We start from the raw sequence: 71,738 nt of genomic DNA, 5'->3' as shown, positions 1-71,738 counted from the left end.
ACAAACTGGAAGACCGGTTCAGGCATCTTGAGGCAGTCAGTAATCTTCCTCAACAAAGGGTAGAAGCAAATCACAACTTGCGTAGGTGCTGCAGACATGACCTGGTGAAGAAACTGATTCAAGGTTAACCTCATAAACTCGAAGGGAAGACATGAAGGTATACAGAGTGCCTAAGAAGGTGATAATCTGAGAACGATGCTGCTGAAACCCTAACCGACACCCACGAGAAAGCATTTATAAACAATGTTGCCTAGATTTTGTTGAACCGAAACCCTAACAGTACCAAACATTGATAAGCGCAAACCAAAAGGCAGAAAGGCCATGGTAAATAGGTAAACGATATATCAGTTACCAATTAGTGAACAACTTGCATAGAGTTCAATAAGAAATAACTCTTAAGAAAGCCCGTCCAACAACTGAAACTGATCTAACTCCCAAAGGCGCAGATGGTAGATTATTAGAACATAATTAAAACATAATTTGAAGAGAGGGTTGTCTCCCAAGTCCCATAGACATAAGGAGGGCAGAGATAAAACTCATGCTCTCAGGCTATACTGAAAGGTTGTAAAGTAGGCCATGAAATCAATAGATGATTTAACCTCCTAGGATGCAACTACTATGAGAAACACACATAAATGCACAGTGCATTCCCGACATCCTAAACACATTAGTTGAAGCGAGGGCGGATAGTGACTCATAGGTCAAGGTTCCCTAAAACCGAGTGGAACTTCAGCAGCAACAAGGGCATGACGAACAAGGTAAACCTTCCGTAACAGCAGTGTAAATAGGCACAAGGCAAACCTTTTGTGACAGGCAACGCTACATACAGAAAATGGCAACCACACCAAAACACAGCACGCAAGAAAGGCAGCAAAAAAATGCAAAGAGGCACTAATGGAAGTAGCATTCACTCAACATTGAATAATGCGATGACACCTCATCATGCAATGGCCTCGTAAACAAACATAACACAAGGCCAGGGACCTCGGACGAGCACAACAATCAAATTATCCAAAGACAGTCAAACACAAACTGCAGAGACCTAATGTTTGACACCTAAAAGGGCAAGCATACTATGTAGAAAACATAAATAAAACAACAGCTAGGCAACGCTACATAAGGTAGATGGCAGGGAAACAAAGCTACACATAATACAAAACGAAAAAAAGCTACAGGATTTCTAAGCAAACGCCAAGGACATATTAATAGGAGAGCGATGATTACCTTGGGAATAACGAAGAAGACCAAACAGAACAGCGGAGGCGACCACAAAGGGAGGGCACTGGCAAGAAAAAGAAACATTAATCAGGCAAGGCATCAAAGGTGACTGACAATTAAGATGCTAAGTAAAGAGCCAAAGACCACATAACGAAGGGCAAGATGAGCCATGGGTAACACCATCCCTATACAAGGATATGTTAACCATACAACCCTACCACATAATCAAAGGCCACAAATCAAAGACTGGAACTCAACCAATCAATACATACACAGGCATGGAAATAATTCAGAAAACCAAAACCTACAAAGAATAACCAGCATGAAAGTCATTTTAGCAAGCTATAAAAACAAGCATGGTGGCCTGGTAATTGATTTCTGCTGGGCAGACAACGAGAATTGATTCTGTGGGTGGGCAGGTAATTGAAGGCACAAACAAACAAAACGGTTAGAATCAAAAGTCATTTTAGAAAAGTCATTTGAGCACGAATACAAGACAGTTTATCAAATTACAAAGACAAGCATTGTGCGCAGACAATAGCTTTTTTGTGAGAACATGAACTCAACGAACCTGAAATCCACATAAACAGACCCCGTGTTATAAAAAAAAAGTATGGTTTAATACGGAACGTTTCTTTTCATTCATGACCCGACCACACTGAACCTAGTAAGTCCAGTTTTAAGGCAAAAGTGTTACGGTATAAAACAACTGTTTGTTCTAGGCAAACCAGTAGATCCAAATTTTAAAAAGAAGACGAAGTAACGAAGACAGTAGAATTTCCGAGTGATTGTGGTGGACACGATTTTAAAACGAAAAGGTGAAAACAACACAGAAAGCTCCATCATATGGACTGAACGCTTTTTAAATGGAGCATATTAAGCCATCTGTTAAGATTATAAAAAACCAGGGTTTTATAAGGGGATATTTCTTTTCATTCGAACCATAATTTGTACTGATGAACCCGACTATTGAGTATAGTAAGTTAAGTTTAAAGGAATAAGAACTACGATATTAAAGAACTTTGTGTTCTTAAAAAACATTAGATCCAATTAATTAAAAGAAGAGATCCAATTAATTTCAAGGGAGCATACTAAGTTACTAACCCATCATTTAAGACCCATGAATGAGCATTACATATGTACAATACATATGCACAAAGACACTCAATGAAAATAAACTAACAGATCAACAAAATAATTCAAGCAGATCACAAAGCAGTCAATGAAGGTGAGAGGCATCAAAGGTTCCAATAATACAAGGACTACTCATTGTCAAGATTGGTAAGTGAGTATGATTAGGGAAACCAAACTATGGGAGTTCTGTACAGGGATTCAGCAGAGCGTACAACAAAGTCAGTAGAATAGATCATGTCCATGGAAATCAGATTATTAGGTATGTTATCATCAGGTTGAAGGAATTACACTTTCATATAGAGCAACAGAGAGTGAGTAAGGCAAAACCCAAAAGAACAGCACACTACCTTTAATTTCTTGCTTGCTTTCTATAATGGACAAAGGGAAAAGCAGAAGAAGTAAAAACCTAATGAAGCAAGAGTGAAAAACCCCACTATATATACACCAAAGGAAAGTAAAGGTCACAAGCAAGTGTAGGACAAAATATGGTATTTAAAAAAGGAAAAAGAAACAAAAGAAGGACAAAGCACACTGGGGCTGAGGCCTGAAAAAGAACACGCACAAAAAATAGTCAAACAAAAAAAGATGCCTTTCTTTTAAAATAAAAAAAGAAAATGGTAAATACAGCAAGAAAAGGGGCCTGCAATTTGTATTTTCCAAGAGGAATGAGGGCTACTTTGCCTAAAAACCACAAATATCACAGAGGAAAGCAGGATAACATCGAAAAAGTAAAAAAAGAAAAACAGGAAGAAAAAAAAGGCAGGACTGCAACATAAAGACATAGGTGTACCCTAATTACGTTTACAGGAATATCATTACCACCTGATTAAGGCTAACCACAATTAATCAAAGACCTTATGTTTTGTAAGGTTCTTGCCAAAATCGAAGAACACAATCAACCATATGAAAGAACACAAACCTAACACAATCGCAAACAGCAACAAATCAAAAGCACAATTAACTCATAAATCTAAACCAAAACAAAACTCACAAATGAAAACAAAGGAAATCTAGCTTCAAAACATAGCTAACGAAATATAAAATATAAACTCATAAATCAAAACATAATTATTTGGGTGAATCCTAAACACAATCGCAAACAGCAAAAAATCAAAAGAACAATTAACTCATAAATCAAAACCATATCAAAACTCACAAATGAAAAAAAGGAAATCCAGATCGAAAACATAGCCAAGGAATCGAACTAAAACTCAGAAATAAAAACAAAATTACCCAGATTCAAAGCTTCGAATCGAAGAATCGGCTCACCGCAGTAGATGGAGACGACTGAGTCGAAAAAACACCATTGAATCAGACTCCCTATAATACCTGTGATGCTTCTAACGCAAAAACAAAGTTCTGCAACTGGGCTTTGCGTAAGAGGCATCAAAGGTATTATTGGAACACCTTATAACGCCATTAGAATTAGAAAAGATAAAAGGAGGAAGCGCCGAAAAGAGGAGGAAAAGGGGCGAGGGTGAAGAAAAGAGGAAGAGGAACGCCATTGAAGAGAAGAGAAGAGAAGAGAAGAGGAGAGGCGAGGATGAAGAAAAGAGGCGAGGGTGAAGAATCCAAAGAAAGAGGAGCAGGGTGAGGAACGAAACAAACCAGATCTGCCAGAATCAAAGACTCCGCGTGGCAACATTGAGCAAGTAAGGGCAAAACAGAGATCTAACTATTGTTAAGAATAAGGACAAAAAAAAACATGAAGGAAATGAATGGCATATGTGTAAAAACACTATTGGGTGAATAGTATTTGAAGTGTAAAGCTTTATAGGTGTTATGATACTAAGTAGAGGATCTATTAAAGAAAAGCAATGAAGCAACAAATCGAATTCAGTATTTGAAACCCTAGAACTTTGAAAGAGTGAAAGGGGAAAACTTAAATTAATTCGACAGGAAGGAGGAGAGAGGAAGCTGATGCTCGTCTGAAACTGGTAAGCTTATTACTTTCTCAATTACAGTTTTTGTAATTCTTGTCGCACAATTTTGTGTTCCCCCTCACCCCGACAATTCTAGGGTTTCCGCCTTTCCCTGCGGAATTATATTTGTTGCTTGATTGATTTCTTTCTGGGTCTTTTGTTTTTGCTAGAATTTGTTGATTTTGCGAATATATTCATTTTATTGGGCTGGGGTTAGCTACCAAGAAATATATTCTTCAATAGAAACGATTGTTTGTACCTGAATAGATGATTATTCATTCCTATTTTCGCAATTATTTCATTTGTATGTTTATTTGCATCAATTAGGTGGAACTTGCTCTGTTTTGTTCGCCATGGGTTCAAGGGTAAAAAATCTAAAGAATTTTTGGGAATCAGTTTCTGTAAAAGACCCAGTTTTTGTAAAAGATGCAAATTCTGCAAAAGATAAAGTGTTGGAGAGAAGTGTTTCTGGAAATGGCATAGTTACTTTATTAGACAAAAACGAGGAGAATATCGAAATTGAAAGGGGATGCTGCAATCTGCAATTATCAGTGGGTATGAGCACAGATGAACAGAAGCCACTCACTAACAGAGAACAAGAGCGAAAGAACAGAGAACAAGAGCTAAAGAAAATGGCGGAATCACTTGAAGCCATACAAACTGATCCTTGGCCCTGCCATGATGTTAGAAGTGAACCAGTGTTTGAGGTTCTATCAGTGAATCTTCGCAACAAAAGCAATACCCTATCACACAGCAGCAATCAGTCATGGGAGCTCTATGGTAATATTGATGTCTATGATGCTAGTGAACGTAGTAATAGGTACATTCTCTTTGAACGCACTGAGCAAGATGAGCCAGAGCTTATCCCTTTTGTTGGTGGTACCTTAAGTCTAACAGGGCCTGATGATATAATGTCAATGGACAAACCAACTGTTCTTGTTAATATTTTGGATAAAGTTTCAGGCAAAAACCTTATCTTTGGGGCTGCTCCTTTGCTCAAGACAACTGATATAGTCAAACAGGATCATCAGTTTGAACAATTTCGGAGCATTACTCTATCTGGTACTGGCTGTTCTGCTGAGGTGGAGTACTTGGCATTGACTTTTGGTATGTTTGCCCAAGTTGAGGTCAGACTTTTTAAGTCGCGATTTGTGGGAAGTGAGAGCGATGAAGAGGAAGAGGTAGAGGAAGGGGAAGGTGAAGAGCTTGATGTATATGGGAAAATTTCTGCTGAGTATAAACTTTATGGCTCTGAAAAGCAAGTCCATAGCGTTACTCTTTTCGAGATTAAGAAGGGTTCTAATAAGCTTGGACAAGTAATATTGGGGTCTCCTATTTCCCTGTCTAGATCAGTGGTGGCTGTTCCTGCATATTCAACTCTCACAATTTCTGTAGAAGTATGGGATGGTGCTAAGAATGAGATAGTTTTCGGGGGAAGTTGTGAGTTTGAAACTGATAACTATGGCAGGGAGCAAGACATCATTCGTGGTCCAGATTGTTTACATGCTCAAGTGTTTACTGAATGGAGGGAACCATTTATGCTGGATAAATCATATAACAATATGTATAGGTTGGGATTGAACAATGTACGTCACTTCTCAATCCCGGTATGTTTTTTTTTCACTTGTGCTTTCTCATTTTTCTTAGTATTTGATGATGTACTTTTTTCTGCTTTAAATTGACCTTTCTTTGTCACTTGTATGTTCAGCCCAACCCAGGAGAGTTCACGGCACATCGAGAAGTCGAGGTGTTCTCTATATTTATAGGTCGGCCAAATGAGCAGAAGTTAAGTCTCCATGGCATGGTTAACTTTTACGGCAGTTGGGGTCCGATTAATATCTTTGAAAGGGACAAGAATGATCCCTATATATTGTACCCTGGCTGCAACTTATTACCTCTAAAATTCCCCAAGTATCTTCTCTCACCGGGGGACTTTTTTGGTATATCAGTAAACCTTGAAGATGTTGAGGGTCATGTGTCGATCAAGGGAGACGTGGTGTCGAGTACTGAATTGAATTACCGTTTGAGTCCTTGGCAAGATTGCCTCTTGTGTTCTGTTGTTAAAGGTGCAAATCATCATTGCTTTGCATCTGTTCATTACACAGTCTTCTCGTTTGCAGTTCACTGTGTACTTAAAGTTGGTTTCCTTTTCAAGGATCATCAACATTTTTCTGATGCTGATGCTGATGCTTGTAGCAAACTTCATGGGAGTATCGTTGCTCGCTATAAAAAGTATGGTGACAAAACATCTTATGAAAGATTATATTTCAGGAGTATACTTTTTGAGAGGACTTTGGAAAATCCTTTAGAAAAGACATGTAAGGATTTTGAGATGGAGCTTTCGAAACCTGTGGTTGTTGTTCCGTATGATTCTTCCTTGTTTATAGACGTAGATTTGAGTTGCCGATATGGTGGTTATACTCACCTTATAAATGGCACTAGAGAATTTCAAATTGGCATTGGTGTTGGTGATGGTGTAATAATTGAGGGAGATAAAGTTGGCATCAATATCACTATGGCATGGAGCCGACCTAGATTTGTTGCTTAATTTATAGTATTAGTTTTGTTTCTCATGTCGTTTGTAATAACTTTCTTTGTACGATGACTGTAGTAATATGATATTCTGACATTGGGCTTGCTGACATTTGGAGAAGGATGTCAAGTGCAAATGTTAGGGAAGACTATGAAAAAGAGATGGTGCCTCAACAAGCTGCTTGATTGCTATGGGTTGCTTTTGGACAGGATGAAGTACAATGACTATCATGCTAACTGCTCTAACTCCACCTATTTTGGGTTTGTATTATATAAAGCTACTAGGCTAATTATCTTTTCAGCCATAGCTCTGTTTACTGGTTTTTGGATGCTAGCTATGGGCTGCTTTTGCTGCTTTGTAAGACTCTTATGTTTGGGTTGTGAGGTTTTTAATACCTCTTAATATATTTCCTATTTCTGCGTAAAAAAAAAGAAGTAATATGATATTCTTATGAATCTATGATCACTGAAGATCTCCTATATATATAATATATATTAAAAAAACCGCCAAGTCTTTCATTTTGCGTAATTTTATACCCTTTATACACCTACTCCTTTGCTATTTGCATGGTTCTTCATTGACACTGCCAGATTGCCATCCATGTGTTTATTTTCTTGAGTTTGACGGTTAGGTTACTTGACACTATCAATTCCTTCTTCCTTCTCAAGAATTGGTTAGTTCTTTGTCGCCGACCCAATTAACCGGCTAATTACCTATCTCTGTTGAACTCATCATATTGTCTGAAATCAGTAAATCCTCTTGCCATAAAACAAAGTTATTGTTTTGGGTTTGGTCCGATTTCATCAATTTTATCTTACTATATGATTGTTTTGGGTTTAATCCAATTTATCAAGTTTATCTGATTTTGTGCAAATTTATTTGTAGGATTGTTTCATAAACGTCAAGTGATAGATAAAAATTGTGAATTTTGTTAGATTGAGTTTTGGGGTTATTAGTACGAAGTATATGTTAATTATATGATTTCTAAATTTTTTCCGCTTTGTCTCCTTTTGCATGTGAAATCCAAAGCAATTTGCATACTATACTGGCTCAAGTGCTCAACAGGTACAATTGCGTTGTTTAACAATTGGTATACAATTTAATTTTTGTTACATTTTGAAGTGATCAATTTTTTTTTGCTGATTGTTTGCTTTGGAATCTCTTTCACGTAGCATGATTTATGGGTTTGTTATTTATGGTTTTCTGGGTTCATACTTATGTCATGCAATTATGCAAGTATTGGGTGAAACAGGGAATTCGGAAATAGCTTTTGTTATCGTTGGAGTAATGTTGTGTACATTCGACTTCAGAGCAGGGTAATTGGAAATAGCCTCTGTTATTGTAGGGCTAAGGTTGTGTACAAATGATTCGCCTTAACCCGGCCTAGGCGAGAGTACATTAGTGTAATGGTGTTGGAACATTGGGTTGAGCTAAAGAGTGTGTGTTTTTTGATTGGTTGTAATGGTGCAGATATTGGCTGGCCTCTTGAAAATAAATGATGGGAATGTTTATGTTAAGAAGCCAAAAAACTTTGTATTCCAGAACCCAGATCATCAGGTCATTTGTGGGTCTCATGGCTGGCTTCTTCTGTATGAATAAGAGTTGTGATGTTTGTGCTTGGTTTTGTTGCTGCATTAGTTAATGACCTCATCTTCGCGAATTCGCCATTTGATGCGTGATCATGAGGTAATCTGCATGAGCCTTATTATATGTTAGTACTTGAATTGGCTAATCTCTATGTGAAGAATCATAACTATAATACTGGGGAAAGTGCATGTCTGGTTTTAGACACTAAAATATGTTACACTTGAACTAAGACCAAAGATTTACTTGACTTCCTGGATTTACACATACATCTGAAATCTGATACTGCATTGTGATGCCTCGTGTTTTCGAGGTTGAAGGTTGTTTATAGTTTTCATAGTCTTCTTTGAGACATATATGATCTTGGTAAATGGAACTTTGGAGAGAATTGGAAATTGACTTGGGCTTGTTAATGAGGTTTATGATCTAGGTACACCTTTATTTGATTGCAAGTTAGGAAGAGAATAAGCATAAAATATTTTGCTTAGAAATCATTGAATACAGTAGTAGTTGAAATTTTGAAAGTTGTCATTTCAAGCCAATTCTAAAAGCAGGGACAGGTTAACATGGTCTGAACTTGTGCCATGACATAGTGGGATATATGATCTTGAGGCCGGAGTGAAATTTTTTCCTTCACCCGTTAATTGCTTCCCTGAACTTCTACAACAACTTATTACCTTTAATCTGAAATAAATTTCTGATGCATGCCTATATGGATCATTGCTTGGCTGATTAGAAATTAATGTTCATCATGGAATTTTGCAGGAAAATCCTCAAGTTGGTGGTGTTACAATCTCGTGAATAACAGGTACCAAGTATTTGTCACCGTCTTTATTGGATTGGGATTTGGGATTGTAATACTCTGTGATATGAATGCAGTAATTTGTGATGTTAGACTGCTTATGTCAATTGTGTTGGATGAGTGTCCAAGTGGCTGCTTAGTTGGACATAGTGATGGTGTGCCATTTCCTTATCTGGTCATCATGTGTGTAAATTGATGCCAGTGCTAATTAAGTACGGAGTATTAAGCATCTATGAGTTTAATTCTATAACTGTTAATGGTGGAAAATATGTCTTGAGGAAATAAAGTTCAGGGTCATGTCTGAAGTTTTAGCCTTTTAGGGCAAGATTGCTGTAGAATATTTGCAATAGATGCTCTCAAGCTCATTGCGATTATAATACTCATCCAATACAATTGACATAAGCAGTCTAACATCACAAATTATCGCATTCATATCACGCTGTACTTGTGCAGACTTTCTATGTTCTTGTGCATAACATTCTTGATATACTGATTGCTGATATGATAGGAAATCACAGTTTTATTAATACAGAACGAGCAGATAACTTGCGGCACAAAATATTGTTTTGATTGAGCTACCAACTGTGATATGACATGGCTGGAGCTTATACTGCATGCTGTAATGAGATTATAATAGAAAAGCTTTGCTACCCTGCGTTGAAGCATTAATGCTCTTTTATTCTGTAAGGGCTTGAACTTTATTTTCTCCTTGTCAAAAGCTGTTGACAGTATCCTTGATAGTATTCGAGTTAGTACATATTGATTCTGCTGGAACATCATCTGATTGCCGATTGTGCATTGATAATTATTTGTTTTTTTATTTTTCTCCCCTCTGTTGATTCACATGTTGACAAATAAAACTTTGTCGGTTTTACTTGAGTACATCTTCAGAAGACATTTCTATTTCTTTTGTTTGCTCTAGGCTCACGTTTTGCGTTTGATTCAGTTTCTTCTTTGTCAAGGACAGGGGAAGGGGTGAAAAGTTACAAAGCTCCAAGCTCCAAGCTATTGCAATTATTTTGTTAGCAAATCGATTGTGTTTGCTGAATTTTACTCTTTCATAATTAACTTAATAATCGAAAGGATTTGTACAATTTTTATTGAAGAAATTTAAAATCTGGCAATTTTTTGTACTTGTTTTATTTGGAATGCCATTGTGGAACTGTATACTCTTTAATCATTTGGAATGCGTGGCTTCAGTTTTTCTTCATATTTGGTTTTTTGCTGTGTTGTATGCGAAGAAAATTTCCCTAATGTCGTCTTCTGTTTAAAGGGTCATATACATGTTACGCATGGGACATTGAGACTAGCATCATACAGAAAACTGAAAATCATAGAGTCGAGCAACGAACATGTCTGATGATTTTTGGTTCCCTTAATCTTCATTTAGATTTGTTTAATAAGTGTAGGCTTATAGGTATATACACTAATTTGTCTATTTCTGTAAGCCACAACTTTTAGTTCTCAGATGCATGTCTTTTTGACTTTTTCTTTGTTTTATTATCAGAGTGATCTGTCAGATTTTGGACTCTATTGATTTATTTAGGCTGGATTCATGGTCTCTCTTTGGAGTGAGGTGATTTTTTCCCTTCCATTTATCATTTTTAATCACTTAATGCTTAATCCACAACTTCATAGTGGAAATTATGGTCCCAGGGAGCTACAATTATTTTCTTTAAGGAGAGTGGTTAATAAATTTTTACTTGTGTGTTTCAGAGCTGTAATACATTATCAAATTCACTAAGTCCGACATGTTTTCACAAATGTGGTTGTTACTTGTTAGTCTGTTGGTAGAGTTTGTAATACCCTTATAGTCTATGCTTTATTTACTGTTTGAGGGCTACTTCTCATGGGTTGAGTAGCCTGCTTCTGCCTCTCCAATTACTGATAGGACAAAACAACACTTGGGCTCAACGAGAATACCTCACTGAAGAAGTCATGGCTGGATGACTGGGTCCATACGTTTAGTCTGATCGTGTTTTTTTTTCATCTTTAGCTGGGCTAATTGTTCTTTTCTTCCTAGTTCCTAGAGGCTAGAGCTGATCATGGGCAAGGCCCTAAAATGCCAACCTATTTTGTCCCAGGTTATCTCCACTTGTTCAAGTTGAATAATATGCCCAATCTCAACTAATAGGATCAGATCTATTTCTTACTATTTACTATAACATTGTTTTTAATATCCTAGATAACAAATATCTATACAGGGTATATTGGAGAGTGGCAATCTGATGGGTGCATGAAGATTGAAGATCATTGATCTTATGAAAAACATTTTCAAGTTTTCACAGGGATAATATTATTTCACTAGTTCAGTTGAAAACTTGGAGAATACTTACTGTCTTGCCTCAGAAATTGATGCAGTATGTCTGATCTATGCTGCACATAAGAATAAGCAACTCTGTGGCGTCATTTGAATTATATAGTTTTCTTTGTTCTGAGCTCATCTGTCTGTTTCAGATATAGGTTTATGGAAATAGCTTCCAGTCTTTCCTTGTTGTAGTTAACCCCAACAAGCGGGCTCTTGAATCTTGGGCTGAAGAATACAGTGTTGTATGTGATTTTAGTTCACTGTGCCAGCATCCTAGAGCAAAGGCGTATTTGTTATGGAGTAACTGGTGTTATGGAGTAACTGGGTTCTGCTTCTGTTCTGGTTGCACTTGGCTTGATGCTGTTGTTGAGTGACAGATGCAGGGTTCCACTTTGAAGAGTAGTTAGATGTTCAGTCAGATGGGAAGCTGTTGTTGCAACCGCTTAAAGTTGAGTGGCTGCCTGCCTTTTCTTGCTGTTGATTCTTGTCAACGTTACCAGAGTTGACTTGCTGTGTTTGTGCCTTGTTTTTTTTCGTTTGCATGTGAGAATAAGGTCGAAGGGTGTGATTTCATTCTGGGCTTATTAATTGGTCCATTGTACTTGGTTTATGATCTATCTTAGTCTTTCATGTTTGTCTCTTCATCTGATTTTGGGTAATCAATATTCAATAGATCCTGGCCATTGAGACTCTGATTTTGTAAAGCCTTCTCCTCCTAGTTTGCTTCATCAGCTACAGCTCCCCTACTTCAAAAGATCCGACCATTGAGAATCTGAGTGTTTTTTTTGCTTGTTTGCATGTCAAGGATAGACATAATTTCCCTAGTTCAAACACACAAATTGAATTTATTTGTGATGCATGAAATAGGAAAACCTTAGATCATGTTAGGCAAACATTAGAGTCATCTACTGAATCATAAACAACATGGTTGAACTGTTGAAGTAAATTATTTCAATGCTTATAATTTTGATGACAATTAGTTGTTTTTATTACAGGATGCTTCTTTTGGAGTGAGTTGCAGTTACATTATGACCACTTTTGGGGCATCAAGCTGGCCTTGTTGTCTAATCATGTATTCAAGTTTCAAGGGGATCCAAGGCATTGTAAAGCCAAGGGTACATGTTTATATAACAAGGGTTATGACTTGTGTAATAGTTTTGGGTCTTCTATACAAGTGATTTTGAGTTGAGATATAATTTTTTCTGTCTCATTTGTATTATGAACATCATTTTAATAAGAATCTTTACATGTATCTACGAAGTATATGTTATTGTTTATTGACCATTAAAGCTTTTAAAAGAAATTAAAAAGCTTTTTCCCCCTTTTCCGGATACAAGTGCTTGGTGTTTTCTTTAAAACCCAAACACTTGATTCCTTAAAATCCAAGCACTCGACTTGTCAAGTGGGTTTTGATAAAATCCCAAGCACAATCACCATTAATTGAGGATATTTTCACCCAAATATTTAGCATTTTTTCTACTAGTAAATGTGATACTAAGTTAGCTTTATCAAGATAGACTGTAGATTGTAGACTGTAGTCTGCAGGCATACATTTCTACCTTTGTGTAAGAAAAACAAACTTTCTGTAATTAGACGTTTGATTATTATTATTATTGTTTTTTTTGACAAGAGCTACAAAGAACTTAAGTAAAGTTACTACCAAATAATCTACTCCCTCTGTCCCTTAATACTCACATCGTTTTGACTTTTTGCACGATTTACATAATTCACTTTGACCCTATTTTATTTATAGTATATAAAAACAAATGTTACATAGTAGTATATAATATATTCTTGGGTTCATCTCAGTATATATTTTCAAAATATTAATATTTTATAAGTTTTATAATACATAGTTAAAGATATTGGTGGTCAAAGTTGTGCATTAGCAAATGTAATCGTAAAACAAAATAAAGGACACACAGATAATCGTAATCGTAATCGTAAACACATGCAAGTACAGTTTTCTACCTATTTATAACAAAAGAATCTAGGGTTTTCTGCAACTAGGCCTCATTTTTATTTTACTTTTCTCCAAAATGCTAATGTGACGTTATCGTGTGGGGACACAACCATCCTCCACCTCCTAGTTTTTCCGGATCTCATATTATTGCGTCCTAATATCCGATTCGATGATCTAACCCGAAATATCCGATCCGATAAAAAATACGGTCGGCAAAAATATGTGATCCGTTTAATCCGGATCAAATTCGAAATTTCGGATGTCCAATCCGTTTTTAAGGTTTGGATTATTCTTGCCTATACTTGGTCCACAATAATATTAGTGTGGATCCAAAATTAATAGTTTTCTCTAGCACCTTTTTACACTCATAATGACCTTTATTATTTATACAGTAACTATAATAAATTAAACACCAAATTTAGACATAGTAACTTTTTTGAAGCATAGTAACCATATGTTTTCGTAAGCGAATTGTGACTTAAAATCACATTATTCAAGCACAACATGCATCAACGACACTAATTTGATATTTTTTTCACAATAATTCTAATAAAATGCCAAAATAAATTGGGAACAAGTTGTTGACTTTATTTTAAGACATGGTCCACAATCACTTTAGTGTTGACCAAGTCCATTTAAGAATTGGTGTTAAGGTTTCGAATATTTCGGATATCTACAAAAAATAAAATCGGATTTACGGATCAGATTCGGGTCAACCTTTTTTATTTTCGGATATCCGGAATATTTCGAAATTTGAAAAAAAAACAGTAGAAAATTCGAATAACTCGAACCAAATTTAAGGTTTTGGATATTTTGGATCGATTATCCGAAAAAAAATCAGTATAAACGTGAATAATTTTATACATTTTTTAAAATTCGTATAGTTTTTGAATTTTCGAATACCCGGTCAAAAACTTTCGGATTCGGATCACATTTTTCCTATCTGAAAATTTCGGATCGAATTCGATATAAGAAATTGAACACCCCTTGTCAGCATAAAATGGGACTGCAACATTTATTTGACGTTATAATATTGCAAAAATGGAGTTGCTTATTGTTTTAACGATTTTATTTATTTATTTTAAAATACATAATAGAGAACGGTTGTAACACCCCGTATTTTTAAGCCTGTTTTACTATTCTGTAATTACGATTATTAACGTAATTACGTCCTAAATTTTCCGAGCTATTTTAATTATCCTACTTATGTCTATCTATTTATTGTGACTTAATATCAATTATTTAAGCCCAATTTATTTTTCATACGATGAGTCTGCTCTTTCAAGCCAACTTTATTGCCCAAAATCTGATTTCTATTTCATCTTTATTTCTATTCTAAGTTCATAAATTACTATTTTGCCATTATATCAATTGAAAAACCAAAGACCAATTTTTCTTCTTGTTCCTTCTCCATACGTGTAACACCCCGATCTCTAAATCACTTATTTAATCATAATTAGCAGCGGAATTAACCTAATTCGGTCGGGACATCACCCGCCGTAACTCCCTCTTGGGAATTACAAGGCAACTATCAATCATAAGCTATTAAACTCCAAAATTCACATAATCATCCTTCTCAATTCCTTAATAAAAGTACGAAACTTAATCAAGAATCTTTACTTAAACTTGTTACAACTTAACATTAACTTAGGTGAACTTGGTAATAGTGAAATCCTCGCCACTACTCGTTTCCGTGGTCCCCAGCAGTACCTAAAACGGAAAACAAAACGGTGAGCCGAAGACTCGGTAACAAGTTACCCTAGCATCGTAACATCATTTCAATTCATTTTATTTAATAAACAGGTAGAATAGAATATAGTAAAACATTTAATAAATCAACATTTCATCATTTCAAAAATATCATTTCAGGAACATTAAATTTCAGGAACATCGTTTCAGGAACATTATTTCAGGATCGTCATTTCATTAATCTTTTTCCTTTTAACATTATTATTCTGGTCGTCAGGACTTTACAGGAAAAGATGGTAGGACGTCTCCTACGAACAGGGGAAGCCAGTGCTTCATAACAGGGGGAGTCAATGCTCCATAACAGGGGAAGCCAGTGCTTCATTTCAGGGGGAACCTTGGTTCCATATCAGGGGAAGCTAGTGCTTCTTATCAGGGGGAACCTTGGTTCCATATCAGGGGAAGCCAGTGCTTCTTATCAGGGGGAACCTGGGCTCCATATCAGGGGAACTTGACCAGTTCTTAAACTTTCATTTATCATGTTTACATTTCTTTTAGTTGAACATTAATCAGGAAAATCTCAATCATTCAGGGTGGTTCAATAAACCATTAAATCTCGTTATTTCATAAAATCGTTTCTTTCAGAAATTAATAATAATTCATTAAATCAATACCTTGCATAAAGCTGCATTATCGTAAAACAATTCAATCAAATCATACTTGTAATCCCGCAATTCATAAAACATCATTATAAAACATCAATCATTCATAACATCATTCATAAATACATTTTGAAGGGAATGTGGGTACTAGCAATAACCGTTACCTCAACCGCAGTTTTTATATTTCCTGTCCGATGGATCGTCCTTCCTGAGCACCGAGTCCAATTTCTTTCAAAATATTTAATTATCGAATTAGTATTAAATCGACAAATAATTATAAAATCGATATTTTATAAATATTAAGTTTATAAATAATGAATTTATAAATAACGTATTTTAATATAATTTCATAATTTAATGAAAATATTATTAAACGAAATTTTAATCGAAATATATTTATATATTTCGTAAATCGATTTTCATGAAAATATTATTTAAATCAAATTTTCAGTATATATATATATATATATATATATATATATATATATATATATATATATATATATATATATATATATATATATATATATATATATATATATATATATATATATATATATATATATATATATATATATATATATATATATATATATATATATATATATATATATTTAATCATCATTTAAAAATCCATTTTATTTCAAGGCTTAAGTAATCATTTATTTTCATAAAATATTAAGATTAGTAAGTATATGGACATGTTACCTAAATTCACTTGAGCTATTGGGCTAAAAGGAAAGTTGGGCTTGCTTGAATAATTAAAGGAACAAAGTTCCAATATTGGAACCTGTTTCTCGCGGAACAGGGCACGAAGCAGGGGAGAACGGACGAAGGGGGAGGAGAGAGGGAAGGGAGGAGGGTGGCTGGCGGCACGACGGTGCTGTCGATAGAAACCCGTCAAAAGGCGACAGTGGAGGGTGATTTGCGGCGGCAGAGCACGAGGGGACGGAGGGGAAAGACACGAGCAAAGGCGACAACAGGGGAGGAGGTGTGAACCGAGGAGGAGATCGGGGAGCTTGAGGGAGGAAGTGGGTGGTTCTGGGCGGAGGCACGCCGGGTATTGGAGCGGATATTGGTTGGTGAAGGTGGTTGGAGTGGTGGTGGCTGCGGCGTGGGTGGTGTAGAATGGCAGAAAAGGGGAGGGAGACAGGGGAACGGGGCAGGGGATGCGTGCGGAGGAGGGAGAGGGTGAGGGAGGTGTGGTGGTGGTGCTGGGTGGTCGGGAATGGGGCGCAGCAAGGTGGTGCAGCGAAGGGGAGAAGGGGACAGCAGTGGTGGCAGCCACCGGTGGTGGTGGTTCGATCAAACAGGAAAAAAAAGGGAGTAAAATCGATTTTTAGTTTTTGAAATTCAACTTGAAATTGGAGCTGATTGAATGAAAATTGGGGCAGATTTTTGCTCTGATTTGTAGTTTTAAGTAGAGTGAAAGAGAAGCTAAGGTCCTTGGGGAGCAAGGCATGAACAAAGACCGAATTGAGGGAAAGAAAGGAAGGAAGGAATTGCTTCCTTCTTCCTGGTACACGTGAAGAGCAAGGAAAGGGAAAAAAAAATGAAGTTTTTGTTCTTTTAAAGCATTTTGTTGTTTTGTCATTTTACTTTAGTTAGGCAAAAATTCAGAAAATTGATTTCTATTTTTAGGAAATTAATTTGAATAGAAATGTTTAAATAAAAATTTAGTTTTAAATAATCCTTTATATAAATATCGTTAACGAAAAATGAATTTAGTTTCCGAATAAATAAGAATATTTTGAAATTATTAAAAATCCGAAATCAATTACGAAATAACTAATATTTAAAAAGTAGCTTAAACTCGTAAATTTGAAATTAAATCATAGAATCTGAAAATTAATAAATAGTGTAACAATATTTAAAAATTCAAGCGAAATAAAACTTCGTTAATTAAAAATAAAGTTCGAATTTTAGGACTTAAAACGATTTTAAGCTAAATAAAAATAATTAAGCCTAATTAACCGAGTTTTAAAAATTCGGGGTATTACAATACGTGTAAATGGAGAGCTTTGCCACCAAGCCTTTGACTTTCCTTTGTCTCCAAATTCTGTCCAAATGCATAGAAAAGCCAATTCATCCTTCTTCATTCTTGTGTGGCAAAATTTCGGATAGCCAAATGTCTAAACCATTTCTCAATTTCATGACTCACCATGTCAATAAAGATTTATAAATAGCCTTCTAATTTTCAGTAATTTGGAAATTGCAATACCAAAACCAATTAAAAAGTGAGTAAGAAAAATAAATAAACCATTGATGAAACTTGAAGCTTTTCCACTATTTTCTCTCTCCTCCGTTTCACCACCGCGGCGCCACCTCCCTCGGCCACCGCTGCTACACTCCCTGCCGGAGACTGTCTCCAGTTGACGGCCGACCACCATCCTTATCCGGCACTATTCGTGGCCATTGTTGCTGGATGCGGTGCGGTGTTGTTGTTGTTGTTGTGCGGCTCCCTATTCTTTTCGCTGCTATGCTACTGCTTATTGCTTTATTGATCTTTTCCAAATAAAATCCTAAGTATAAAGAGGGGTTGTTAGTGGGCCATGATAATATTAATGAGTTAGCAAGTTATTTTGTGGGCTTTGACTATGAATACAAGAAACTAGGGAAGGCCACGTAAGTGTAAGTGTCCTAAACTCCTAATCTAGTGGTCTTTCCCTTTATTTTGGTAGAATGAATTTTATTAATTCCTATGTTTACTTTGTATATTGTTGAGGTTTTTGAGTTTGATTAAAGGAATTGAAAGCAATGGTCAAGGATTATGGTATTTAAGTTGAGCTTCGTACTAAATTAAGCCTACGGAATTACGATCGAGGTAATTATTATGTCTAGCATTTTATTCTACATGTCCGTATACGTTATGTAATACTTATGTCCATCAATTATGTTTATGTCCGTATGTGTACTATGTGAGACTACATGATTTTTATGTGATTTATGTGCTAAATGATATGATATATGTTTATGATTATGATCATGATGATATGTTAAAGTATTTTATTATTTTATGATGTTAAAGACGTTGTTCGGAAATAATTATGATATTTATAAAGTTATTTTAAATAAAGACGATGTTGCTTTTGTCGGCCTGGAAAAGTGAACTGAACTAGTAAATGGGCAAGTTACAGGTGGAGGCAAGTTAAAGTCAAAGTTAAAGTTAAAGGGAAACAGTTCCCCCCCTGAAAAGATGTAAGAAAAGTCCCGCCAAAGCCTGTACTTGCCAATGAGCTGTAAAGGAAATGATTCCTTGCCGACACAGTTTTCAAGATAACGAGATTAAGTTAGTTGTTTCCGAACAATAAATGCTAATGATTGATATGTGCCAAATGATTTTCAAAATAAAACCGTTTTGACGGGTTGGAGTAATATTACTGAGTTTTCCGCTCATTTTTGGATTTTTCCTGTGTTTTTCCTGTTTTCTATTTTTATGATGATGTACAGGTTCGGTTATGGAGCTCGAGTTGCTCAAGAGGAGAGTTATTACTGGAGTTGGTAGTTTATTATGGGGATATCGAGATGAGAATTATTTATTATGGAAATCCTGTTATTGAGGTTGTTATAAGAATATTGATTTATATTTATTTATGGGAATATTGTATTGTTATTTAAGGATTATTTTATTTGTGGGCCCATACCCACAGGTCCCAGGATTAATTATGCCTAATTCCGCTGCTAATGATCAGTTAAATACGGTTTATTACCGCTAATTAAGGAGCCGAAAAGTCGGGGCGTTACAACGGTGGTTCATAATAACTGTGCTATATGCTAATGGAAACGAGGTAGTATATAGAGAAGTTGTCTACTGCAACTGTTACCTATTTTATTGTTTATTTAACGGTTAAATATGATAACCGCTCTATATTCCTTCTCCATTTATTGATTTTAGGCAGGGTATATAGAGAGCACCCTTCTCAAATTAACCACCGTAATGTATGACCAGACATATAAAGCGCCTCTTCCAACCGCTTTATAAACTTTATAAAGCGTTGAGCAGGAGAGCGCCTATAAGACGCTTTATAAAGCCTATTTTAACAGCTCTATATTCCTATTTTTGTAGTAGTGAATCCGTGAGTGAATATAACTCAACCATGTTTAAAATTACTTCTCACCTGAAATTAAGTAGAGAGAAAATTACTGGTGCAGATATGTTAGAAAAAACATACTCCACTTTTCATGTAAACAATGTTGTCCTGCAAACACAGTATCGAGAAAAGGGTTTTAAGAAATATTCTGAATTGATATCTTGTCTTCTCGTGGCTGAACAAAATAATGAGTTGTTAATGAAAAATCATGAAGCACGCCCTATTGGCTTAACTCCACTCCCTGAAGCGAATATGACATCCTATAATGGGAAAGAATTACAGAAAAAAGACCATGCCATCAGCAGTGGTCGTGGCCAATGGTGAGGTCGTGGGCGTTGATCGCGGAAAAACTAGGTCGTTACTAGTCTCTCCTAATCAAACAAATTACCTAAACTAACCACTAAACACAAGTAAAGCGGTAAGCAAGGGTCGGAATCCACAAGGACTAAGGTGCGCTAATTTATGCTAATCGAACAACAAGCTAGGTCGAAACGAGTTGGAAAGTCAACTAACCAACTAAAACTAAATCAACTAAACTAAGAAATCAAAAGTAAACGAGATTAGGGAATGGGTCAAACAACAACAAATCATGGATTGAACCTAAGAGAATTGAAAACGGGGAAGATTCACAAGCACTACATGATAAGCGTTGAATTCACAAATAGCTCCAACCATCTCCCGACATGCGAGCAATTTTCCTAAGCATCAAGGATGAACTCCCGTTCTACCCTATCATACCCGGGGTAAATCAAAGTCCTAATTCAACTACATAATCAAGTTTAGGTCTTTAATCCCTTTTCAACCCAACTAGACTACTCCAAGCAATCATGGAACACTTAATTGATCAAGTTAAATGCAACATGTATTGAAAATGCCTAAACATGTAACACCCTTCATTTCTAAAATATTAATTAATTATTACTAATTATTTTTAGCGTAAAAAAATGCCAAATTTATTTATTTCTTTATTTATTTTACACCTAATATTATTAGTAGTGTGGTTTTATGAACCATCTTTTACATAATAAGTATGTATTTTTGTAAATTGATTTCTGAAAACTAATCTTTAATATTAGTATAACTAAGACGTGAGTAACTAAGTCACAATTCAATCCTCTTTTACAATTCTAAAATCAGAAAATTGGGCAAAGTAACTGAAATTACAATTGTGCCCCTAAGTCAACCAATAAAAGAGCAAAGTCAACTCCTCTTTCTTCCCTTCTATGTCGTGTAAGCAGCTCAATGAGAGCATGAAAATACTTCACAAGTGTCACTTAGAAAACAATATTACTCATCATTCCATGCTTACTAAGCAAATTCAAGAGTATCCAGTTTTTGAATTTGCTTAATTTTTCGGAATAGTCCCTAATTCAGAATAGTGAAAGCACAAAAGATAATTGCTTTATTCATATAATTTCATAAAATATCTATTATCTGTAATCTACACAGAAAAATACAGATGCTCTCAGGAATTATCTTGTAAAAGGCATAATATGAATATAAATCAAGACCAGTGCACATTTGCACAAGATGTCCGTACTCAAAAAGACAAGCTGTATTGCACAATATGAACATAAATCTACACAAAAAGCATAACAAAGAGTCAAAGAAAAGAAACTCACCAAATTTTGGGTTCTACGTAATTGTGCCTGCCGTTTTGGATCCACATGCCATTTTTTGTGATGGATAGTTCTATGCTGTGATTGGCAACGATGGCGGGATAGTTTCTGGATGAACTCCTTCAAGTGGTTATAAATACTGCACACCACGAAGGCCTTGTTAAACTTTGCCAACACTGGCAGAATATGGAAGACATTTCCCATGGAATCATAGCTGTAACAGATATGAATGGAACAAGAACATATGTATTCCCTTCGTTTTCAAGATGGAGGGAGTAATAATATGGCACATATACACACGCATCAAGAGGCCATCACAATGATGAATTACTACTTTGAATCAGATGCCAGAACAATTCAAGTTTTTAAGGATGATAAAGTTCATTAAATTCGAATTTCCATAACTCGTGAGAATCAAAGCAAACCTTAAATGTTAAATCTTCTCATAAAACTACAAAGTTCTTCTTCCAACAAAATCTTCTCATAGAACTACAATATTTCATCATTAAATATCAGGCAGCAATTCATTTACCCAACTATGGAGTACAGGCCTTTTACAGAAAAAGTTGCAGTATCACATCAGCTTCCTGAGCATTCATTTCTACATCAACACAAATTTAATAAGAGGCACCCAATGTGTTGTAGTTTTCTTAGTTGTTACAACACCCTTGGTTACATTAAGAACTTATAAAAACCTTCAAAGAGATCAACGTTACTTTTTAACTTCATTGTGATGTTTATTTTACACTTGGTAATATTATCACATTATATTACTATAGAAAATTTATAAACAAAATTATTGGAATTCGACGATTGAATTGAAAAAGTTGAAAAAATTTATTGGGTGAAAAAACATTAGGGCACAACTCTCAAGGCATCTATAATGTATCACTTATTCTTGGAACGTTGCTTCTCCAGTCTCCACTAATTTGTCAGACCGCCACTGAGTAGGTGAAAGCAAAAGAGCAATCAAATTGGATGGAGAGGTACTAAAGGATTGTAATTATATTTGCAGCACATTAACACAAAAATTAAAAGCAAAAAATGCTGACTGTTTACTGGATGCAGCAGTTTGTTGTTTATTAGAAGGAAAGGATAATTTGAAAGATTTATTTCTTAATAGCGTTATGCGCAGAATTCCTCCACTCTGGGAAGGTGACACATCAGTTGCAGAATATGCGAACATACTAATGTTGCATCACAAAAGGCTTCCCTCAAAGAAAATGCACCAGTATGCTGCTAAATTTATGTAATTATTCCAGGATGCAATATAAGTTGTACTGTTTCTGCGCCTCTGCGGCTTATGATCTCGATCTCCTCTTATCATTTTTTCTTTAGGTCAAAACAGCAAAGGGCTGATTACTCAATCTGATCTGATATTAACAGGGATTTTGTTTGGTACTGGGTTGTAAGTGGATTGGGCTTGTTAAGATTGAACAACTCGGACAATAATATAAATAGTCTTTTTAGATTTGAAGTTGATGAAATATGTGCCAACGTCAAAGTATATATGCGGCCATCGCAAGAACTCTTCCTAGGGTGGTGGCTAAGGGCCAAACTTTTCTACTTGAGTGCACTTGCCACTTACTAGATGCTCTATTTCTCCCAAAATATTTAACGCTTGCAAATAATTTATGAGCTGTGACGGTTTCATATTACCATCAATAAAAACAAAAGGAAAGAAAAAAATAGAAAATGTGTAGTATATATAAGCAGCACTTTTACCATTAGCAATATTCCTTAAGAGTGATACCTTAAATTATATTATAAATTTACCTCTCATTATTTAAAATTAAATTCTCATCTAACAAAGCAAAGTCTCATCTAGGTCATGCACTCATCTGGAAGAATATATGCTATGTTATATTCAAACATGGAATTGTAATCGTACTCTCCAAGTAGCTTTAATAAGGTTATATATCCCACTTTTATGCATATATGCTATGTTATCACTCAAAATTTAGAATGGAAATTGTACAAAGTTCTGGAATTGGAGAAGTTCCACGCTACGTACCTAAGTCGATGCCTGTTGCAAGCAGTGAAAAAAGTCACAAAACCATGCAAAATGCTCCTAACAGCACGGAAAACCTAGAACAGGGAAGATAAATAGCTTTTGTCAAACCCAGAAGACAAAGGAGAATCAGAAAAATCAAATTGAGCAGTGAAACAAGACGTTTGGCATATCAGAACCTTTGAGAACAGATCATTCCAAAGTGAGCGCCACATTGAAACCTCATATGTCGTTGTTACAGTCGCCTCAGTAGTTGATGCAATATGAACTATACTACAAACAGATGACCACAAATCTCCAATCATTTCATATATCAGGGTACAGACAAAGGCTATGAAACGAACTGGCGCATTTAAGATTTCCCAGCAGGCCCAAAAAATTGGCAAAATGATGGAGATTGCTGCAAAATTTTCAACAAAACATGGTAATAAAATGCTGTTATCTTGTTATAGTTCCACATAAACGATACTTCCTCCATTTTTTTTAATGGCAACATATTCCTTTTTGGCACATATTTTCGTGGAAGAGATCAGAGAATGTAAATGGACAAATTAACTAAAATAACTTAAACATCAGTAAAAGGAAAAGGCTGGGTTACCGTGTTTAAGTTGCTTTACTTAATTTGTCTGTTCACCTTATCTAATCTCTTCATTAAAGCGTGTGCCAGGGAGAGATGTTGCGACTATAAAAAGACGGGGGAATTATTAATAAATGATCAGAACATATTACAGGCTAATAAATTACCAGTGGTCCAGATAAATGTCAGGATCAACCAGATTGGTAAGAATATTATCTCCACCACATTGCCAATAAAACTGCATGCATGAAGATCCGAAAACAATGCAGATGAATGAAAAGAAGCTCTCCGACATTTGAATACACACAGTCCAGAATGGAAGAAAGAATTCGGAAAATTCTATAAGCGGCTCAACAATTGGCTGAGCAAGAACAGAAAAAAATGATCTCATAGTATGTGTTATCATCAGAAGCCACTTAACAGCCTTTTCAAAATTATGCAAGAATAGCATTGTTCCCAAGTATTTGACCCTTGATACCATCTCCCAAGTCTCTATCCAATCAAAAACAGGTCCAAGCAAACGAGATGCTGTTGCCTTAAGAAGTGGCACATTCTTGTATAAGTCGTAAAACCCAATCACAACAGTGGTAATTGAAATGATCGTATATAAAGCTCTGGCAAGAGGACACATCCATGGACGATAAACATGGCCAACGACAGGATATGATTGAAGGAATATTACCCAAGATGGAAGCCCAGATTCTAAGAGAGTAAGCAAACGCAGGTCACCCATAATTATGTCTTTTAGCTTAAAAGGAAGGTTTCTGTCATTGAATCTAAATAAAAGTAAGACATCTTTGTATTCAGTCGCTTCAATGGTATTCTCACAATGTTCAAATGGGTCAAAAGTCCTACTGGGTGTCTTAGGAGTTTCCTCAGAGTAGGTATCGACTACCGCTCCAGAGCTGCTTGATCGTGTCACTTTTCTTCTTTTATAAGGCACGTTAGGAGGTGGTGGCGTATGTAAAATACTCGTGTCATTTTCAATTCCTGTGGTGCGTGCACCAAAATCAACTGAAACACCATAAGATAATGCATTCTCCGCTGCTACATCAAAAAAGCAAGTAGTCTCTTCATCCGAAAAATCCTCCTTGGCATCATGGAACACTTCATCTGTACGGATTAGAAAAAGGAATAAATGAAGAGATGAGATTTCCTACATTAAACTAGAAGACAGAGGAGGTTTTTAGAAGCACAAGGATATATCTTGCGCTTGCTACACGAGCACAAATAACAACTGGAAAAGTAAAGTGATTTCAAATAAAGGTAAAGAGAGATAATCCCTCCAGACTCCACCCCAAAGCAAGGTCCCTTTTGTTTGTTAAGGGTAGTTTGTCAATTAAATAAAGTCAAACAAGTCAATGTTTCTTGACATCCCGGGAATAATTTTGTCAAGGAATGTCAAGGAAGTTTCTTGTTTTTGTACTTTTTGGGTTTGACATTCTTCCTTGACATCTCGGGAACAATTTTGTCAATTAAATAAAGTCAAACAAGTCAATGTTGACTTTATAGTTTTGACGCCAACTTCTGTTACAAACTGTAACAGAATTCAGTTAGTCATTAGAGCTAGATCAGTAACTTTGGTGCATCAATGTAGCATATAAATACATGTAATCAGTCATTGTATTAATCACTCAATAATACAAACACTTCTACTTGTCTCTCTACTTTTCCCTCTCTTTCTAATTCTGTTTCTCTCTCTAAAGAACTCTCTCTCTTCTATATTCTACCTCCATTGTCCATCCTTCTTCCCTACTAACACCAATGGTGAACAAGTTCTGAATTATGCTTTCACTATTCTGAATTAGGGGCTTTAGATTATGAATTAATTATCCGGGCAAATTCTGAATTAATTTTTCGGGCACTTGCATCTTCATTCCTACTGACTGACACTTCTGATCTAATCTTTTCTACCAACCGTGCAATGGATGATCACATCAAATCAGGGTCTTTAGATTATGCCCACCAACTGTTTGACGACTGTCTATGTGAGATGTTTCTTGGAATTTGCTAACTTCTGGGTACAAACGCTATGGAGATGTTGTTTCTTGGAATTTGCTAATTTCTGGGTACAAACGCTATAGATTACCAGGGAAAGCATTTGAATTTTATTCTGAAATGTTATTTCAAGGTTATAGACAAAGCCCATTAACGTTTTCATCTGTTATGAGCATTTGTAGTAACACTGGTTTTTTGTTTGAGGGGACTCAAGTAAATATATTGTATAGTGATTTCACTTGGATTTTGCGGGGATTTGTATACTGGAAGTTCTATTGTTCATGTTTGTACGCAAATGGGGTTTGTTTATGATGGGTTGAAAGTTTTGGATGAATGTCTGAGAGGTATGTTGCTGTTTGGAATTTGGCTTTTCGAGGATTTTGTAAATTGGGTACAGTGGGATGAGATTGTAAGGTGATTTCCTAGAGTTAAATTTGATGGGGTTAAGTAACTTATGTTGAATGATCTTATGGCATTGTGTAACAGATATAAAAGCCACGTCAGCATATTACCCATAGTAGCAGGTCATTGTCTAAAGAAGCTCTTTAAAAGAAGATATGTCCAAAAGGTTGTGATATTCTTAGTCAACAAAAATTCAGCCCTTTTTTAACAGACCGTTTAAAGGTTGTATTTTTAGAATCAATTTTTCCTTTTTATTCTTACTTGTACATTAGTCAGCTTTTTTTTAATCTAAAACTAATAGGCTTTGGAGATGTCAAATTCCCTTATTTGCTAAAGGAGTTTCAGTTTTATTTTTAAGTTTGAAAGCTTTAGCATTGGTTGAACAGTTGTTTGAGAAGGGTAAAAGGTAGACTAAGGGTTTCCAAGTGCAATCTTTTTAATCTTTTTAACCCGGAGCTTGACTTAATTTTTGGTTTAGTACTTTCTCCCTCCCTCGACCAAAATGTGTTTTCTTATCTAACATAAAGTAGTTTATAATTGGATTTCCAAAATGTACTAAGGCGGAGTGATTGAAAAAGCAAATGATCCAACAACATTTTATAAAGCATCTTTTAGTAAAATTGTGTAAAAATCATTATTACAAGAATTGGGGCCATGTAATGCATATTTCAGGACACACAGAATAAACAATACTCCGTAAATGTTATGTATACATGTACAAGAGGAAGTCAGTTTTATGCGTTACACTACCTTTCTGGTATCAGGTGGTAGAAGCGGTGAATCCCTGTCAGCACAGAATGCGTCAAAACGCCTAATAGCTTCATTTAGGGTATTCTCGTCCCCAAGCTCAGCAAGCACAGTCAGCAGTTCCCCTCTCAACATGGCATCCAAGTGGCTCTCACCGGACTTAGAATCCCAGCCAAGTTTCCTGCATTATATTTAAAAAGAAAATAATCAAGAAGAAAATAAACAAAGTCGCAATTGGCTAAAGCAGAGCCAAAATCAAACTGTTAACAAATCCACAAGCATTGATGAGTTGACTCTTAATAAGCATGACATAAGCATAGAAAAGAAAAAAGACAGCCAGAAAACTAACAGATTCAGAATTCATATCAAACTACCCCTCAACAAACTAATGTAGTTCCACACTCTATGCCACACAAGCTCAAAAAAACCTTCAGCAGAAAAAGAAAGAATCTTTTCCATGGTTGCTTAACTAGAAATGTCTCCTACTGCTCAAACAACAGTGTTAAGATCCACCAGAGTTCAATGCGCACAGAAATTTCTCACACGAAATGCTCCATATTGAGTTAAACTTCAAATTTGAAGTAATTGTCAATATACCACACAGCTCTAAGCAACACAGAGAGAAAGACCTCTATTCTTAACTACTGAGCCATCCATATCTGTGGTTAAATAAAAACCAACTTTTGCTGCTACAAGGTAGCATGGTTAACTCTGAAATTTCATGATAGAAGAAATGCTTTTTCGCCCTCGTTTACGACTAAAATAGTGTACAATGTTGAAGTTTTCTTCTATTTTGCATAGTTGTTTATTTTAGTGATTTAGTTCATTCATTTTAAAGCTCTCCAGTAAATTATAAATTGATTACTCAGAATACTACACTGCTACGCACCATTTAAATCCACTGTTTCCCACGTTTACCATTCTCTCGCATATTTGAAAAGGACGTATACTAGACTCTCTCTAAGAATTACTTAGAGAATCAAATTTAGTGGACAATGAGCCAAATGAACAACAATTTGAGGTCATTAAAATAAGCTTGCTTACATCGTCAAAATCTATAAGTAATACAATAAGACCTAAAGTAAAAAAAAAAAATAACACAAAACAGACACATCTTGATTCAACTATTTGCATAAGATAATCATAAATGTAATTGTAGTGTGCTATGCATAACTGAATGAACTCATTTTGAGCTCATATAAATGGTAAACGTGCAGGATACTCACAGTGCAGGATACTCAAAGAGGTTGATGAAGAACTTTCTGAGATTATCAACTAATTCAGGTGTGGCGTCAGCAACTATTCTCATAACTTTGTAGCTAATCTGAGGAAACGAAAAAAATAAAAAAATTAGCATTTCACACAATTGAGTTGCTTCAGTAAAAAAAATGATGGTTAAATTACATTTATCAAATTGGATAGAACAGTATATTCGGTTTCCTCACTGAATGATGCAATCAAAGTCAACAAATTTATCAGAGATTGCTGACCACTGGTACACAGGGCAAACAAATCATCCAGAACACCTGTTGGTAAGAAGTTTAATGTCAAACAATTACAGAACTATTTATATAATAGAAATGACACAATAAAGCCTGCACAAACAAACTTACCAAATCTATCAGTTGCAGACAATTGGCCACTCTCTATAGCATGTCGAAGTTTAGCTCCAAGTTCTTCATCATATTTCACTCTATAAAACCCAGTCTGGTCCACATTAAGCTTAACATAAGCAGCATCTTTGATACCAAGACTTCCAGACTTCTCTTTCAGGAGATAACTGTAACGGTTATCGTAGGATCCGCAACATAAAGTGATTGGGACAATCCATTGGCTATCACTAGGGGAACCGCTCAACAAAAAGTGTGACTGTCATCAATTACACAATGTTAGATCTAGAAGTTATATAAGACATTAACAAGGAAAAGTCCAAGTGGTTGGTAATTAATTAATTTCTTGTAGTGGTAGCGCACTAGACCGAAAGTAAAAAAAATTACGAAGTATAAATTAAGCGCATTGCACCTGTTCTAAATCGAGCTTCTCGTCTTTGACCCTCACGGAAACAACCGGATATCCTTTCTGCTGTGTCCATGAATTCATTAGTTCCTTTACTGGTTCACCAGATACCTCCTCAAGAACAGCCCATAGGTCTTCAGTCTTTGCATTTGAGCAAGCATATTTCTTTATGTAGCGTGCCAGAGCTCTCTGGTAGAAGAATTTAGTTAAACATAAGTCAAACCATTAAACTTTGAAAGAAAATGAAGATAGAAGATACCAATATCAGGATGTCTAACCAAGCAAACATGTTAGGGAGACCAAAAGAACTTATGACGGAACAAAGCTACATTAGAAAGCCATGCAATGATGTGTGAAACTATTACAATGAAATCGACTTGCAATCAAAATTATTTCCATGGAATCAGCTTGAAAATTGTTTTCATCTGGGTATTTCGAGCATTTTACGAGCGAAGATGAAATTCTTCAACGCCAACCAATCCAATTCTATACTATGCCAACTCGTGTCAGTTAAAAAAAATAGAATTTAGAATTTTTCAAAGAAAAGGAATAAGTGAAGCTCAGATACTGGAAGTATGATGTTCTGAGGCACATGCACCAAACTATGCGTTCACTTGGGTGCATATAAGAATTTTCAGCGAAAAAAATAAACGGTATTTGAGTTTAACTGGAAACAACATGCAATTCCTAGAACAAAACAGAAAACAAGAAGTCAAAAACATATAGCAAATTCGGAAATTATACAGACACTCGGAAATTATACAGACACAACAGGAGTAAACCTGAAAAGTATCTGCCCCAATATAACTTTGAAGCATCCTGATGACAGATGCGCCTTTCCTGTAACTGATGGCATCAAATATTTCATCAATTTCACTAGCATGATTTATCTCCACCTGGAAATAAGACACAACTTTAGCATTATAAGTTGAATTTTTCAGATACTGATACACCTAAACAAGCAAACAATAAGTAAGAGTAAAACCTCAATAGCATGTGATTCAGAAAGACCATCCAGCCTAAGCCCATCAGTAGTCTGGTCAAGAAATTGAGTCCAAATATTCCATTCTGGAAAAATAGCATCAGCGGCTAAGTAGGATACCTGTGGACAGACCAATAATAATAAAATAATTTCAGTATTTAAAATGCTGAAATTTTCAGTTTAAACAGAACATTGCTTTGATTATAAATTAAAGTTACCCATGTTGCAAATCCCTCATTCAACCACAAATGAGTCCACCATTCCATAGTCACGAGATTTCCAAACCACTGATGTGCTAATTCATGAGCAACCACGATAGCAACCTTAACAGAAGAGAATTCCATTATTGAACAGACAGAACAAATAATTTAGTGATGCCTCAGCCAGCTAAGCAAACTAATTACCCTTTGCTTGTTAGCAGCAGCGGAGTGCTTCTCATCATACAGCAATGCATTCTCACGATATGTGACCAAACCATAGTTCTCCATGGCACCAGCAGCAAAATCAGGAATCGCAATCATATCCAATTTGGGCAAGGCGTAAGGCACATCAAAATACCTTTTAAAAGTGTGAACAGTATTATAATAACAAACAGATAAGAAGAAACATGGGAAAATATATACGTAGTAGTTTGGAATCAACAAAGAAAAGACAGTGTGAGAGCAAGTTACTTTTTATATAATTCAAGGGTCTTAACAGCAACCTCTAAAGCAAACTTCCCTTGGTCTGACTTGCCAACTTGACAATAACATCTAACTTTAATACCTGCACAATAAGAAAGAAATGTGGTCATATATAAAGATCCCCTGAGGCGTAGTTCATTAAAAAACAGTAGCACTACAAGCAGAATTCCAGGTATACCATCAGATGTGCTACTTTCCACAAAATCAAACAAACCCACAACTACAGCAACCAAGTATGTCGACATGATTGGTGACTCCTCAAAGTAAACAGTCTTAAGATCTCCTTCTTTCTTTTCTTCAATGACAGGCATGTTGGAGAGTGCTATAAGATTAGATGGAACATCCAGGGTAATCTTGAATGTAGCCTGAACAGAAAAGAGATAAACAAAATTCATACGATAAATAAGGAGCTGTAAACAGATTGGCGAGCAAATTAAAGTTTAAACAAAACTTGAACAGACTGCATCACTGCAAACAACAATCAAGAATTCCTAAGACTTGGTAATGTTAGCATTTTTGACAACTTAGTGTTTACCTACAAATCGATATCACTAGTAGCAGGAAAATCACCAAACAAATAGTTATGCGCATAATCACAGTGATGACACAACCCAACTCCATTATTTTCAAGGAATTCTTCTGATTATTGTTCTAATTGAAAATCTCTAACCCTAAGTTTAAGTGCTTCTGTTCCGAACAAAATCCTTGCATAACACGTGATTACATGAACACAGCAAACGAATTCAGATAGTTGTAAAGCTAATCTAAGCAACCCTAAATGAATCAGCAACAAAAGAAACAGAAAGTAAAAACCTTGGCTGCTGGTTCATCCCAGCATGGAAAACATCGTCGGGCGTCAGCTGGCTCAAATTGAGTGACTGCCATGTTCTTCTTCTCCCCATTGATCTCATACACACTGAACATAATTTCAAAAAAAAAAAGCACTCAAGGATCAAACTTTAGCAATCCGGAAAACTAACAGTGTGACAATGTAAATGGAGTTCAATCGATACATTGCATGCCAAATCAAAGTCCATGCAAAAGGCCAACTAATCAATCCCTTACTTTTAATTTTAAAACTTTCTGCAATACCAAAGACACATAACAAGAATAAAAAATTAAGAACCCAATTAAAACATTAACCATTTAATTGAAAAAAAATAAAATACCTTCTATAAAATCCCTTCATTTGATCATTTAGGGTTCCTTGAAAGGAAATATTCAAAACCCCAATTCCAAGCGAAAGCTCCTCCGCAAATTCAACAATTAATAACTCATCTTCTTCAATCAATCCCACTCCAGAAGCTCGAAGTTCCTAAATCAAATTTTAAAAAACAAATCTTTGTTATCCCAAAAACAAAAATGAAGATAACACCCAAAATTTTAAAACAATTCACATTGGAGAGCGATCATCACCTGAGAAGATGACTTGGGTTTGAAGGAAACAGATGAAGAATCAACATTGAGATCGGCAACATTGAGTACAAGGTATTTAGTCGATGAAACGACGTCGACGTCGATTGAAACGATGCCATTGAATATGCAGGAATCAAGGTCGGGTTTTAGGCGGATATCGTAGCGTTTAGGCGTTGCGAATTTGGGGAGACGAGGTTTGCCTTTGAAGTCTGAGTAAGGAGATGCCATTGTTTTTTCCTACTTGTTCTTGTGGAGTTTAAGTTTTCTCTCTCCTTTTGTTCTTCAAGTGAGTAGAGAGAGCAAGAGGATTCATGTGAAATTAATTGCAGTTGTGAACCCTGAAAAAAATCACGTAAGTAATGACAAATTGCAAAAAAAGAAAAAGAAGTTGACAAGTGTTTAGAAGAGGAGGATTTAAGGATATAATTCTAATTTACCTAAGGTATGAACCAAATTAACTACTCCGTAAGAGTGTTAGTAAAACTAATCTAAGAACAAACCCTATACAAGTAGGGAAGAACACTCTCATTGTTTTGAGCTGGTTGCTTTAAAGAGATTTTTTGAGCTATATAGTTGCTTTCATTCTTACACAAATCTTTTAAATTTCCTCCTTCAAAAAAAGTCTTTTAAATTTCCAGATATCATTATTTGCTTTAAATTAGTTTTATTTATATTCATGTTGTAGTTAACGGTAAGTTAACTTGACGGAAAGTAGAGTTGAGGTACTAAGGGATGAAAAAAAGAAAATATAAGTTCTAAAGGTGAAAAATTAAAAGGTGAGACCCCAAACATTAGCTTAACTCTTAATTCATTTATAAATTTTATAAGATGGTGGCTAAGATAGAAAAAAGATCAAAAAATTATATGATGGAAAATATTAATTTGAAAATCAAGGAGTATGATGTCTAATCGGTCGGGTAAGTACGAAGTATGATGCCTGGATCGTGAAAAAGCATGTTAGATCGATTTCAATGACAACCTAGCCAAGGACGCCTTAAACAATATAAAGGCCTTGTGCTAAATATGAAAGTGGACCTCGAAATTTTAATATGCCAAATTATATGTGTTAAATGCTTTTCTTGATTTGTAAGTAAGTAATTTTTTTTAATACACTACATTCTAACACAAAAACACAAAAAGAAATATACAATGAAATTTAATGAAATAGAAATACAAAAAGTAGCACACATAGAAAAACATAACTTATAGGGGTGAGGCTACCATTGGGCCTAAGTCGCCATCCCCCCAACCCTTACTCAGTTACTTGGGCCCTTAAAAAAGCTAAGTCAATCAACAAAAGCAAAAAGGTTTGGGCTTTAGATCAGTAGCCCCCTTAATTACATGCTATAAGAAATTAACAAATGATATTGCGTGCACTAAGTTTGTGAGATCTTAAGATTTAGATTCTTAGAATAAAGAGATTATGTCTTAAAAAAAACTCCACCTTCACAGTAATACAGAATATATGTTGATTATGTTTTCAAAATACACACCCATCGTCTTTAAATATACGGATTTTTCATGAAATACCCCTGAATTTTGGCGAAATTCACCAAATGCCCCTCGACTTTCAGAAATTCATAAAATACCCCTATTTCAATAATTAATGTATCAAATACCCTTATGACGTCATCAATCCTAATTAACCCATTTAACTCACCCATTAACCCATTTTTTTCCCAATTAATCCACTAAACTCCTAATTAACCCATTTTTTCTTTTCTCTCTCCCCCACTTTTTCTTCCAGTTTCTTCCATGGATCTCCCACCTCCACCAGGATGGTCGAATTTCCATCCGCCACTGTCGCCGCCAAGCAACAATAACAACATCAGCAGCGACGGTGGAAGCAGGTCGGCGACTAATTTTCTTTGTTTTTCGGCTGCACCACCAACTCATTTTCTCTCCTTCTGTCGCGACAAGTCCAACTCCATCTACCCCATCAACGCCATCAACAACTCCGACTAAAATTCCCAGAAAAGGGTGTAAGCAAGAGAGGCTCAAATCTGCATTTTATCAAAACAAAAGAGGCTCGAATTGGGGGAGAATTTTAAGGGAGAAACAACCTTTTTTCTGTTTGATGTTATTGTTTGCTCACTTTCTTTGAAGTTCTTCGTTCTTCAATTTACTCTAAATCTCTTCTAATTTCTCTTCGAATTTTGTTTCAATTCTTCGAATTTCTCTTCGAAATTCCTCAAATTTCTCTTCGAATCTCTGGGGTTTGTTAAATTGATGAAATTCGTTAAATTCGTTCAATTGCTTTGACTTTTTTGTGTGATTAAATATGATGGAATTTGGTTTGGCTTCGATGGAAAAAAATGTAGTCATGATTTAATGGTGAGCTGATGAAAGGAGGAAGGAGGAAGGAAGGAGGAGAGAGAGAAAAGAAAAGAAAAATTGGTGGGTTAGTGGGTTAATGGGTGGGTTAATTAGGTTTGTTAATGGGTGAGTTGATTAGGGGTGTTAATTAGGGATTAGATGGGTTAATTAGGCGTTAATTGGTCGATTATAGGTATGATGACGTCATTAAATATATTTGTTGTATTAAGTTTTGAAATAAGGGTATTTGGTACATTAAGTATGAAAATAGGGGTTTTTTATGAATTTTTGAAAGTCGGGGCATTTGGTGAATTTCGCCAAAACTCGAGGGTATTTCATGAAAAATCAGTTAAATATATTTTGATGTTTAACTCTTCAACTTTTTTTGTGTACTTAATATTTACTCCGTTTAATATACTTCCTTCGTTCTTATTTAGTTGACATAATTTGACTTTAGCACTATTTATACTCTTTTTAACAGTTTTTTTTTTATGCATAAGGTTAAATCTAGTCATGTGAGACCTTGTTAAATTCGTCTTGATAAATTTTTTGAAAATATCAACCTTTTATAATTTTTTCTTTTACATAATAAAAGATATTAGTGATAAAAAAACTATGCATTGACAAACATGACTAAAGAAATACTCTGTATGTCAACCAAATAAGGACGAATGAAGTATATACATAGTAAAAAGTACCACTCGTACTATTTGTGAAAAATATAAATTTATGCGATTGTTTTTAGTCAAATAACTAGTGTGTGGCCCGGGCGTTGCCCCGGGTTTTGACTTTTATTCGGATTTATTTGTTGTAAATATGTGTCCATGTATATGATGAGTCGTCATAGAATTATGGGGTTACACACAAGATTAGTTGCCGATTAATAACCTTCCCAAGCTGAAACTCCACGCTCTATTACCCCGAATGCATGTAATATGTTCTATAATTATTCAACCACTTACTCGTTATTACGTTCTATTACCCTGAGTATTTTTTAAGGCTTAATCTAGAAAAGTAATAATTGTACATTTATAAATTGAAAAGTAATAATTGTACATTTATAAATTAAAAAGTAATAATTGTACATTTATAAATTGAATAATCATTTCCTTTTTTTGCATTCACTTCTATTCGATTTGTTGTTTATTGTAAAAAAGATCATAACTGTTTAAATAGAATATATAACACAAGTTGTGGTTGGTTAAGATGGTTGGACGTTGAACTTTTAACAAAGAGGTTTGGTGTTCGATCCTTGCTTACATGTTTTTTGGTTGTCAATGACATGTCATGATGCTGATTAGTGGTGACGTGGCGTAATAAGAAGAGGTATACGTGACACGTATACGTTCTTAAAAACGCCTTTTAATATATTAGTATAGATTGTTACTAGGAAAAACGCTAAAAGTGATTATATATAAATTCACAAACTTCTTTAAAAAAAATAGCTAAAAGTTTGTTAACAATCTTCAAATGGACCCCGTTAATGACCAAGTCTACCTACGTTCCTGGTAACTTACCAATGACCTAAGCCCCTCTAACGAAAAACTATTTACCAACTTTTAAAATTTATTAGCCACTCCGTAATCCACCTTATCATAATCCAATAACTTTCAATTAAAAAGAAAATGAATTGTTTTATATTTTTTTAAGGAAAAAAGAAAGAAATTGTAGAGAGAGATTGAATATTAGGCGCTTTGATTTGGAAATAATGAAGCATATTTAAAATAATAATAATAAAGAAAGTAAGATTGTTTTTCTTACAAAAATAGAATCATTTTTCTTAACTTAAGCAATGTAAGAGCAACTCCGATGGTTGTATTTAGGGACTTGCTTGCAATTTCCAAAACTTTCAAGCAAGTAATTAAATCATTGGAGCAATTTTGTTAAATTAGCTAGACAAAGCAAATTAGCTCTACCAATCTAATTAACTTGGGAAAAAACAACTTCTTTTTCCTAATTAATAGCAATGTAAACGTAAGAATTGAATAAAAAAATTAAAATAGGAAGTTAGACAAAAATCAAGCTACTTGCTAACCATTGGAGCATGTTGTAGCTGTAAAATGTTGTTGCTTGAAAATTTGATGTGGCATACCGAGTTACAATGATATTAGCTAACCATTAAAGATGAGCATCTACAACGGCAATCTAATTTCTAAATTAGCTTGTCATGCCACATAAGAGCATCTCCAATGGTTGTAGCTAGGGACTAGCTTGCAATTTTTAGAAATTCTAAGCTACTAGCTTGACCATTGGAGTTCAAATGATGAATTAACTTGGCCAAGCAAATTAGCTTAAACAAACTAATTTGCTAGAAAAAAATTGGCCAATGAAATAATATTAAATAAATTATATTTAAAATATTGATTGACAAATATGATTACATAATATAAAGCTAGTAGTTAACCATTGAGGTACCAACTACCTAAAAAGGAAAATAGCCAGATATATTATGTGGCATGACAAGCTAATTTAAAAGTTAGCTTACCATTAAAGATGTTCTAATATTTCAAGTTACTTCCCTTTCTAGCTAGTTAGTAACTTAGTACCCTAGTGGTTAGCTATTAGTTTGATATTTAATGTAGTCATATTTGTCAATCAATATTTTAGTTTAATTTAATATTATTATTTCATTGGTTTGCTTAGCCAAGCTAATTTATCATTTCAACTCCAATGGTCAAGCTAGTAGCTTAGAATTTCTAAAAATTGCAAACAAGTCCCTAGCTACAACCATTGAATATGCTAGAATGTTGGAGTAAATATTGCAATCAAGGATAAAAAAATGAAAAGAAAAAATGAGGCATCCCTCCCACATTACACACAAAAAAAAAACTCTGTCTTATAATAACAGCGAAATCACATAAATTTCTAACCTGAAATAAACTAATAAATACTTCAACTTATTGTTACTCCACCCTTTTAGAGGGCGTTTTGCAACAAATTTTGGAATCATGTAAGGGTTCGGAATCATCTAAACCCCTACCTAGTGTTTGGTTTGATTTTTTTTTCAAATCTGAAACTTAAAGGCCACCCCTAAAACCCCAAGGTATCTGTTTTTCATGCCTATGGGGAGTTGGGTTTGGGAGAAACATCCACTCTTGGAATTAGAGATGGCCAATGTGGTGGGTTGGGTGAGTTTGGTCAGTTTCATGGGTTTGGTGGGTTGGGTGGCCAGTTGACACAAGATCCGCCTCAGTCAAAATTAGGGTGGGTCGGGTCGTGGATTGTATTGGAAAATATGGACATAATACGTGATGGGTCGTAGATTACGTGGGTTGTCACAGTCCTAAAGAATTGCGGGTACTACCAGAACATACTTCATAAAATGTACATATTACAAACACCAGTATTGCACGGTTGCACCCTATATATGTAGCAATGTAGCATAATACTCGTACTACTCGAAAGATCAAATTTACATTTTAGCCTAAGAATACGGAGTATTACATTAGTGGGTGCTACCAAGAATATTCAACAACACCATACGATGGAGAATATCCACAACTTGTTTAACCAAGTTTGAAAGAGTAAAGTGGAGATTGGAGAAGTGCCAACCAAGAAATAGCTAGCTATGTGACCTGTTACTTGTTAGCCAGCAACAATCCAGTCATTAACGTACAATTCAAAATATCTTTAAAGAAACACCCAATCATATAACGCCACGCCAGCTGTACAATACCAATACCGACTTCCAGATCCAATTTCAAGTCGGTTACCCGCAACCTCGCTCCCTTTATAAACGCAACCCTCTTCTCTCTCTTACCTAACTGCCATCATTCACGTATAATCAAATCACCAGCCGTCAAATTAACAAATCTCTCACTTTCTCTCTCCTCAACAACAACAACAACAGCAACAATGGGTGGTTTTGAGAAGCAGGTCAAGGAAAGAGCTCAAGGATTGAAGGTTCTCTTCAAGAAAGGTGTCAAAGTTGTTGGCGATTACAGTAAGAAAGGATGGTACAAGGTCAAGAATCTTCGCAAGTGATAAAAATCAAAGAATTTGATGTTTTGATTTTGTTTTTGTGGGTGGTGGATTAATCGGATTATTGTAGTTTGTAGATTTTAGGGTTTATTGATGAGGTTGGGTGTTTTGGATGTTTTTGTACGGAGTAATACATAATTTGACATCGTATTAGATCTTATTGATTGAATTTGTTCTTGTTGAGTAATTGATTGAATTTGTTCTTTTCGAGTAATTGATTGAAATTGTTCTTTTTGAGTAATTGATTTTTTTATTTTTTTTGAGGGAAATTTGAGAAATTGATTGAATTTGTTCTTTTTGAGTAATTGAGATTACTCTTTTGCTATCTTATGATAGGTAAACAAAAGGGATAAGATGAACCGTTAGTCCAGCTAACTTATGCGCTTTCAGCTCTAGATTCGGGGGCGATTTCGAAGTTGTAGAGAACCCACCCCTAGGTCGCCTACCAGGTTGTATACTTACTTGTACTTGGAGTTTTGAAATCTCCTTTACATGAACAAATTCCTTGAAGGGTAGTGACTAGTGACCTTAGTGTCAAAGTTCTCTTGGGATAAAACTGTAAATGAGAGATACCCTTTCAATCATGATGAATAAGGATGCAATGACAAGGGCCGTTTTGTTCTTTTGCAAGAGCAGTGTAAGATATTGTAAACTCCTTAGTCCTTATAGTACCACCAATATTAGGTAATTCGCTTTTATTTGATATTTCTTCTTCTTAAGAAAGACTTGTACTCCGTATATCAGAAAGTGGCATTATTCCAAAGTCATGTTTAGGAGATATCCTTAAAAAGCATTTCTTGCTAGCAAAATATAATTAGTAGATTGTTGTTTGAGTTTATATGTGGATTTTCCTTGAAAGACTTTGTGTTATTATGTTATTCTTAGCCTTGTAAGAAGATTTTAGGTTAATACTTCTATTTTAGGATCTCAGTCATATTAGTAACCAAACCATTAATACAGTAGAGTGATAGCTTGATCACGGGGTGTATTTACAATCGTCCTGTTCTCCAGAACTAGTGTTTTGAGCTCTTAGTTCCACTTGCAAAGATGTTTTTTTTTTCAAAAAAATTATGGATAGATGCTATGCGGTAGTACTATGTACCATATATATTTTTTTGCATTTTAAGCGACTGTTTAACTTAGACTTTTGCAAACAATCATGTAATACAATCAAGTACCTAAGGGTATCCGGTAGAGCTGAAGGCACTCATTTTCATGTTTGCAGGTTCTGGATAATTCTATTGTTGTAGTTCATAGTTCCGATCATTCAAGTTTCTGCTTTGAAATGGAGTCGGCAGCTTATGTTCTGCTCTATTGTTCTCAAGATATGTGGATCGATTGTATGTTTCAAGTTTATTGCTCTAGCAAGTAGCCAGAACTTAACTGGGGAAAGACTGTAAATCTGGTATGAGAGCTATGTTTCATGAGAACTGAAGGGTATAATTGTTTGATAAGACCACATATTTACCCAAAACTGATTTAAGGTTGGTCTAGAGAAATTGTTCAATTAAGAGTTTAGCAATCACTGCCACATTTTTGTGAAAAATTAGGCTTCAAAATTGAATCTCCAATCACTGATCGGAACTTCCTTTGATGGAGCTTCTGTAATCTATTCTTCTGTTTTTCTGAAATTTCATATATGTGTCTGTTTATTTCTCCTGATCAGTTTTATGGGGGTTCTATTAACTATTGTACTTGATTAACCTCCGAAAACAAAGCAATCTAATATTTTGAGACCATTTTCAAACCTGAGATGTCGTCTTGGCATTTATTGTTTCATGGTCGTTTAGATTTCTATGACGGTTGATTTTGATTTCTTACTCATACTAAGAACATTAACTAGTTAAGAACCTTTCCGTCATATTAAGAACATAAGATAGAATATCCTAAAAGTAGCAGCATATTTTAGGTAGTTAAATGCATGATTTTGATTTTAACTACTTAACTAGTTAAGAACCTTTCTGTCATATTAAGAAAATAAGATAGAATATTCTAAAAGTAGCAGCATATTTTAGGTAGTTAAATGCATGTTTAAGAAGAGTTTAGTGGCAGCTTCAAGTCATCCTGGGTACCTCCACTCTCAGTCAGCAGGCTGATCTAAAATTTTATTTGGTATCGTTTCTCTCTTTCATGTCTTTATACTAGGTAATTTGCTTCTTGTATTTTTGGTGATAACTCTGTGATAATATAGTTTTTAATTATATAGCTTGACCATGATACTTGGGGAGATTAACATTTATATATGTCAAATGCATCTGCTTGTTGCATTATTTTTTGCAGAAACATGTAGTGATGTTCCCTTGGAATGAATGCATTGAAATTTCGAGTAGCATAAATGAATAACCAAGTCAAGACCTCTGTTTGCATTTGGATCTTGCACAGTTTATTTTTATCTATCGCTGCGGGTATGTTGCATTATAAGTTTTATGTCCTGTCTCTTTAATTTTATATTCCACTACTTTTCAATGTGATTGTACTCTGGTTTCCACTTTGCGTTCTATCATGTGCAATGCTGTTTTAGTTTTATTATGGTACTATGCTTTATTAGAAATTTGTTTGAGTTGTAGTTTGTACAACATATTTAATGAAATCATACACTGCTAGCTTAAAAGTCTATCTTCCTCTTTTTTAACCTCTTGTTTGTTTTTATCCGTACTAATTACCTTCCTATTTCTATTGAAGGTAATGGAGCTCACAGGAGAACAAAAGGCATTTGAACTTCAAATTAGTGACTATCATCATCTAAGTAGATTGTAATATTTAATTGCCTCAACTGTTAAGAAGTTGTATTAGCTTTTTAGAAATATAATGTATATGGTTGATATGGAGAAAGTCTACACTTAATAGTTTTTCTTTTATGACTTACTCTACTGTACAATTAATATTAATTGAAGTAATACAATATGGATTTTGTTTAGTAACAGGTAGGTACTAGATTTCAAGTACTTGAGTTAATTTTAATGTTGATTGAAGACTAGTTATTCAAAAGGTTTCATTGATATTGTTGCTTTAATTTTAGTTTTATAATCATGATGAATAGTGTAGGTTTATGCATATTTGTGCATGTAAATATAGGTGGGAGAAAAGCTTATACAAACAAATTTGGATTGCTTTTTGATGTTATATTGTGCTCATTAGATTGAAATTTCCCGCCAACTTCTTTAAGTCGACTTCCAAAAGCGTCGAGAAAATAAAATAGAATAAATTTGAGCATGGCGGCGTACTGAGTATATTCCACACGGTAGGAAAATATCGACGCCAAGAGGCGTCGAGAATCTAGACGGCAGGTAAAATCTCGCGTCGGGTAAAAGCGTCGAAAGTTTGGACGCCAAAGAGCGTCGAGGAATCTCGACTCACTTTTTGACGACGCTTTTTAAAATCGTCGAGGCCGATTTTCTCGACGTTTTTGGCGTCGAAAAAAGGCTGAAAAAGCGTCTCCAAACCACGCGTTTTGTAGTAGTGGTAGTGTGGTTTTATGAACCATCTTTTACATAATAAGTATGTATTTTTGTAAATTGATTTCTGAAAACTAATCTTTAATATTAGTATAACTAAGACGTGAGTAACTAAGTCACAATTCAATCCTCTTTTACAATTCTAAAATCAGAAAATTGGGCAAAGTAACTGAAATTACAATTGTGCCCCTAAGTCAACCAATAAAAGAGCAAAGTCAACTCCTCCTTCTTCCCTTCTATGTCGTGTAAGCAGCTCAATGAGAGCATGAAAATACTTCACAAGTGTCACTTAGAAAACAATATTACTCATCATTCCATGCTTACTAAGCAAATTCAAGAGTATCCAGTTTTTCTTTTTACAATTTCCTACTCCATTTTCTTAATTCCCATGGTATTAAAGGAATTCTAAAACCACTAAAATGAAGTCATTGCTTACGTTTTTATGCTATTCCAATACCCTATAAATACCCATTGAAGCTGATCATACTCCTCACTCCATCAAGCCTCATTTGAGTCATTTCCCAGCAAATTAAACCAAGTAAAAGTATCCCCTTTAAACCCCACATTCCTCTCTGTTTCTACGCACCACCACCGTAACACCGCCTCCTCTGCAACCTACTTCCACCACATGAATGACTTGCTCCCACTCTCGATCACCATGTACGACCACTAACCTCCGATATCAAGCTTTAATTATAGCATTCCGTTGTCGAACCCGAAACCCGAACTCACTCCTCCCATCTCTTCTGGAGTACGACCACCAAACGTTGCTACACGGACCATCGCCGTTCTGCCTCCCTTACTTCTGACCACATGACCTCCACCTTAGAACTACCTTTGTACCGCCTCTCGCAAGTCCTAATTCCTAAACTACCTCCCTCATTTTTCTGTTCGTGGTGGTTAGAAAAGACCAACGTTGGTCTCTGGATTCTCCAATTTGGAAACATGTGCACCTAAATCCTAAAAAGTCAACTCTTGTGGGCCTTACTAACTAATAAGACATAACGTGTAAGTGTATTTCATTTTGTTTCATTTATTTTACGTAATGTTTTATCAAAATGATTTTAAACTAGTTGAAATATAATGGTATCTATAATTATTAGTTAACAATTTTACATTCTAAATTACAAGTATAAATGGTATTCGGAGCTCGGAAGAACGGTCCATCAAACGGGAAGTATAAAACTACGGTTGAGGTAACATCTATTGCTAACACCTACAATCCCCTTATGGAATGTGTTTTATGAGATTATGAAATATGTTTATAATGATGTGTTTTTATTGGATTATGGGATATGAAATGTATTTATGAAGTGTGTTATAAATGATGATATTTAAATATGTTTATGAATGATTTTATAAGATGATGTTTATGAGTTATTAATAAGATACGAAACATGATAAATACAAGTGTAACCGGTTCTGGCAGTTAGTGGGGTTACTATTTCTAGGTCGTGCACGTACCGCCGTACCGCGGGACACCCAACAAGGGAGAGTGCTCCTTGAGGGTTACCGCAAGCTAAAAAAAGAGAAACTAATTAGGTACGGGCGTATGTCCAACAAGGGAGAGTGCTCCTTGAGGACTATCGCAAGGTGGGAGACGTTTCGCAAGGCTAACTTGTCAGTTACCAAGTAAAATGAAGATTTTATGAAAGATAATGGAAACTATTAAAGTTTCAAGTTATAAATGAGATTTTATTATGCTTTTATGAAAGTGATTTACTATATTCTATTCTCCCTGTTTGCAAAGTAAATAAAATTAATTGAAATGAATTTACGTTGTTAGGGTAGTATATTACTGGGCCTCGGCTCACGATGTTGCTTTTGTTTTAGGTACAAAGAAGATCATGGGATGCCTTAGAGTGAGGATGCAACCATCAAATTCACGATCGTTCTTTAGTAAAGATAACTATGTCTCACTAGTAATAATGGATGTATTAATTAAACTCTAGTTTAATTGCAAGAAATGAGTTAGACTTTTATATTAATATTTAATCAATGTTAGGAGTATGTATTATTAAAGTTTATTTAGTAACTTAAGAAGTATTTTGTCGCCTTGTATTCCCGCGAGGGAGATATGGCATGCGACGCTCCGACTAAATTAGGATTTCCGCTGCTAATTAAACATAATTAACCTAATTAATGGTGTTTAGAAGTCGGGGCGTTACAACATGTACTCCCTCCGTCCCGGAATACTCGACCCGGTTTGACCGGCACAGAGTTTAAGGGACTTGAATTGACTTATTTAATTTAATAGGTAGTAGTTGATAGTGGGATATTATTTTAATATAGTTAGTGGGAAATGTGTAAAGGAGTGGGGTTGGGGGAGAGTAAGGGTTGAATTTTTAATTATTTTTTGTATGGAGTAGGGAGTAGGTGGGTTAATAGGGGTAGAGTGAGAAATAATATAATATTGTTAGAATATTTCCATTTTTAGAAACAGGTCAAGTATTAATGGACGACCCGATAAGGAAACAGGTCACGTATTCCGGGACGGAGGGAGTAATAATTTAATCATGAAAATCCCTAATTTCCAATCACAAGCACTCAAACCAATCAATGTTGAGTTTTCACCAAACCCTAATCAATAAACTACTCAATCAACATAAACACAAAATTTATAGAAATTAACAACTAAAAACATGGTTCTAAACAATAATAAGAACTAATCTAAATATGAATCATTAAGCTAAACAAAAAAAAATTGAACTAATTAAAACAATAAATGAAAACAATAAATAAGGAGATAGAGTAAGAAATTGTTCATTGATTAATTGGTTGATCCTTCCATACAAGTTGTCACCCTTGAATTTCAAAAGCCCAATTTTTCATTGATTTTCCCTCACTTTCTCTCACCAAAAACTAATCTTATACCCTGAACCCTAAGAAAAAGACTAATTATGTACGGAGTACATTTTTTTTTTGAAAGATAAGTTTTTTTTTTTTTTTTTAATAGGAAAGATCGTAGATTTCAATTCTACGACAAGAAAATCGGGTACCCAAGTGGGTGACTAATTATGTACATTGTAAGTTTTTTTAACCCAAATTTTGGTATTTATACTAAGGCCTAAAAAAAAGGAAAAATAAATAAAGAGAAAAGAAAATAAATAAAGGAAATTAAAACAAAAGAAAAGAAAAGAAAAGAAAAAGAAAAAGAAAAAGCTAAACTAAAGTACTGTAAAACTAATTAAAAGAAGAAAAGAAGAAATAAAAAAATAAAAAGAAAAAGGAAAAGCCTTAAAGCAACTCTAATGGTTACAAAATGGACCTGCTCACAAAAAAATGAATATGTGAGCAGGTAGCCCACCATTGGTACAACAATGACATAAACAACTCAAAAAATCTTGTAGCTATTTTGGGCTACGTAGCTCAAAAATAATATAGCTCAAAAAAATAAATTATTTAAAATAAATATTATAGGGAGCTACAAAGTATTATAGCCCACCAATATGATAAATTATAGTTTTAATCAATTATAGTTAAAAATTTAATGTGGCAAATTTAGCCACAACATATTGTAACTCACCATTTGACAAATGCTCTTAAACAATGAGAACCTCACAAAATCAAAATGTATCCGACATTTTGAACCAGAACCCCCTTTTGTTGTTTTGTCTTTTTTCGCCCCCTTTCCCCTTCGTCCATTTTCGTCCAAATTAATTGGGGTTTTCTTGCTCCCTGCTTCACTGCGCCTCATCTCCTCAATCATCATCCTCGTCCGTCATCATCTATCAATCATCAACCGTTCATCAGCTTCCATCATCAATCATCACAATCAATCATAGGCTTCCGATTTCCAATCACCCAACCCCAATTCGAAGAACAAACAATCACAACCTTTCACTCTTCAATCAAATCGCAGCCTTCAAATGGAGTTGTACGGCGAAAAATCGAGGGCACCAACAATGAACCACCAAGGCAAGCACGTGACCTTCATTAATTCCGTACAAGAACTCGACCGCCCAAATGTTCGGACGAACTGATAGTAGGTCCGGTCGAACTTAGTGGTGGTTTGGGCGAACTTCATTCAGGTTCGACTGAACCTCATACAACCAGGAACTCTAAATTTTCGGTTCGGTCGAACATAATTACGGGTTCGGTCGAACTCAATTCCTCTGTTTTTGCTCTGTTTTTCTGATGTGATTTTGTGCGTTTTGTTGCGTAGCTGGTGTTGTGCATGGTTGTGTTGGATGGCGGCGGTGATAACAGTATTGTTGGTGTTGCTTGGTGATGCGTGGTAGGTTGCGATGAATGTACGGTGGAGATTGGTGTTGGAGGAGCAGCGGCTGGGCAGCGTTGAGAGATGAGAGCTGCTCCGCGGTGGCTATTGTGTGGTTGAAAGATGATGGGCGCTGCAGTACTTTGTTTGTGTGGCGAGTAGTAGAGAAAGGAAGAAGAGTTGGGTGGTGGTGATGGATAAGACAAGAGTGGTGGTGTAGGCTAAGCTATGCAATGTTGCACCATTCTTGGCAGCAGTTTGGCCCAAGTTTTGAGGCCCACAAGCCACGAAGTCCATAATCCAATTCTTTAGTGAAGAAATTACTTCTCTCATGCGTGATTCAATTTCTTTTCCCTGTTATTGAAATATGGTGCTAATTATCACTTATCATCAGGTTGTGTGAAGGTGGAGAGTTGCTGGATCGAATATTATCTAAGTAAACAATGTTCTATTCAGCCGCGTTTTCATGATGTTATTTCCAGAAGCGTTAATGTCAAATTTTTGTTACATAAATGTTCTAATGTTAATTGCTTTTGTTATCCAAATCAGAAAGGATAGCTGGTATTAAGAGAAAGACGCAGCAGTGGTGGTGCGTCAGATGTTGAAAGTCGCTGCTCAGTGTCACTTACATGGTTTGGTTCACCGTGATATGAAACCTGAGGTAGATTTTCATCTACATATTTGAACTTTAAAATCCAACTTGATCGAACTATGACTGTTATTAATGTTTGATTCCGACGTGTTTCTTGTCTGCAGAATTTTCTTTTCAAGTCGCCTAAAAAGGATTCATCTTTAAAGGCCACAGATTTTGGACTATCAGGTTTCATAAAACCTGGAGAGTAGAAAAAATTAACATCAATTTTGGATAATTAGTTCTCTTAAGCCTAGTTCTGGAGGATCCTATGGTTCATCCTTTATGAGTGTTATCCATTTAAAGGTGTAAGAACCAGTGAAATACTCATCTTTGTTATGACTGCCATATGATTTGCTTCAAAGTTCTGATGCTTCTGGGCAAAACATTTCTTCTTGCAGGGAGAAAATTCATAGATATTGTTGGTAGTGCCTACTATGTGGCTCCAGAAGTACTAAAACGAAAATCAAGTCCAGTGTCCGATGTTCGGAGTATTGGTGTCATCACCTATATATTACTTTGTGGCAGACGCCCATTTTGGGATAAAACTGAAGGTGGTGTTTAAGGAGGTATGTTAAATGTGTATCCTTCTAAAATATTGAGTTATTTCTTTCTATATGGAGTACATCGAATTAGGGTTTTGTTTCTTGCTTTTAATTGGCGAACCCACTTTCTTGCTTACAAACGCTGCCTTTGAATTGGAGGCCGGTAAATTGTAATCAACTGCCAGAGAAGGTAGTCGTTCATGAGATTTGAAGCTTATTTTGTTAAATGTATGTAGGAAAGATTTAAAGTTGAGACGGCTCAGTAGTACAAGCTCGCTACTGGCAGGTATTTGGAGTCTTCATTTTAAACAGAGGAAGAATATTTGAACTCTCAAGGGTCAGTTGTTTCTCTTTAACCAAAAGTCGCTGATGTAAACTTAGCACATGAGTTCGACAAACATTGAGTCTTAGGTGAATTGGTGATCATAAAATCGACATAATAGATAGATGCCACAGTATTTGATATATTAATAGAAGACCTTCAACAACAAAATCATTCAGATATGAAGCAAAGTGAGAGCATCAACAATGATACCAAAAATCATTACTGCTACGTGATACGGGATTTGCAATCAATCTTAGATTTCAACATAATTGTCTGGATACACATTTGTAGCCTGAAATGAAGAAGGCCTGACATTTTAAATTTTAAGGCATTCTGATAGATGGACCTTAGATTTAACTCATATTTTTATCCTACCTGACTTTTAAGGTGTATCAGTTAGTGTCAAACTCTGTTTAAGTGCCCTCAACCAGAACATAGGCTGAGTTTGAGAGGATAGCAGACAATAGAGCGTCCACAAGTTTTCCCAGAAAATCTTTGATCTACAAAGGAAACTTGACATAAACAATGACTTACCAGAAAATCTTTGATCTACAAAGCACACACTGCCATATGATATGACTGAACTTTTTGCAAGATGCTGTTTGAAAGTATGAAATTACAGAACTTCTTCAGCAATTAATATTTACATTTAATGATCCTTTGATGTCGCCTTCTTTTTTAGGATGTCTCCAACGTTGGCAACAATACCAGTGCTGATAGGTCTTTACAGAGCCCTTTCATATGTTGCTAATGAGGTAATGCAGTATTGATCATGGGGTAGCTAATAACTCTCGGCTGTGATATTTTTCTTAATATTGTTAATTATAGCTACAAACCTGCATTGGCGTGCTAGCATTTTGAAAGTTAGCGCTTTACAATTAATTTTTCGGGCACTTGCATCTTCATTCCTACTGACTGACACTTCTGATCTAATCTTTTCTACCAACCGTGCAATGGATGATCACATCAAATCAGGGTCTTTAGATTATGCCCACCAACTGTTTGACGACTGTCTATGTGAGATGTTTCTTGGAATTTGCTAACTTCTGGGTACAAACGCTATGGAGATGTTGTTTCTTGGAATTTGCTAATTTCTGGGTACAAACGCTATAGATTACCAGGGAAAGCATTTGAATTTTATTCTGAAATGTTATTTCAAGGTTATAGACAAAGCCCATTAACGTTTTCATCTGTTATGAGCATTTGTAGTAACACTGGTTTTTTGTTTGAGGGTACTCAAGTTAATATATTGTATAGTGATTTCACTTGGATTTTGCGGGGATTTGTATACTGGAAGTTCTATTGTTCATGTTTGTACGCAAATGGGGTTTGTTTATGATGGGTTGAAAGTTTTGGATGAATGTCTGAGAGGTATGTTGCTGTTTGGAATTTGGCTTTTCGAGGATTTTGTAAATTGGGTACAGTGGGATGAGATTGTAAGGTGATTTCCTAGAGTTAAATTTGATGGGGTTAAGTAACTTATGTTGAATGATCTTATGGCATTGTGTAACAGATATAAAAGCCACGTCAGCATATTACCCATAGTAGCAGGTCATTGTCTAAAGAAGCTCTTTAAAAGAAGATATGTCCAAAAGGTTGTGATATTCTTAGTCAACAAAAATTCAGCCCTTTTTTAGCAGACCGTTTAAAGGTTGTATTTTTAGAATCAATTTTTCCTTTTTATTCTTACTTGTACATTAGTCAGCTTTTTTTTAATCTAAAACTAATAGGCTTTGGAGATGTCAAATTCCCTTATTTGCTAAAGGAGTTTCAGTTTTATTTTTAAGTTTGAAAGCTTTAGCATTGGTTGAACAGTTGTTTGAGAAGGGTAAAAGGTAGACTAAGGGTTTCCAAGTGCAATCTTTTTAATCTTTTTAACCCGGAGCTTGACTTAATTTTTGGTTTAGTACTTTCTCCCTCCCTCGACCAAAATGTGTTTTCTTACCTAACATAAAGTAGTTTATAATTGGATTTCCAAAATGTACTAAGGCGGAGTGATTGAAAAAGCAAATGATCCAACAACATTTTATAAAGCATCTTTTAGTAAAATTGTGTAAAAATCATTATTACAAGAATTGGGGCCATGTAATGCATATTTCAGGACACACAGAATAAACAATACTCCGTAAATGTTATGTATACATGTACAAGAGGAAGTCAGTTTTATGCGTTACACTACCTTTCTGGTATCAGGTGGTAGAAGCGGTGAATCCCTGTCAGCACAGAATGCGTCAAAACGCCTAATAGCTTCATTTAGGGTATTCTCGTGCCCAAGCTCAGCAAGCACAGTCAGCAGTTCCCCTCTCAACATGGCATCCAAGTGGCTCTCACCGGACTTAGAATCCCAGCCAAGTTTCCTGCATTATATTTAAAAAGAAAATAATCAAGAAGAAAATAAACAAAGTCGCAATTGGCTAAAGCAGAGCCAAAATCAAACTGTTAACAAATCCACAAGCATTGATGAGTTGACTCTTAATAAGCATGACATAAGCATAGAAAAGAAAAAAGACAGCCAGAAAACTAACAGATTCAGAATTCATATCAAACTACCCCTCAACAAACTAATGTAGTTCCACACTCTATGCCACACAAGCTCAAAAAAACCTTCAGCAGAAAAAGAAAGAATCTTTTCCATGGTTGCTTAACTAGACATGTCTCCTACTGCTCAAACAACAGTGTTAAGATCCATCAGAGTTCAATGCGCACAGAAATTTCTCACACGAAATGCTCCATATTGAGTTAAACTTCAAATTTGAAGTAATTGTCAATATACCACACAGCTCTAAGCAACACAGAGAGAAAGACCTATATTCTTAACTACTGAGCCATCCATATCTGTGGTTAAATAAAAACCAACTTTTGCTGCTACAAGGTAGCATGGTTAACTCTGAAATTTCATGATAGAAGAAATGCTTTTTCGCCCTCGTTTACGACTAAAATAGTGTACAATGTTGAAGTTTTCTTCTATTTTGCATAGTTGTTTATTTTAGTGATTTAGTTCATTCATTTTAAAGCTCTCCAGTAAATTATAAATTGATTACTCAGAATACTACACTGCTACGCACCATTTAAATCCACTGTTTCCCACGTTTACCATTCTCTCGCATATTTGAAAAGGACGTATACTAGACTCTCTCTAAGAATTACTTAGAGAATCAATTTTAGTGGACAATGAGCCAAATGAACAACAATTTGAGGTCATTAAAATAAGCTTGCTTACATCGTCAAAATCTATAAGTAATACAATAAGACCTAAAGTAAAAAAAAAAAAAAAAAATAACACAAAACAGACACATCTTGATTCAACTATTTGCATAAGATAATCATAAATGTAACTATAGTGTGCTATGCATAAATGAATGAACTCATTTTGAGCTCATATAAATGGTAAACGTGCAGGATACTCACAGTGCAGGATACTCAAAGAGGTTGATGAAGAACTTTCTGAGATTATCAACTAATTCAGGTGTGGCGTCAGCAACTATTCTCATAACTTTGTAGCTAATCTGAGGAAACGAAAAAAAAAAAAAAAAAAATTAGCATTTCAAACAATTTAGTTGCTTCAGTAAAAAAAAATGATGGTTAAATTACATTTATCAAATTGGATAGAACAGTATATTCGGTTTCCTCTCTGAATGATGCAATCAAAGTCAACAAATTTATCAGAGATTGCTGACCACTGGTACACAGGGCAAACAAATCATCCAGAACACCTGTTGGTAAGAAGTTTAATGTCAAACAATTACAGAACTATTTATATAATAGAAATGACACAATAAAGCCTGCACAAACAAACTTACCAAATCTATCAGTTGCAGACAATTGGCCACTCTCTATAGCATGTCGAAGTTTAGCTCCAAGTTCTTCATCATATTTCACTCTATAAAACCCAGTCTGGTCCACATTAAGCTTAACATAAGCAGCATCTTTGATACCAAGACTTCCAGACTTCTCTTTCAGGAGATAACTGTAACGGTTATCGTAGGATCCGCAACATAAAGTGATTGGGACAATCCATTGGCTATCACTAGGGGAACCGCTCAACAAAAAGTGTGACTGTCATCAATTACACAATGTTAGATCTAGAAGTTATATAAGACATTAACAAGGAAAAGTCCAAGTGGTTGGTAATTAATTAATTTCTTGTAGTGGTAGCGCACTAGACCGAAAGTAAAAAAAATTACGAAGTATAAATTAAGCGCATTGCACCTGTTCTAAATCGAGCTTCTCGTCTTTGACCCTCACGGAAACAACCGGATATCCTTTCTGCTGTGTCCATGAATTCATTAGTTCCTTTACTGGTTCACCAGATACCTCCTCAAGAACAGCCCATAGGTCTTCAGTCTTTGCATTTGAGCAAGCATATTTCTTTATGTAGCGTGCCAGAGCTCTCTGGTAGAAGAATTTAGTTAAACATAAGTCAAACCATTAAACTTTGAAAGAAAATGAAGATAGAAGATACCAATATCAGGATGTCTAACCAAGCAAACATGTTAGGGAGACCAAAAGAACTTATGACGGAACAAAGCTACATTAGAAAGCCATGCAATGATGTGTGAAACTATTACAATGAAATCGACTTGCAATCAAAATTATTTCCATGGAATCAGCTTGAAAATTGTTTTCATCTGGGTATTTCGAGCATTTTACGAGCGAAGATGAAATTCTTCAACGCCAACCAATCCAATTCTATACTATGCCAACCCGTGTCAGTTAAAAAAAATAGAATTTAGAATTTTTCAAAGAAAAGGAATAAGTGAAGCTCAGATACTGGAAGTATGATGTTCTGAGGCACATGCACCAAACTATGCATTCACTTGGGTGCATATAAGAATTTTCAGCGAAAAAAATAAACGGTATTTGAGTTTAACTGGAAACAACATGCAATTCCTAGAACAAAACAGAAAACAAGAAGTCAAAAACATATAGCAAATTCGGAAATTATACAGACACTCGGAAATTATACAGACACAACAGGAGTAAACCTGAAAAGTATCTGCCCCAATATAACTTTGAAGCATCCTGATGACAGATGCGCCTTTCCTGTAACTGATGGCATCAAATATTTCATCAATTTCACTAGCATGATTTATCTCCACCTGGAAATAAGACACAACTTTAGCATTATAAGTTGAATTTTTCAGATACTGATACACCTAAACAAGCAAACAATAAGTAAGAGTAAAACCTCAATAGCATGTGATTCAGAAAGACCATCCAGCCTAAGCCCATCAGTAGTCTGGTCAAGAAATTGAGTCCAAATATTCCATTCTGGAAAAATAGCATCAGCAGCTAAGTAGGATACCTGTGGACAGACCAATAATAATAAAATAATTTCAGTATTTAAAATGCTGAAATTTTCAGTTTAAACAGAACATTGCTTTGATTATAAATTAAAGTTACCCATGTTGCAAATCCCTCATTCAACCACAAATGAGTCCACCATTCCATAGTCACGAGATTTCCAAACCACTGATGTGCTAATTCATGAGCAACCACGATAGCAACCTTAACAGAAGAGAATTCCATTATTGAACAGACAGAACAAATAATTTAGTGATGCCTCAGCCAGCTAAGCAAACTAATTACCCTTTGCTTGTTAGCAGCAGCGGAGTGCTTCTCATCATACAGCAATGCATTCTCACGATATGTGACCAAACCATAGTTCTCCATGGCACCAGCAGCAAAATCAGGAATCGCAATCATATCCAATTTGGGCAAGGCGTAAGGCACATCAAAATACCTTTTAAAAGTGTGAACAGTATTATAATAACAAACAGATAAGAAGAAACATGGGAAAATATATACGTAGTAGTTTGGAATCAACAAAGAAAAGACAGTGTGAGAGCAAGTTACTTTTTATATAATTCAAGGGTCTTAACAGCAACCTCTAAAGCAAACTTCCCTTGGTCTGACTTGCCAACTTGACAATAACATCTAACTTTAATACCTGCACAATAAGAAAGAAATGTGGTCATATATAAAGATCCCCTGAGGCGTAGTTCATTAAAAAACAGTAGCACTACAAGCAGAATTCCAGGTATACCATCAGATGTGCTACTTTCCACAAAATCAAACAAACCCACAACTACAGCAACCAAGTATGTCGACATGATTGGTGACTCCTCAAAGTAAACAGTCTTAAGATCTCCTTCTTTCTTTTCTTCAATGACAGGCATGTTGGAGAGTGCTATAAGATTAGATGGAACATCCAGGGTAATCTTGAATGTAGCCTGAACAGAAAAGAGATAAACAAAATTCATACGATAAATAAGGAGCTGTAAACAGATTGGCGAGCAAATTAAAGTTTAAACAAAACTTGAACAGACTGCATCACTGCAAACAACAATCAAGAATTCCTAAGACTTGGTAATGTTAGCATTTTTGACAACTTAGTGTTTACCTACAAATCGATATCACTAGTAGCAGGAAAATCACCAAACAAATAGTTATGCGCATAATCACAGTGATGACACAACCCAACTCCATTATTTTCAAGGAATTCTTCTGATTATTGTTCTAATTGAAAATCTCTAACCCTAAGTTTAAGTGCTTCTGTTCCGAACAAAATCCTTGCATAACACGTGATTACATGAACACAGCAAACGAATTCAGATAGTTGTAAAGCTAATCTAAGCAACCCTAAATGAATCAGCAACAAAAGAAACAGAAAGTAAAAACCTTGGCTGCTGGTTCATCCCAGCATGGAAAACATCGCCGGGCGTCAGCTGGCTCAAATTGAGTGACTTCCATGTTCTTCTTCTCCCCATTGATCTCATACACACTGAACATAATTTCAAAAAAAAAAGCACTCAAGGATCAAACTTTAGCAATCCGGAAAACTAACAGTGTGACAATGTAAATGGAGTTCAATCGATACATTGCATGCCAAATCAAAGTCCATGCAAAAGGCCAACTAATCAATCCCTTACTTTTAATTTTAAAACTTTCTGCAATACCAAAGACACATAACAACAATAAAAAATTAAGAACCCAATTAAAACATTAACCATTTAATTGAAAAAAATCAAATACCTTCTATAAAATCCCTTCATTTGATCATTTAGGGTTCCTTGAAAGGAAATATTCAAAACCCCAATTCCAAGCGGAAGCTCCTCCGCAAATTCAACAATTAATAACTCATCTTCTTCAATCAATCCCACTCCAGAAGCTCGAAGTTCCTAAATCAAATTTTAAAAAACAAATCTTTGTTATCCCAAAAACAAAAATGAAGATAACACCCAAAATTTTAAAACAATTCACATTGGAGAGCGATCATCACCTGAGAAGATGACTTGGGTTTGAAGGAAACAGATGAAGAATCAACATTGAGATCGGCAGCATTGAGTACAAGGTATTTAGTCGATGAAACGACGTCGACGTCGATTGAAACGATGCCATTGAATATGCAGGAATCAAGGTCGGGTTTTAGGCGGATATCGTAGCGTTTAGGCGTTGCGAATTTGGGGAGACGAGGTTTGCCTTTGAAGTCTGAGTAAGGAGATGCCATTGTTTTTTCCTACTTGTTCTTGTGGAGTTTAAGTTTTCTCTCTCCTTTGTTCTTCAAGTGAGTAGAGAGAGCAAGAGATTCATGTGAAAATTTGAGAAGGTTAATTCATTGAGTTAAAACATAAATTTGGGGGTTGCTTTTCCCATTTCTCACCGTTTGGATCAAACTTTTTTTTCACCCACCTATAAAACATTTTTTGTCAAAAATTAACTCATAAATATAAAAGATAAATCCCTTTGATTAAAAGATTAGATCCTTAGTTAAAGTTTTATATGGCTTGTTATAATTTGTTTCGCGTTAAACAAGATACTTGAGTCATAAAATGAGAAATAAGTGGATATTGTTATAATCACATACATCTCAATTGTACCTTGGACTTAAGAACAAATCGCTTGGAGGATCGACAAGAACACACATTTGAAACGAGTTTAGTGTACGAAAAGGCATATTGGGTTTTGTATTAAAAAAAACATAGTCGATACAAGAGTAGATTACAGAGTAATAGAGTACAAACAACAAAGAGATTAAGGCTACGTTTGTTTTGACGAAAAACACTTTTCCGAAAATTTATTTTCTCATATTTGTTTTGTTAAAGGTGGAAAATAATTTTCTCAATAATTTTCTCAAAGGTGCGTGGAAAACAACTTTCTCTAGAGGAAAACCAACTTCCTCTGAAAAGAAGGAATGCTGCATTTTCACTCTAATCCCTTACATTTCCTTTTCTCTCATCTCATTCCCACTTTTATGTTATGTTTCTTTGTAATTTTTTCTTACCAGTAAACAAACAAATGAAAACTATTTTTCGTTGATGTTTTCCCTTGAACATTGTTAAAAGAAATGATTTTCCGTTGAAACAAATGAAACCTAGTAGGGAGAATGTGTTGAAGTGAGGTAGGAGTAGATCCTAGAAGAAGTATGAGTTATATGCGTGAATAGATAAGTGTATAATAATTAGGATGATAAAAAGGTATAGTACCTATGCGCGTAAACAACAAATGATTACACACCTAATTGCATGTAAGAGTAACTATTATTTCCACTTGGCTAATTACAGTAGGAAGGAACCCCAACTAGTGGTAAGTGTGAGATTTGGATTAAATTTCCAAGAACCTAAGAGGTAAACCCGATGCAAATTGCTCTAGGTGTACTATGAGGCGCATTGAGGGATTTAAATAGATGACAAGTTGCTAATAAACAGATTGACATAAAGGAAATTTGATGCAATTTGAGGAAAATTTGTGAAATTAATTGCAGTTGTGAACCCTGAAAAAATCACGTAAGTAATGACAAATTGCAAAAAAAGAAAAAGAAGTTGACAAGTGTTTAGAAGAGGAGGATTTAAGGATATAATTCTAATTTACCTAAGGTATGAGCCAAATTAACTACTCCGTAAGAGTGTTAGTAAAACTAATCTAAGAACAAACCCTATACAAGTAGGGAAGAACACTCTCATTGTTTTGAGCTGGTTGCTTTAAAGAGATTTTTTGAGCTATATAGTTGCTTTCATTCTTACACAAATCTTTTAAATTTCCTCCTTCAAAAAAAGTCTTTTAAATTTCCAGATATCATTATTTGCTTTAAATTAGTTTTATTTATATTCATGTTGTAGTTAACGGTAAGTTAACTTGACGGAAAGTAGAGTTGAGGTACTAAGGGATGAAAAAAAGAAAATATAAGTTCTAAAGGTGAAAAATTAAAAGGTGAGACCCCAAACATTAGCTTAACTCTTAATTCATTTATAAATTTTATAAGATGGTGGCTAAGATAGAAAAAAGATCAAAAAATTATATGATGGAAAATATTAATTTGAAAATCAAGGAGTATGATGTCTAATCGGTCGGGTAAATACGAAGTATGATGCCTGGATCGTGAAAAAGCAGAATTCCAGGTATACCATCAGATGTGCTACTTTTCACAAAATCAAACAAACCCACAACTACAGCAACCAATTATGTCGACATGATTGGTGACTCCTCAAAGTAAACAGTCTTAAGATCTCCTTCTTTCTTTTCTTCAATGACAGGCATGTTGGAGAGTGCTATAAGATTAGATGGAACATCCAGGGTAATCTTGAATGTAGCCTGAACAGAAAAGAGATAAACAAAATTCATACGATAAATAAGGAGCTGTAAACAGATTGGCGAGCAAATTAAAGTTTAAACAAAACTTGAACAGACTGCATCACTGCAAACAACAATCAAGAATTCCTAAGACTTGGTAATGTTAGCATTTTTGACAACTTAGTGTTTACCTACAAATCGATATCACTAGTAGCAGGAAAATCACCAAACAAATAGTTATGCGCATAATCACAGTGATGACACAACCCAACTCCATTATTTTCAAGGAATTCTTCTGATTATTGTTCTAATTGAAAATCTCTAACCCTAAGTTTAAGTGCTTCTGTTCCGAACAAAATCCTTGCATAACACGTGATTACATGAACACAGCAAACGAATTCAGATAGTTGTAAAGCTAATCTAAGCAACCCTAAATGAATCAGCAACAAAAGAAACAGAAAGTAAAAACCTTGGCTGCTGGTTCATCCCAGCATGGAAAACATCGCCGGGTGTCAGCTGGCTCAAATTGAGTGACTGCCATGTTCTTCTTCTCCCCATTGATCTCATACACACTGAACATAATTTCAAAAAAAAAAAGCACTCAAGGATCAAACTTTAGCAATCCGGAAAACTAACAGTGTGACAATGTAAATGTAGTTCAATCGATACATTGCATGCCAAATCAAAGTCCATGCAAAAGGCCAACTAATCAATCCCTTACTTTTAATTTTAAAACTTTCTGCAATACCAAAGACACATAACAATTTGGGGAGACGAGGTTTGCCTTTGAAGTCTGAGTAAGGAGATGCCATTGTTTTTTCCTACTTGTTCTTGTGGAGTTTAAGTTTTCTCTCTCCTTTGTTCTTCAAGTGAGTAGAGAGAGCAAGAGGATTCATGTGAAAATTTGAGAAGGTTAATTCATTGAGTTAAAACATAAATTTGGGGGTTGCTTTTCCCATTTCTCACCGTTTGGATCAAACTTTTTTTTCACCCACCTATAAAACATTTTTTGTCAAAAATTAACTCATAAATATAAAAGATAAATCCCTTTGATTAAAAGATTAGACCCTTAGTTAAAGTTTTATATGGCTTGTTATAATTTGTTTCGCGTTAAACAAGATACTTGAGTCATAAAATGAGAAATAAGTGGATATTGTTACAATCACATACATCTCAATTGTACCTTGGACTTAAGAACAAATCGCTTGGAGGATCGACAAGAACACACATTTGAAACGAGTTTAGTGTACGAAAAGGCATATTGGGTTTTGTATTAAAAAAAACAGAGTCGATACAAGAGTAGATTACAGAGTAATAGAGTACAAACAACAAAGAGATTAAGGCTACGTTTGTTTTGACGAAAAACACTTTTCCGGAAATTTATTTTCTCATATTTGTTTTGTTAAAGGTGAAAAATAATTTTCTCAATTATTTTCTCAAAGGTCCGTGGAAAACAACTTTCTCTAGAGGAAAACCAACTTCCTCTGAAAAGAAGGAATGCCGCATTTTCACTCTAATCCCTTACATTTCCTTTTCTCTCATCTCATTCCCACTTTTATGTTATGTTTCTTTGTAATTTTTTCTTACCAGTAAACAAACAAATGAAAACTATTTTTCGTTGATGTTTTCCCTTGAACATTGTTAAAAGAAATGATTTTCCGTTGAAACAAATGAAACCTAGTAGGGAGAATGTGTTGAAGTGAGGTAGGAGTAGATCCTAGAAGAAGTATGAGTTATATGCGTGAATAGATAAGTGTATAATAATTAGGATGATAAAAAGGTATAGTACCTATACGCGTAAACAACAAATGATTACACACCTAATTGCATGTAAGAGTAACTATTATTTCCACTTGGCTAATTACAGTAGGAAGGAACCCCAACTAGTGGTAAGTGTGAGATTTGGATTAAATTTCCAAGAACCTAAGAGGTAAACCCGATGCAAATTGCTCTAGGTGTATTATGAGGCGCATTGAGGGATTTAAATAGATGACAAGTTGCTAATAAACAGATTGACATAAAGGAAATTTGATGCAATTTGAGGAAAATTTGTGAAATTAATTGCAGTTGTGAACCCTGAAAAAATCACGTAAGTAATGACAAATTGCAAAAAAAGAAAAAGAAGTTGACAAGTGTTTAGAAGAGGAGGATTTAAGGATATAATTCTAATTTACCTAAGGTATGAGCCAAATTAACTACTCCGTAAGAGTGTTAGTAAAGCTAATCTAAGAACAAACCCTATACAAGTAGGGAAAAACACTCTCATTGTTTTGAGCTGGTTGCTTTAAAGAGATTTTTTGAGCTATATAGTTGCTTTCATTCTTACACAAATCTTTTAAATTTCCTCCTTCAAAAAACGTCTTTTAAATTTCCAGATATCATTATTTGCTTTAAATTAGTTTTATTTATATTCATGTTGTAGTTAACGGTAAGTTAACTTGACGGAAAGTAGAGTTGAGGTACTAAGGGATGAAAAAAAGAAAATATAAGTTCTAAAGGTGAAAAATTAAAAGGTGAGACCCCAAACATTAGCTTAACTCTTAATTCATTTATAAATTTTATAAGATGGTGGCTAAGATAGAAAAAAGATCAAAAAATTATATGATGGAAAATATTAATTTGAAAATCAAGGAGTATGATGTCTAATCGGTCGGGTAAATACGAAGTATGATGCCTGGATCGTGAAAAAGCATGCTAGATCGATTTCAATGACAACCTAGCCAAGGACGCCTTAAACAATATAAAGGCCTTGTGCTAAATATGAAAGTGGACCTCGAAATTTTAATATGCCAAATTATATGTGTTAAATGCTTTTCTTGATTTGTAAGTAAGTAATTTTTTTTAATACACTACATTCTAACACAAAAACACAAAAAGAAATATACAATGAAATTTAATGAAATAGAAATACAAAAAGTAGCACACATAGAAAAACATAACTTATAGGGGTGAGGCTACCATTGGGCCTAAGTCGCCATCCCCCCAATCCTTACTCAGTTACTTGGGCCCTTAAAAAAAGCTAAGTCAATCAACAAAAGCAAAAAGGTTTGGGCTTTAGATCAGTAGCCCCCTTAATTACATGCTATAATAAATTAACAAATGATATTGTGTGCACTAAGTTTGTGAGATCTAAAGATTTAGATTCTTAGAATAAAGAGATTATGTCTTATAAAAAAACTCCACCTTCACAGTAATACAGAATATATGTTGATTATGTTTTCAAAATACACACCCATCGTCTTTAAATATACGGATTTTTCATGAAATACCCCTGAATTTTGGCGAAATTCACCAAATGCCCCTCGACTTTCAGAAATTCATAAAATACCCCTATTTCAATACTTAATGTATCAAATACCCTTATGACGTCATCAATCCTAATTAACCCATTTAACTCACCCATTAACCCATTTTTTTCCCAATTAATCCACTAAACTCCTAATTAACCCATTTTTTCTTTTCTCTCTCCCCCACTTTTTCTTCCAGTTTCTTCCATGGATCTCCCACCTCCACCAGGATGGTCGAATTTCCATCCGCCACTGTCGCCGCCAAGCAACAATAACAACATCAGCAGCGACGGTGGAAGCAGGCCGGCGACTAATTTTCTTTGTTTTTCGGCTGCACCACCAACTCATTTTCTCTCCTTCTGTCGCGACAAGTCCAACTCCATCTACCCCATCAACGCCATCAACAACTCCGACTAAAATTCCCAGAAAAGGGTGTAAGCAAGAGAGGCTCAAATCTGCATTTTATCAAAACAAAAGAGGCTCGAATTGGGGGAGAATTTTAAGGGAGAAACAACCTTTTTTCTGTTTGATGTTATTGTTTGCTCACTTTCTTTGAAGTTCTTCGTTCTTCAATTTTCTCTAAATCTCTTCTAATTTCTCTTCGAATTTTGTTTCAATTCTTCGAATTTCTCTTCGAAATTCCTCAAATTTCTCTTAGAATCTCTGGGGTTTGTTAAATTGATGAAATTCGTTAAATTCGTTCAATTGCTTTGACTTTTTTGTGTGATTAAATATGATGGAATTTGGTTTGGCTTCGATGGAAAAAAATGTAGTCATGATTTAATGGTGAGCTGATGAAAGGAGGAAGGAGGAAGGAAGGAGGAGAGAGAGAAAAGAAAAGAAAAATTGGTGGGTTAGTGGGTTAATGGGTGGGTTAATTAGGTTTGTTAATGGGTGAGTTGATTAGGGGTGTTAATTAGGGATTAGATGGGTTAATTAGGCGTTAATTGGTCGATTATAGGTATGATGACGTCATTAAATATATTTGTTGTATTAAGTTTTGAAATAAGGGTATTTGGTACATTAAGTATGGAAATAGGGGTTTTTTATGAATTTTTGAAAGTCGGGGCATTTGGTGAATTTCGCCAAAACTCGACGGTATTTCATGAAAAATCAGTTAAATATATTTTGATGTTTAACTCTTCAACTTTTTTTGTGTACTTAATATTTACTCCGTTTAATATACTTCCTTCGTTCTTATTTAGTTGACATAATTTGACTTTAGCACTATTTATACTCTTTTTAACTGTTTTTTTTTTATGCATAAGGTTAAATCTAGTCATGTGAGACCTTGTTAAATTCGTCTTGATAAATTTTTTGAAAATATCAACCTTTTATAATTTTTTCTTTTACATAATAAAAGATATTAGTGATAAAAAAAAACTATGCATTGACAAACATGACTAAAGAAATACTCTGTATGTCAACCAAATAAGGACGAATGAAGTATATACATAGTAAAAAGTACCACTCGTACTATTTGTGAAAAATATAAATTTATGCGATTGTTTTTAGTCAAATAACTAGTGTGTGGCCCGGGCGTTGCCCCGGGTTTTGACTTTTATTCGGATTAATAACCTTCCCAAGCTGAAACTCCACGCTCTATTACCCCGAATGCATGTAATATGTTCTATAATTATTCAACCACTTACTCGTTATTACGTTCTATTACCCTGAGTATTTTTTAAGGCTTAATCTAGAAAAGTAATAATTGTACATTTATAAATTGAAAAGTAATAATTGTACATTTATAAATTAAAAAGTAATAATTGTACATTTATAAATTGAATAATCATTTCCTTTTTTTGCATTCACTTCTATTCGATTTGTTGTTTATTGTAAAAAAGATCATAACTGTTTAAATAGAATATATAACACAAGTTGTGGTTGGTTAAGATGGTTGGACGTTGAACTTTTAACAAAGAGGTTAGGTGTTCGATCCTTGCTTACATGTTTTTTGGTTGTCAATGACATGTCATGATGCTGATTAGTGGTGACGTGGCGTAATAAGAAGAGGTATACGTGACACGTATACGTTCTTAAAAACGCCTTTTAATATATTAGTATAGATTGTTACTAGGAAAAACGCTAAAAGTGATTATATATAAATTCACAAACTTCTTTAAAAAAAATAGCTAAAAGTTTGTTAACAATCTTCAAATGGACCCCGTTAATGACCAAGTCTACCTACGTTCCTGGTAACTTACCAATGACCTAAGCCCCTCTAACGAAAAACTATTTACCAACTTTTAAAATTTATTAGCCACTCCGTAATCCACCTTATCATAATCCAATAACTTTCAATTAAAAAGAAAATGAATTGTTTTATATTTTTTTAAGGAAAAAAGAAAGAAATTGTAGAGAGAGATTGAATATTAGGCGCTTTGATTTGGAAATAATGAAGCATATTTAAAATAATAATAAAGAAAGTAAGATTGTTTTTCTTACAAAAATAGAATCATTTTTCTTAACTTAAGCAATGTAAGAGCAACTCCGATGGTTGTATTTAGGGACTTGCTTGCAATTTCCAAAACTTTCAAGCAAGTAATTAAATCATTGGAGCAATTTTGTTAAATTAGCTAGACAAAGCAAATTAGCTCTACCAATCTAATTAACTTGGGAAAAAACAACTTCTTTTTCCTAATTAATAGCAATGTAAACGTAAGAATTGAATAAAAAAATTAAAATAGGAAGTTAGACAAAAATCAAGCTACTTGCTAACCATTGGAGCATGTTGTAGCTATAAAATGTTGTTGCTTGAAAATTTGATGTGGCATACCGAGTTACAATGATATTAGCTAACCATTAAAGATGAGCATCTACAACGGCAATCTAATTTCTAAATTAGCTTGTCATGCCACATAAGAGCATCTCCAATGGTTGTAGCTAGGGACTAGCTTGCAATTTTTAGAAATTCTAAGCTACTAGCTTGACCATTGGAGTTCAAATGATGAATTAGCTTGGCCAAGCAAATTAGCTTAAACAAACTAATTTGCTAGAAAAAAATTGGCCAATGAAATAATATTAAATAAATTATATTTAAAATATTGATTGACAAATATGATTACATAATATAAAGCTAGTAGTTAACCATTGAGGTACCAACTACCTAAAAAGGAAAATAGCCAGATATATTATGTGGCATGACAAGCTAATTTAAAAGTTAGCTTACCATTAAAGATGTTCTAATATTTCAAGTTACTTCCCTTTCTAGCTAGTTAGTAACTTAGTACCCTAGTGGTTAGCTATTAGTTTGATATTTAATGTAGTCATATTTGTCAATCAATATTTTAGTTTAATTTAATATTATTATTTCATTGGTTTGCTTAGCCAAGCTAATTTATCATTTCAACTCCAATGGTCAAGCTAGTAGCTTAGAATTTCTAAAAATTGCAAACAAGTCCCTAGCTACAACCATTGAATATGCTAGAATGTTGGAGTAAATATTGCAATCAAGGATAAAAAAATGAAAAGAAAAAATGAGGCATCCCTCCCACATTACACACAAAAAAAAAACTCTGTCTTATAATAACAGCGAAATCACATAAATTTCTAACCTGAAATAAACTAATAAATACTTCAACTTATTGTTACTCCACCCTTTTAGAGGGCGTTTTGCAACAAATTTTGGAATCATGTAAGGGTTCGGAATCATCTAAACCCCTACCTAGTGTTTGGTTTGATTTTTTTTCAAATCTGAAACTTAAAGGCCACCCCTAAAACCCCAAGGTATCTGTTTTTCATGCCTATGGGGAGTTGGGTTTGGGAGAAACATCCACTCTTGGAATTAGAGATGGCCAATGTGGTGGGTTGGGTGGGTTTGGTCAGTCTCATGGGTTTGGTGGGTTGGGTGGCCAGTTGACACAAGATCCGCCTCAGTCAAAATTAGGGTGGGTCGGGTCGTGGATTGTATTGGAAAATATGGACATAGTACGTGATGGGTCGTAGATTACGTGGGTTGTCACAGTCCTAAAGAATTGCGGGTACTACCAGAACATACTTCATAAAATGTACATATTACAAACACCAGTATTGCACGGTTGCACCCTATATATGTAGCAATGTAGCATAATACTCGTACTACTCGAAAGATCAAATTTACATTTTAGCCTAAGAATACGGAGTATTACATTAGTGGGTGCTACCAAGAATATTCAACAACACCATACGATGGAGAATATCCACAACTTGTTTAACCAAGTTTGAAAGAGTAAAGTGGAGATTGGAGAAGTGCCAACCAAGAAATAGCTAGCTATGTGACCTGTTACTTGTTAGCCAGCAACAATCCAGTCATTAACGTACAATTCAAAATATCTTTAAAGAAACACCCAATCATATAACGCCACGCCAGCTGTACAATACCAATACCAACTTCCAGATCCAATTTCAAGTCGGTTACCCGCAACCTCGCTCCCTTTATAAACGCAACCCTCTTCTCTCTCTTACCTAACTGCCATCATTCACGTATAATCAAATCACCAGCCGTCAAATTAACAAATCTCTCACTTTCTCTCTCCTCAACAACAACAACAACAACAGCAACAATGGGTGGTTTTGAGAAGCAGGTCAAGGAAAGAGCTCAAGGATTGAAGGTTCTCTTCAAGAAAGGTGTCAAAGTTGTTGGCGATTACAGTAAGAAAGGATGGTACAAGGTCAAGAATCTTCGCAAGTGATAAAAATCAAAGAATTTGATGTTTTGATTTTGTTTTTGTGGGTGGTGGATTAATCGGATTATTGTAGTTTGTAGATTTTAGGGTTTATTGATGAGGTTGGGTGTTTTGGATGTTTTTGTACGGAGTAATACATAATTTGACATCGTATTAGATCTTATTGATTGAATTTGTTCTTGTTGAGTAATTGATTGAATTTGTTCTTTTCGAGTAATTGATTGAAATTGTTCTTTTTGAGTAATTGATTTTTTTATTTTTTTTTGAGGGAAATTTGAGAAATTGATTGAATTTGTTCTTTTTGAGTAATTGAGATTACTCTTTTGCTATCTTTTATCTATCAATGTTCAATCTATGTACAAAATTACTCGCGGTTCACCCCAATCAATATTTCAGATATTTTGTTTACTTTGTTTGTTTTAGTAGAGAAACTGAAATCCAACCTAGAACACCAAAATCCATTGGATCAAACACCTTAACCACCATTCCAACAACCAATCACGGTTACTGAAATGGCGATGCGACAGAGCTGCAGTGTTGATAATTTTTTTTACTAAGGTCTATGACGTGTATCCGGGGTAGGGTCGGTCTGTCCTGTTGTAGACCTGTTAAACGGGTCGGGCCGGGTTGTCCAAAAAATCATTTTCGAGTTCGGGTTGAATTGAGTCGATTACTTTCGAGCTTGGGTTTACAAATAGTTCTTCAAGATCCAGAACTTTCGGGTTCGGGTCAACCCAACGATTTGAGAGATTTTAAAACGCGCATTATATTTTCATTAATTTAGGTATAAATATAAAAAATATGAGCACATGTTAACAAAATTTCTACAGAAGTTTATATTAAATCAAATTCAACCATAAGATGGCGTATAATTCAAATTAAAATCATATTACACACTACAATAGTAAAAACGTGTTTATTATGCTTGATTTTTCTCATAATTTCATTTTGTTACTATAAATACAAGGAAAAATTACTTTAAATAATCCAACCTTTCGACGATTTTCCGTTAATAATCCAACATTTGAATTATTATCTAATAATCCAACATTTGCACCCCATTAACTTTTATTAGACCTAAGTGACCGGGAACCGGTAAAGAAGGTCAACTTTTTTCTTTTAGTTTTTTTTCCCCTAACCTCCTTCCTCCTAATTCCTCTGCCTCCATAGCCATTTTCTGATATATCTTCTTCTTCCCTCCCAGCTACTTACCTAATCAAGATATTGGGTCAAATTTGGAACTTGCTAACTAGGAAAGGAGTTCAAAATTGAAACATGAGTTTCGGTGATTTTCACAAAGCAAGGAACAATGAGAAGAGGGTGGAGGTTCGTTCAATGGCGGCAAGGGTGGAGGTTCGTTCAATGGCGGCGACGCTCACTTTCTCCTATCTTCTGTGTCATGTCATACAAAGAAATTTAAGGGGGTAATTTGTTATCAATTTCTCAATGAAAAACCCTTAATAAATCAATCACAATGTTTTCTACCAAAAATGCAAAATTGCGTGATTCAAACTAAAATAGTCAGAGCCAAAGACTCCTAATTTTCGCCGACGAGGTGATTTCTTGTTGTTGAGTTTTTCTGCTACCTCGCACCACCAACCAAAGTTCAATTGGCGGCGAATTTCTACTCTTCACCCTATCTCTCATCTCCTCACCCCTGCTACAGCTGTTATTGTTGTTGGTTGTTGGTTGTTGGTGTTGTTGTAATACTTGTTTGTCGCTCATTGGTCTAATTACTCTTCAATCGTTCAATTGGAGGTGAAGAGAAAGGGGGTTGTGGAAGGGAGGAGATAGAAAGGGTCAATAGAGGAGGAGGGGTTTTTTGGTGTGTATAGGTTGTCAATGGGTGGAGGAGCACTAAGCAGCAACTGTGGTGCATGGAGGAGGTGTTGTGGTGGACCGGAGGGTAGGAGAGACGGGGTCTGTACTCTGTAGGAGGAGTAAGAGGATGAAGAATAAGAAAAATAAAATAAATAAATATTCTAAAAGGAAGAGGAAAGTAATAAAAAGAAAAAAAAACTTGTGACCAATGGTTTCTTGACATGTGTACAGATTACCTATTATTTTAGGTTGGTGACCTGTTGGGTACAATTAAAGTTAATGGGGTATAAAGGTTGGATTATTAATTAATAATCGATAGGTTGGATTATTAGCGGAAAATCGTCAAAAGGTTGGATTATTTAAAGTAATTTTTCCTAAATATAATGATTTTCAATCGACCGGGTCCAAAACGGGTTCGGTCGAATTTTGACCCATTACTTTTCAGGTTGCTCAGGTTCGATAAAATCGGGTTATGGAACGCAAAATCTTGTTCAAGACCCAGTATTTTCGTGTGAGTTTGGGCTAATTTTCGGGTCAGGTCGATTTTTGACAGATCTAACTATATGTAACGCCCTATAATATTTAATTTAAATAATTAAATTAATATTATTTCATTAGTTTTTTTTTTCCCAAACAAACAAGCTACCGAGGAATCAAACTAATGAGTCACACTATGTCCAGGATTGTGCCAACTACCGAGGAATCAAACTAACGAGTCACACTATGAAACTTTGGGAGTGGATTATTGAGCAAAGATTGAAGAGAACTGTAAAAATTTCGGAGAACCAGTTTGGATTTATGCCTGAGAGATCGACTATGGAGGCCATTCATCTTATAAGGCAACTAATGGATAATTATCGGGATAAGAAGAAGGATTTACATATGGTTTTCATTGATTTGGAGAAGCGTATGATAAGGTACCAAGAGAAATTCTTTGGTGGGTATTAAGTAGGATGTGAATTCTGAGGAAGTATATTGATATCATCAAGTACATGTATGAGGGAGTTAGTACGAGTGTGAGAACTAGCGTTGGTAAGACTGAAGAATTCCCCATTACGATTGGAGTGCATCAAGGTTCCGCACTTAGCCCGTTTCTTTTTGCTATAGTCATGGACGAATTGACGAGGTCAATCCAAGATGGTATACCCTGGTGCATGATGTTTGCAGATGATATTGTGTTGATTGATGAAACAAAAGAAGGAGTGGAAAGTAAGTTGGAGTTATGGAGACAAACTTTGGAATCTCGAGGTTTTAGGCTGAGTAGAAACAAGACGGAATATATGGAGTGTAAGTTTAGTGGAGTCCAAGATAGAGAGATAGGGACGATTACCTTAGATGGGAAAATTGTTCAAGGCTCTGAAATGTTTCGGTATTTAGGATCTATTATCCAAAAAGATGGAGAATTGGATGGCGATGTGGCCCGTAGAATCAAAGCAGGTTGGTTGAAGTGGAAAAGTGCCACGGGGTTCCTATGTGATTCAGGCATGCCTCAAAGATTGAAGGGAAAATTTTACAGCACGGGAATTCGAATGGCTTTGTTATACGGCACGGAATGCTGGGCAGTGAAACATTGTCACGTGCACAAGATGAATGTGGCGGAGATGCGCATGTTACGTTGGATGTGTGGGCATACAAAAAAGGATCGTTTGAGGAATGAGATTATTAGGAAGAAAGTAGGGGTTGCACCGATTGAGTTTAAGATGATGGGAAATCGTTTAAGATGGTTTGGACATTTAAGCAACAGATCAAATGATTCCCCGGTTAGGAGGTAGAAGGGTGGCAAAGGGATAGAATTGCAAGGGGTAGGGAAGACCTAATAAAACTTAGAGGAAGGTGATTGAGCACGATATGAGCTTTCTTGGGATTGAGGAAAATATGGCGTTGGATAGGACAGAGTGGAGGGAGAGAATATACATTGATGACTTCATTTGACTTATAAAACTTCAATGTTTCTGATTCTCTTTATTTTTATTTTTACTTTTTTTTTTTGAAAAGAATTTTTTTTTTTTTTCACATGCTATTTTGAAATGTACTTATTTTACTTATTCATTTATTTTAAATTTTACTTATTTTTTATTATCTCTTACAATATTTCTTCTATAATATATGGAAAATTTGTCAAATACAACCTAATAAAGTTCTTTATTTGCCAATTACAACCTCAAATTTTTATTTTTGCCAATTACAACCTTAAACTTATATATCCATTTTAAATTACAACCCGAAATTATTTTCCGGCAAAAATCACCGCAAGATGATGCCATAATGTTATTAAAAAATCAAAAGGTTGGACCCTAACCTTTATCCTGGCTCATTATTTGAGTGATAGTATGGTTAACGGTAGGTTAAACTATGATTAACTGACAGTAAAATAAAAACGAGGTCCCAAAAAGTGAAAAAGGGTTGAAGTCAGTTAAAAAACCAAAAGTTTGGACCAACCTATTTTAACTCCACAAAACCTCGTTTTATTTGTGTTTACTAGTTGAGTGTACGTGTGTTGCACATGATTTTTTTTAAATAAAACAATAAATATTTTTTGAGTAACATTGATGTTATTTTCACAAAAGTGATGTACTTCAATATTTTAGGAAAAAGAAACTAATTAAAGAAAATGAATATCTCTGGTATGAATTATTTATGAGATTAATCAAAACTTGACAATTAGGTACTCGATCCGTATATGGTCGTTACGTATAATAAAGTTCTAAAACTTATCGAAAGCTTGAATTACATTCTACATTGTGTTGCTCAATGCTAAAGCTTTAAGTGAACCCGAAATAGGCCTATTCAAAGTTAATCGATTCATTTTAATTTAATCGGTAATTCCATCAGTTTTGACAATTTGTACACGATGAATCCACTCCTTACTTAAATACCCTTAACTATACAGAGTAATAATTATATTCATTTAAATATTTAGAATTGTGCGTATATATTTGTGTATGATGTAATTCTATGCCAGACAAGCAAAAACAATGCAAAAGAATTATTAATCTGAAAATGTTTTTGACGCGTGATAATAAGATAAATCAATCATACACTCTTGATTCTTGAAGTCTTGATAATCATACTCTTACATCATAACTAATTTTTTTTAATATGGTTTAAAGTAATATGGATTTGGCCATATACTTATTATAAGTTTTTAAGGAAAGTGAGTGTCATAGAGAACTTTATAGGCATCCAAACAAAGCTAAGCATGTCATTACATTGACGAGGAGCAAAATTGGAAAAAAAAAATACGCAAACTAGGGGTGAGTGTTCGACTTTTGTAAGTAATAGAGAAACGAAAAAGAATAAGTAATAGATAAAAGATTAAAAAACACAAGTGTTTATATTAAAAAAAGGCAAATTTGCCAAAAAGGACATTTTATAACTCAAATTTTGCGAGAAAGGACCTTATATAATTTTTTTTTGTGAAATCACACCTTAATGTATTTTTTTGCGAGAAATGACCTAAGGGAAGATTCCGGCATTGACTGAGCTTTTCCGGATATTGACTTGCGCGTGACCAACACGTGTGGCTTAACTTGGATAAAGACACTGATTTTCCCGAGTCTTGAATTTTCAAATTTGATTTTATTTCGATTTTTTATCAACTTTAGATTTTAAAGCTTAGAACTTTGGAGAAAAATTGGATGTGGTTAGCAAAATAAAGCCACACGTGCTTCTCACGTGCAAGTCAATGGCCGGAAAAACTCAGTCAATGCCGGAAACTTACTTTTGGTTGTCTTTCGCAAAAAAAAAATTAAGGTGTGATTTCAAAAAAATAAAATTATACAACATTCTTTCTCGAAAATAAATAAATTACATTAAGGTGTGATTTCACAAAAAAAATTATATAAGTCATTTCTCGCAAAATTTGGGTTATAAAATGTCATCTATATATTATACTAAAAGAGAGGAAATCAATGTGGTGATGACAAATGTCACTCATTGATTCGCCTCTCTTTTAAATAGAAAATAATAATTAAAACACTTAAATTAAGGAAAAAGTATTATTGATTTTCACTATAAATCTAAAGATTCTGTTGATAATAAACATACTAAAATATTTTCTGGCTCTTTTCCCCTTCCTAATTAAACAAATAAATTATACGGAGGATATACTTTAGTTCAACACCTTATTACGAAGTATATTTTTAAAAGATATTATTGCTAAACTAAAAAATATATTTTATAATTTATGTATTAGTAATTAGTAAACATTAAATGGAATTACTACGACATACGGATTATATGTGAACGCAACTGATATGCTTCATATTATGTCCATGCAAAACTAGATATTACGATAACATTAATTTGTGATATAACAAGATAAGACAGGTGAGCATAGACATACATATAACTTAGTAAAATTTTAATTTTGGATTTTACGATTTATATTAAGTACGATTTAAAAGTTGATGAATAAGATAAATTTTTAAATGGGTCAATTCAGTTAAGAGGGTGTAGTTTGCCATTTTTTAATGAATATTTGGTCGAATAAAGTTGGTAAGTACATTTGATCTACTAATAATATATCATATTGTATCATATTTGGGGTGAAGGGGCAAAGATGATT

At 34.8% G+C, this 71,738-nt stretch overlaps 4 protein-coding genes and 2 long non-coding RNA genes across 17 annotated transcripts; 3 read left to right on the top strand and 3 right to left on the bottom strand.

The window, feature by feature from the left end:
* Window positions 1–4,131: 4,131 nt before the first annotated feature.
* On the top strand, window positions 4,132–7,241 carry LOC110779957 (uncharacterized). The gene is made up of 3 exons (XM_021984402.2): window positions 4,132–4,289; window positions 4,602–5,881; window positions 5,983–7,241. The coding sequence occupies exons 2-3, from the start codon at window positions 4,628–4,630 to the stop codon at window positions 6,820–6,822; spliced, it is 2,094 nt and encodes a 697-aa protein (XP_021840094.2). The 5' UTR covers window positions 4,132–4,289; window positions 4,602–4,627; the 3' UTR covers window positions 6,823–7,241.
* Window positions 7,242–23,792: 16,551 nt separating this feature from the next.
* LOC110780578 (uncharacterized) lies at window positions 23,793–24,989 on the bottom strand. The gene is made up of 2 exons (XM_056842317.1): window positions 24,278–24,989; window positions 23,793–23,933 (listed from the first exon to the last, which is right to left on the bottom strand). Exons 1-2 carry the CDS (start codon window positions 24,841–24,843, stop codon window positions 23,840–23,842), a joined length of 660 nt encoding a protein of 219 aa, XP_056698295.1. The 5' UTR covers window positions 24,844–24,989; the 3' UTR covers window positions 23,793–23,839.
* Window positions 24,990–25,010: 21 nt separating this feature from the next.
* On the bottom strand, window positions 25,011–32,664 carry LOC130471935 (aminopeptidase M1-like). The gene is made up of 15 exons (XM_056842293.1): window positions 32,355–32,664; window positions 32,108–32,253; window positions 31,752–31,854; window positions 31,117–31,303; window positions 30,927–31,020; window positions 30,660–30,813; window positions 30,474–30,578; window positions 30,259–30,375; window positions 30,056–30,169; window positions 29,280–29,462; window positions 28,871–29,126; window positions 28,662–28,783; window positions 28,484–28,581; window positions 27,261–27,438; window positions 25,011–25,223 (listed from the first exon to the last, which is right to left on the bottom strand). Exons 1-15 carry the CDS (start codon window positions 32,580–32,582, stop codon window positions 25,158–25,160), a joined length of 2,151 nt encoding a protein of 716 aa, XP_056698271.1. The 5' UTR covers window positions 32,583–32,664; the 3' UTR covers window positions 25,011–25,157.
* Window positions 32,665–38,337: 5,673 nt separating this feature from the next.
* Window positions 38,338–41,572, top strand: LOC110804375 (uncharacterized). 3 transcript variants are annotated; one of them, XR_008932195.1, is made up of 5 exons: window positions 38,338–38,633; window positions 38,988–39,288; window positions 39,877–40,135; window positions 40,932–41,056; window positions 41,334–41,572. It is a non-coding gene; the product is annotated as an uncharacterized lncRNA (long non-coding RNA). The 3 variants fall into 3 exon arrangements; XR_008932194.1 differs by lacking the exon at window positions 38,988–39,288 and having other exon boundaries at window positions 38,360–38,633; XR_008932197.1 differs by lacking the exon at window positions 38,988–39,288 and having other exon boundaries at window positions 38,365–38,633; window positions 39,877–40,056.
* A 1,016-nt stretch (window positions 41,573–42,588) lies between these two features.
* On the top strand, window positions 42,589–52,221 carry LOC110779908 (uncharacterized). Of its 10 annotated transcripts, XR_008932184.1 has the most exons (10): window positions 42,589–43,114; window positions 43,238–43,302; window positions 43,940–46,137; window positions 46,272–46,761; window positions 46,875–46,986; window positions 47,082–47,262; window positions 47,358–47,525; window positions 47,738–47,838; window positions 48,509–48,581; window positions 48,802–49,581. It is a non-coding gene; the product is annotated as an uncharacterized lncRNA (long non-coding RNA). The 10 variants fall into 10 exon arrangements; XR_008932190.1 differs by lacking the exon at window positions 48,802–49,581 and adding an exon at window positions 50,450–52,221 and having other exon boundaries at window positions 46,272–46,986; XR_008932189.1 differs by lacking the exon at window positions 48,802–49,581 and adding an exon at window positions 50,020–50,158 and having other exon boundaries at window positions 46,272–46,986.
* LOC110779909 (aminopeptidase M1-like) lies at window positions 49,982–55,452 on the bottom strand. The gene is made up of 14 exons (XM_056842301.1): window positions 55,109–55,452; window positions 54,862–55,007; window positions 54,508–54,610; window positions 53,873–54,059; window positions 53,683–53,776; window positions 53,416–53,569; window positions 53,230–53,334; window positions 53,015–53,131; window positions 52,812–52,925; window positions 52,036–52,218; window positions 51,627–51,882; window positions 51,418–51,539; window positions 51,235–51,332; window positions 49,982–50,183 (listed from the first exon to the last, which is right to left on the bottom strand). The coding sequence occupies exons 1-14, from the start codon at window positions 55,334–55,336 to the stop codon at window positions 49,997–49,999; spliced, it is 2,094 nt and encodes a 697-aa protein (XP_056698279.1). The 5' UTR covers window positions 55,337–55,452; the 3' UTR covers window positions 49,982–49,996.
* Between the last annotated feature and the right edge of the window lie 16,286 nt (window positions 55,453–71,738).

Source organism: Spinacia oleracea, chromosome 1 (assembly GCF_020520425.1).
Source record: "Spinacia oleracea cultivar Varoflay chromosome 1, BTI_SOV_V1, whole genome shotgun sequence".
NCBI classification, from domain to species: Eukaryota; Viridiplantae; Streptophyta; class Magnoliopsida; order Caryophyllales; family Amaranthaceae; genus Spinacia; species Spinacia oleracea.
Note: the sequence above shows the minus strand (reverse complement) of the source record. Positions and strands in the feature narration are given on the sequence as shown.

Coding starts and splice junctions, on each gene's coding strand:
- LOC110779957 (XM_021984402.2), top strand. CDS start 4,628: ATGGGTTCAAGGGTAAAAAATCTAAAGAATTTTTGGGAATCAGTTTCT. Junction 5,882..5,982: donor TACGTCACTTCTCAATCCCG/GTATGTTTTTTT, acceptor TTGTATGTTCAG/CCCAACCCAGGAGAGTTCAC.
- LOC110780578 (XM_056842317.1), bottom strand. CDS start 24,843: ATGGGTGACCTGCGTTTGCTTACTCTCTTAGAATCTGGGCTTCCATCT. Junction 23,934..24,277: donor GACATTTATCTGGACCACTG/GTAATTTATTAG, acceptor AAAATTTTGCAG/CAATCTCCATCATTTTGCCA.
- LOC130471935 (XM_056842293.1), bottom strand. CDS start 32,582: ATGGCATCTCCTTACTCAGACTTCAAAGGCAAACCTCGTCTCCCCAAA. Junction 31,021..31,116: donor GGAAAGTAGCACATCTGATG/GTATACCTGGAA, acceptor CTTATTGTGCAG/GTATTAAAGTTAGATGTTAT. Junction 28,784..28,870: donor GTCTGCAACTGATAGATTTG/GTAAGTTTGTTT, acceptor TCTTACCAACAG/GTGTTCTGGATGATTTGTTT.
- LOC110779909 (XM_056842301.1), bottom strand. CDS start 55,336: ATGGCATCTCCTTACTCAGACTTCAAAGGCAAACCTCGTCTCCCCAAA. Junction 54,060..54,507: donor GGGATGAACCAGCAGCCAAG/GTTTTTACTTTC, acceptor TTTTCTGTTCAG/GCTACATTCAAGATTACCCT. Junction 50,184..51,234: donor CTCTTTGAGTATCCTGCACT/GTGAGTATCCTG, acceptor AATATAATGCAG/GAAACTTGGCTGGGATTCTA.